Source organism: Drosophila obscura, unplaced genomic scaffold, assembly GCF_018151105.1.
Source record: "Drosophila obscura isolate BZ-5 IFL unplaced genomic scaffold, ASM1815110v1 contig_29, whole genome shotgun sequence".
Lineage (NCBI taxonomy): Eukaryota > Metazoa > Arthropoda > Insecta > Diptera > Drosophilidae > Drosophila > Drosophila obscura.
The window spans coordinates 1,837,410-1,909,498 of record NW_024542816.1 but is presented as its reverse complement, the minus strand read 5'-3'; the positions used below and the strand labels follow the sequence as shown (position 1 = coordinate 1,909,498).

At 47.3% G+C, this 72,089-nt stretch overlaps 1 protein-coding gene across 1 annotated transcript; it reads right to left on the bottom strand.

Annotated features, from left to right (window-relative positions):
- Window positions 1-26,932: 26,932 nt before the first annotated feature.
- Window positions 26,933-61,044, bottom strand: LOC111078843 (dopamine D2-like receptor). The gene is given in 11 exon segments (XM_041594528.1): window positions 26,933-27,313; window positions 27,411-27,455; window positions 27,458-27,510; window positions 27,736-27,870; window positions 28,314-28,583; window positions 29,640-29,938; window positions 30,441-30,693; window positions 30,803-30,912; window positions 46,299-46,489; window positions 46,549-47,823; window positions 60,973-61,044. Coding segments are annotated over 10 exon segments (2,712 nt in total). The 5' UTR covers window positions 47,693-47,823; window positions 60,973-61,044; the 3' UTR covers window positions 26,933-27,101.
- Window positions 61,045-72,089: the final 11,045 nt, after the last annotated feature.

Genomic DNA, 72,089 nt, shown 5'->3' with positions numbered 1-72,089 from the left:
CGATTTTACGGCTTCCGGCGACATTGGACAATATAAAAACGTCACCCAGACAAACACCTCTCCCTTGTGTGCCCACTGTCCCGCTACGCCTATCTTCTGGGTTGAACATCCGCTTCCCCTGCCCCGCCCGTAGCTCATCAACCGACAGTCAGCGCTACAAAGTTCAATCGAGTCAGTCAACAATTGTGGCACAAACACAGCCACAGAAAGAGAGAGGGAGAGAGGATACAGAGACAGACACATACAAAGATACAGATACAGATACACTGTTGTCAAAGTCAATTGGGTGTCTCTGAGTGTCGAAAGGGGGGCAGCAGCGCAGGGGAGGGACTACTAGGGACAGCGACACAGAGACTGTGTTGGCTGTGGCTGTGGCTGCGGGGACGGGAACGGGAACGGGGACGGGGAAAGGTTAAAGTTTTTGCCACACTCTTAACCGATTTTTTTTCCTTCTCCCTTTTTCGGTTGATGCCCCTTTTTCGGGGTAGGCTTACTGCTTAAATACATTTGATTGTAATTCGCTTTTAAATTCGATTCGTTGCGATTTGTTATTGGATGTAATGGTGCGACATCTGAGCTCGCCCTCTGCAACGCTATGTAGCTGTGTGAGTGTATATCTGCCTCTCTCTCTCTTTGTATGTGTGTGCTAAAGGGCAGATCCATGAAGTCTGGGAGCTTGGGCGGGGTGGTGCTGGCCATTTTGGTTATTGTCGGGTTTTCGGGCTTTGCGCTTTGGGTCGACTTACATATGTGATTAATGCGGGTCACCAATGCAGTGGGAATCGCTTTTGCCACCGCCTTGTGTGTTCTTTGAGAGTGTATCTATGTGTGTGTGTGTGTTTGATCCGTATGTGTGTGTGTGCCTGTGTGCGTGTTCAAATGTCTCCTCACCTTGTCTCTACTTATTTGAGCTAGTTTGGAGCAGTCGCCGCTCTGTTTTTGGCTTCTCTTCTTATTTATAGAGGCTCCTTATTGATTTGGTCAGCGCTCATTACACTTTGTGTCAGTATACGTATTACGTATACGTAATCTGTATGTCTGTTTGTGTGTGTGTGTGTGTGTGTGTGTGGCAGCCTTTCAGATTTGCTTTGTGTTGCGCGGCTAATTAGAGATTTACTGGAATGTCACGAGACAATTTTCAGAGAGTTATATTGATGGTATAGCCATAATATTCGATAAATTTCTAATCTTGTTACGCTGATTGGAGTCTTTAAATATTCGTAATGCACCAGTGCCCATGGTCACTGATCAGCTGCAACATATGTGGTGTGTGTTTCCCATGAGAACCCACGATATTTGTTGCACCTGCCCCTGCTGGTACCCCTTACCCTTAGCTTTAATCACTCCCGTTACGCACTTCTGCTTCCAACGGTTCTTCCTGGCTGTCCCTATCTCTCTCCCACACATACTCGTACTTCATTTCGTACGATATTCGAGCCTAAAACAAATGTTTCAATTTGTTTGATTTGTTGCCGCCTTTGTTCTCGCTGTTGCTGTTCTCGTTGCTGTTGATGCTCGTTGTTCTTGTACACGTTTTTTTATTGTTCTCGTTGCTGCTATGCTCCTTCTTGATGTTCTCGTTCTTGTTGTCGCTCCTGCTTTTTTTTTATTGTTGGTAGTTCTGTGCTGTTTGCCAAAAAAAAGTAAAAGTTTTACGGCATATCGCACGCATATCCCTTCCCTCTGGTTGCAGCCTGTACCCTGCACCCTGCCTTCCCCTCCCTTCTCCTTCTCACCGTTCCCCTGTTCACCTACCAAAACTCAATCCCAGTGGCAGTCGCAGAAGGCCGCCCCCGACTGCCGCACAAATCATTTTCAAATACAAAACTTTGGCAAGTTTGCTGCAATAAAGTTGTTTGTGCCACATCCACCATGCCACCCCCTCGCCACCACGCTCTGGACGCCAACCGACATGCTGAAGCACACCTGGGTCGATGGCTTGTAACTCTTTCGGTTTTATGTAGCTGGTAATTTGTGTGTTTTAAAACTGTAAAACGTAAATTTAATGGAACGTTTAGGTGTTGTAAGGAAACGGTATGCTGTTGCTGTTGTTGTTGTTGTTGTTGTTGTTGCTGGAAAAGTGTGGTTGCAAGCTTGTTGTTTGTTTGCTGGTTCGACATGTGAATGTTCGTAGGGATTTTGGCTGCACTGCCACTAGGTCTGCCACGCCTTCCTGGGCTTCCAGGGCTTCCTGGGCCAACTTTGAGCAGCGTTGGAGGAGGCAGCACTGCAAGTTGAGCGGTTGAAAAGTTTCGATACGAGGATGTAAGGGATTCAAGTTGGGCCATTCTCATATCTGTCCTCTATCTCTATTCACCCCCCCCCCCCCATGATCTAATTTGGGTTGTCTGCCATGGATTTGGATCCTTCAATTTGTTTTGCATCCTTACGTGCTGCTATGTCCTGCCTCTCCATGTTATCTTTAACTGATCTTATAAATGGTGCTTGATACTACCTCTACTACCATATATGTACATCCCCTTTAAGCTGCGTACCTCTCTCGCTCTCGAGGCGTAGACCCTGTCTCTTAGCGGGTTTCCCTTCGCTTTATCCTGAATGTAGCCTCCATTGCTGTCACTGTGAGTAAATTTGAATAACTGCCACACCCACACCCACACCCACACCCACTCCCACACCCACTCCCACACCCACTCTTTGGCACTCATTCTTTATCTGTGTCTGCTGCCATCCCTTTTGCTCGTCTCATTCGGTCTCTGTCAGTGTGCTGGTTGCTGAGTCTGTGTGGAAAATTAATTTGCGGCTTATCGAAACCATAAAAATTTTCTAATCCACTCTGCGTAAATAATCATGAGCGTCAATTCAATGCCAGCCCCCGTACTTTGTGCCCTGCCCCTGCCCCTACCACTCTCCGCTCTGCGCTCTGCCTCTTCTCACTCTCTCTCTCTCCTTTCATATATATATACTTGTAGCATACTTTTGTGGGCTTCGTACATGCTGCCAAATGCAATGCGAAAGATGAGGGAAAACTTTCAACTTTGAGGCGCCAAAGTCGAAAAGTAACTTTTTTTCCGCTGTTTAGCGCCAACGTCAACGAAAATTGTAAGCAACAGCAACAACTTGAACGAACAACAGCGACAAGGGCATGTCAGAGCTAAGCCCTAGACAATATTACATTTGTTGACCTCAGAGTTGCTTGCTCAAGGGGCGCCAGCGGCTCTCTCCCTCTCTCTCTCTCTCGCTGGTGTGGGGCAACTTTGTTACGCTGCTCCCATTGCAACAAAGTTGGACAGTTTCCATAAAAAAAAAAACGAGAAGAGGGCCCCGCCCAGTCAGTATATACATTTTTGTGGCCGGGGGGGGGGGGGCGAGTTTAAAAAAAAAAAAAAACCCCCCCAATTTTTTTTGGGACGGGGTAAAAAACGCAACAACTCCGCAAGCAAACAAAATATCTAATAACCAAACAAAATAAATCAAATTTAAGAAAATACATCGAAGCTTTTTATACCCTAGAAAAGCAATAGCTCCAAGATGATATAGAATGGGCCTGCACTTGGCTTGAAATTGGCAACAAATTCACGAATCTAACATCACTGCAGAAGCACAGGAACTGGCATCTGGCAGTGTATGAGAACCGAGGCAAACCAAAGAAAATAATAACAAATTATTCGTTGTGTGGCCACAATTTTTGCCACATTTTTGTCGAGGCATGGCAGCCCACTATGTACTTGCCCCGCCCCGTTTGGAGCGCCCCAGTACCTTTCAGAGACAGTATTTGTGCTCGTTGCAGCGCAATAAAATTTGTAGACCAGTCAAAAACAAAAAAAAAGAAACAGTTGAGTTGGGATAAAATTGTAGTTAAGAAGTACCCGGCAAGCTGCGTACTCTAAGCTTGTCAAAAGCTGGGAAACAGACACATGCAGCGACAAGAAGACAGATACAGAGAGGAAGGGACAGAGAGAGAGAGTGAGAGAGAGAGAAGTGCCCAGCCTCATGGGGAATTTGGATGGTAGCCAAGAATATGAACACGTGTGTGTGGGTGTGTGTGTGTGTGCTCTGAGGGGAATTTGAAGATATTGTTTTGCAGAAGAAATTATATTGGGACTGGACATACGGCAGAATGATAGTTTTTTCTTTTCAGGAGCCATCGATGGGAGTTTTGTGTGCTGGCAAGATGAGAACTTTAAATATTTCGACGGACAGTTGAGAGGAAATCAGCCCCAGCAAAACAGTATGAATGTGTGGCTCTGAATGTCTTTAGTCCCATGGGCTCTCATTCAAGTTTAGTAAAATTTTTTGGATATAAATTTCTGGAATATTTTAAAAACAATCTCAGCCAGGGCGCTGACAGAAATATCTTTGAAATGCTGCCAACCAAATGCAATCCCCAATCTGAAGTCTGAAGTTTGTCTCCACACAGAGGAGGAGGGCTTTCAACAAGTGTGTGCCTGCCACAAAATATCCCCAGAATAAAGAGCAGGCATTCAGTTGACTGGCGCCGGCCGTCGCCCGGCGGGAGGGTTAGCGAGAGAGAGAGAGAGAGAGAGAACAGGAGGGCAAGCTTCTTTGGTAAAGCAAATAAATTTGTGGCATTTGTTAATTAAATTCTACAAGCTGTAAACTATATCCAAGCGCAGACACACAAAGAAAGCAGAGGACTTGCCGCAAAGGATTTGCATATGTGGAAAAGTTTTCACACAGTGACAATACCCAAAAGTGTGTGTGGCCCAAGACTTGCCTGCTCCTCTGCTGCTGTTGCTGCTGCTGCTGTTGCTGCTGCTGCTGCTTGGCAAATGTGAAAAGTTTTTGTTTTTCCTGGTTTTTCTTTTTTTTTTATTTTATTTTTAGTTTGCCCATCGAAAGACCAGCCACACACACACTGGCTACTCTGCTTGAAACTTGTCCAGTTGTCTGGCTGATTTCATTATCCGAAATTAATATGGCGTATACGTAATGTAATCAAATGAAATTAAGTCCAAATCCAAGTCCGATTCTGAATCGTAGCCGAAGGACCGCATCGGCAGCCAATTATTGTGCCCTGGTGCCGAGTTGGGTCTTGGGTCTTGGGTCTAGCTCTAAACTGAATTAAAGCAGAGAGCACTCTAAAGTTTCCGCCTTGCTCTTCATTAGGCAAGGTTCGCCCATCTCTGCCCTGGTTCTGAATGAGTGGGTGGGAGGGGAGGTCAGGTACAGTTGCCACTAGTCTAGTCCTTCTTCTGCTCGTTGCATTTTCCGACACTGCGCTGGGCAATCAACTTGAACGGCCAATTCATCAATGTTGCCCTCCAGTGGAAAGTAGAAAATTTCATTAATTCCCACTCTCACACTCTTGCACTCTTACACTCGGTTTCTTCGCTAACCAATTTCTAGTTTATATTCCAATCGTGTTTGGCTGAACTTTAATAACTTTTTAACTTTCTTTTTGGGCTTTTCTTTTGTCTACTCGGCCAGCGACATGCCTTGATTACTACTTACAACCAGAGAATGATGCGAGTGATGGAGAACCACACTCACTCTCTCTCTGTCTCTCTCTCTGTCGCTCTTCTACTGACCCCCTGTCTCTATGATACACTCTGAGACTGAGAAAGTGTTTGTGGCGTGTGTTGTTTGATTGTCGCCTGTGACGTTGATGGCCATTGCTCTGTGTCCTCTGTCTCTAACTGTCTGCTGGCCATGATTTGTGGGCCCCAACCACCACACTCACAAAAAAAAAAACAGAAAAGGAAAAAGAAAAAGGAAACGTCACACAGAGCACATAAAAAAGCGTGCAAAACTTGTTCGCCAAAGTGAAAGAAAGCGAACGGAACGGAACAAAAACAAAAAGACCGCCCGTCCGTCCATCCGTCCGTCCGTCCGTCCGTCCGTCGACTAGTGGACATGGCAGCACTTACAACTTTGCCCCCCGAAAATACACTGCACGAAATGGCGGTGACTGGAGCGCTCTACGCTCTAATTACTGGCCACAAATTTGCCGCCATGCAGCACGGCTGACTCCAATGGCTGCGCCAGAGTCAAGTTTGGTCAAGTATTAAGCGATAATGAAGATAACTTGAAAGAAAAATACCTCAATTACGAACTTTAAGCGAACTACTTCGGTAATCAAATGAGCGATTATCGAAAACTTCGCAGGGCCCGGGCCTAAGGGTGAATTGTTGGCTGGTGGCGTGGGGGCTTGGGTTCGGTTTCGGCTTGGGGCTTGGGCGCTTATGGATATTGATTTGAGATGGCCACATCGAAAAGGTCTTCAAAGTTTCCGTTTGCCAGAGGATCAACTTTTGATTTATGCTTCAGTTTTGATTTAAATTGCATATGGGCCAGTATTCGTCATAGAGAGCTAAAGATCAACAGATGATAAAAGTTGTGGGTTTTTGGGAATTTATTTTCCCTCTCGCACACTGAATGCCTTCTGTATTTGGTTATAGATTCCCATTAATTAGGTAATAGGACTTGTGACCTTTTAGGCTCTGACATGCCAGAGTCAATGGCCAGCTCGAGTGTGACCCATCCATGATCTGAATGCCATTGCACTGTTGTTGGTTTGCTGCTGCTGCTGCTGCTGCTGCTGCTGCTCATCCAATTGCATTCAATCAAACAGTCAATCAAATAAATTGCATTCGTTATTCACCAAACTCAATATGCAGCAGCGCCACGCTCCACACTCCTTCTAAGGGTTCGCGTACGAGTATGTGTGCGTGTGTGTGTGCGTGTGTGTGTTTGGCATATAACCGAATTATGAAGAAACACGCGCTGTTGCAGTTTTCATGCTTCACACCCACACACACAGTCACACCCACCCACAGATGCAGTTCCCTTTTGCTTTGCTTTGCTTTGCTTTCCTTTCTTCGCTCCGACAACTGTAAATGACGCCATTTGTTTTTTCAACGCCATTTTGTTTGAGTTTTGTGCGGGATCGTTGCGCTGCCACTTGCTTATTGCGGGCGGTCTCCTTCTGCCTGCTGGCTGCTGCCTTCTGTGAGCATTTTGCTGCTGAAACTATCAAAACGAAATTGTTGGCAATAAAAATGTACACAAATGCAGATAGACAGGTGGGGCCCAGCTGGCATAGAGAGAGAGAGAGAGAGAGAGAGAGCGGTGCACGTTTTTCCATGGTTTTTTTCCCCGGCATACATTATTTATTGGCTCCGCTTATGGGTGTTAGGGTCTCCGCTTTCTTTCGCTTGCTCTCATGTGTGAGAATGTGTGTGTGGAGATTGGAATTTATTTAAATATGTTTCTTTGGCCTTCCCTTTCGACTGGCAACCACTCAAACCTCCTCGTGTGCGCCTTGGGCGCCTGCCTTGGCCTTGGCTCGGCAAACATTTTTATGGCCCGCCATTTGCAGCTGCTGCTGACATAGCCGCCACGCCCCCTTCCAAATACACACACACACACACCGCGACCTTGTTTATGCTTGGAAGCATTTTTATTGTTTGCTGTTAAACACCTGTAATACAATTTTTAGGTTCAAGCAAAGCAAAGCAAAGCAGATAGACGTTATAGGAGAAGCAACTAGTAGCTGGAGGGAGTACTTTCTCTCTCTCTCTCTCTCTCTCTTTCCTTCTCTCTCATGAGACATCAGAGATACACAGATAGACAGATACTTTTCAATCCGCAAAGAGAGATGCTAACGTGTCACAGCAAATACATCAAATTCAAATCCAAATGAAAGCCCCAGCTGCACAAGATATTTACGAGTAGATACAAATTGAAAAAGGTGACAGATGGAAATGCTGGCTTGGAGCAAAACTATAGAGATTGCTTATACTATGCAAAAACTGATAGCTGGTAGCTGTTCCCGAATTCATAGCAAATTTAATTGAACTAAAATTATTATTTATTTATTTTGTATTCACCACAAGAAGCAAACATAAAGTATTTCTATTTTATTTATTGCTCTGCCTTCAAGAATGCACAACCAGTAAAGTGTTAAATGAATCTGAATTAATCTGACAAATTAAAAGTGCCACATAAATAATACTTTAGCTGTGCGAGCTAAAGATTGAATTAGTTTGAGCAGCACGCAATTATTTTGGCACCATTTCGTGGTGGTTTTTAGCAGCTTAAGTGTTTCGGGAACACCCGCATTAAATGCAAAATATATGTATGGGTGTGTATGTGCACCATTGAGACAACTCCATGGAAAGATGCATCGACAGATTGCCATGCACAGATGGTTGCAAGTCGCTCAAAGACCAAAGCAAACAAAGCCGGTTGGGTTGGGGGCGCAAAAGTATCTTCTCTGCGTATATGCATTTCAATTTTATTAATTAAATGACTTACATTTTGCAGATGCTGCAACAGCAGATATTGATGCTGCTGCTGTTGCTGCTGCTGCTGCTGTTGCAGGGGAAGCCCAAGGACGCTTAGTGAGTTTTCCCCCATTTAATTGTGCAAATACGCAACAAGAGCTTCTTGGATTACCGCTTAATTAATATTTTAGTCCGGCATATTGAGTTTCGGTATTGTTTGTTGCATTTAATTTGCATTTGATGCACCTGAGCAGCAACTGTCTGAGTGGCCATGGCAGCCATGGAATTTCACATGCAAATTTGGCCAACAAGAATAAGCCCCATAGAAATGAAACATAATTTCCACTCTCAAATATGTTGCATACTTTTTGACAGCCCTCCCCCACCACACAGGATCAAAGGGTGGATGGGCGGCTGGATGGGTGGCACACTGTGGCAGCTTGTGTGCTTATCTAACATTTCTGCTGGTTTCCATATATTCCATTGGTTTTTTTTTTTCATTTTTTCTTTTTTTGGGTTCTGCTCTGTGAAGTTTATTAAAAGGTGCCTGTGCCTCTGTGTGTGAGTGTCTGTGTGTCTTTGTGGGTGTATTCGTTTCTGTATACGTGTATCTGTGAATGTAATTTGTGTGTTTGCTCGCTGTCCGTTTCATGTGTGTATTCATATGCATATAAACACACATAAATTACAGAGACAGCACCGACAGCAGCGGAAGAGGCACACACCAGAGATATACACACACCAGCACACCCACCAACACACACACACACACTGAAACACCGACACACATTTCTCTGTGCGTTTTATGGAAATCTGTGAAAACTGTGCAACAAAAAATTCTCGCAATTAGCCGCAGTTTTTCCACTGAACAGCAAAGGGAGAGAGGGAGGGAGGGCGAAATGAGACAGTGGCAAAAAAGTAAATACATATAAAAGATAAATAAATATATGTATGTACGGCGAGCGACGGTAAAGGCGGTGCTGCTGCCACGCCTACCACGGGCAACATATTTTTGCAATTTAAACGGGGGGGGGGGGGGGGGCTCGAATTTTATCCGAATAATTTTCAGCTGCCCTTCGACCGCAAATTCCCATTTCGCTGGCTGCCATTTGCCATTTGCCGTTCGCTGTTTGTTTGTTTGACAAGCGATTGATCACAAAATGAATGCCATAAATTTAACAACGAATCGAAACGAAATACCCAAAGGGAGCCCAGGGAACAAGGAACAGGCAGCAGGCAGCAGGGAACAGGGAACAGTGACTTGGGAATGAGCATGAACGGGTGTGGGGCATCAGCAGAATGCCGCTAAACTATGCAAATAGTTTGGCATTTCTCAACTAGCGCTGCTAGCTTGTAGCAGTAGTGTGTGCCGTACACCGGCACTCTAACTCCAACTCCAACTCGAACTCCAACTCCTTCCTATCATCCGCAGCACGTATACGCCCCGTGTGTGTGTGTGCTGCAACTGGCGCTGAAATATTTAAAGCAATTCAATATGGAGATTACCACTACCCCTCTCTACCTCTCTCTCTCTCTTTGGGCACGCGATCAAATAGTATTTTGTTAACATTTCACAGTTATGCAGAAGGCTCCCTTTCGGGTGGAAGGAAATGGGTGTGCGTGCCTCTTTCGGATCCGGATCCGTGTACGCGAATGGCGATTGGGGGTTGGGGGATGGTGTGCGGATCCGAGTACTGTTCCTGGACTGAAGCCTTGCGCTGATTTATGCCGTCTCATTAAGGTGTACAAGCTACCATAATAAGCTTAGCCTTCTGCCATGTGCAGGTGTGAGTCAGGGGCACTCGTAACACAGGGCACTGCACAGTGGCGGTGGTGGTGGTGTTCTATATACAAATTGCAAGCAAATATTCAGCAAATAAGCTTCCATTTTTAATGGCTTAGCTGCCCACTGTGTTGGGAAGGGCCTTGGAAGGGCAAAGGCCAAAAGCAACGGCAACAGCAATTTCAACTCCAATTTCAACCGCAACTTCAGCGCGTGGGGAGTGCCTCGGTCAAGGCTGCTGCTACTGCTGCTGCTGATGATGATGATGGCCAGGGCCGGCACCGGGGCCAGTTGGCCTTGCTTGGCCTTGGGCCTTGGGCCTGTGGGGGGGTCTTGGGTTATGGGCTTTGGATTTCGGTGTGCTGACTAATCACTAGAGTTCCCTTGCCCTTCCTTTCACCGCTTTCACCGGGCGTATGCGCAATATGCAAATAAATGGCTTGCGTTTCCCGGCTTTTTCGTACATTCGCTCCCATTCCCTTCATTCCGTTTGAAGACGAATTGGAGTGCTGGCCAAACAAACGGCAGCTGCACTCCAGCTTGCAGCTTCAAGTGCTTCGCTGGCGACTTATTGCCATCTTCAGCTGTGTCTCGTCCCCAAAATGAAGGGCAAAAACATTGGCAAGCCGCATCGAGCACATCAATAATTACTTTATTGCATTGTTCGTTATTCCGGTCCACTCTGACTCGACTGCTGTGCCGCTGCTTTCCCATGCCCATCAAATATTGAGGCTTCGAGTGCAGCAGGCAAATATTTTAAGTAAAATGCTGGCAGGCCAAGCTCAAGTAAAATTCGGAGTGCACGTGGGGAGGGAGGTAAACTAACCAAACACCAATGCCATTCCAGTTCCAGTTCCAGAACTGGTTCCTGGGGAACAGAATGTATTCCCAGTCCAAATATGTTTTGCGGGGGGAAATCTACAGACCGGTAGAGATGGATCGTTCCACTGCTTTGCCGTGGCTTTCGGTAAGCTAATACCCAAAGGCATATACATACACATACAGTTCTATGTGTACATATACGCGTATGTATGCGTAAATATGTATGTATGTATTATTTTATGCCTATACTTATGAGAGTATTTTGTGCGTATTTACGAGTGTGTCGCGTGCCCCTGCTCGGTGACAACAGCAGCAGCAGCAGCCAATGATGAATGGTGTAGGTGCCGATGGTGCGATTCGGGGAAATGGCAAGCCAAAGTACCCATCTCTATTCCCATTCCCATGTGATACACTCGCATCCCTCGTATCGTGCTCTTGTTTGTAACCCTCGTATGAAGCTGGCCTATTAGGGCGCCAAAAGTAGCGCGTTTCCAGCGAACGCGTTTCTGCCTCAGCCACACATGTGCTCTGTCGCTGCTTGGGCTGGGTTCTACGACTGAGCCGGAGTATTCCTTTAGCTTTCAACTTGAGTGCCCCTACACTGTCACACATATACAACATACACACTCGTACATGCACACACACACAGAGAGATGGGCAAAACCCATTTGACAGCACTCATAATCCAATATGAGTGCATATTAACTTTAATCAGTTAGCGCACGAGTAAGTCTAGGCCGGGCCAAGAGGGAAATGACTGAAGTGTGTTGTTGGTAGGGGTTGGGACTGTGACTGGGGCTGGGACTGTGACTGGGGCTGGGGCTGGGGCTGGTACTAGGGCTTGGAGCTGGGACTAGGGCTGGGTACAGGCAGCAGGGGCTAAACACCAACAGACGTTTCACTTAGACGCATTTTTCAATGAGTCTGCCCTTGATGTTGTCACTGTGGGGCTGCTGTTGTTGCCGTACTTAAGTCGCGTCAAGTCATGCAATGTCAATATACTCCTCCCGCCGCTCTCCCCGCTCTCACTGCCAATCTGCCTCTGCCTGGGTCTCCTACTCTGGTTCTTACACCAGCGTATCCACACGTGGGTTGTATTCCACTCGTGCTGGCAAAAGGAAGCTAAATACATGCAGCTAACAGCCAAGAGCTACTGTAAAGCTTCCTTTGGATCTATAATTAACGTTCACTGGCACTGCTTACGAGTTGGAGTTGGAGGTGTATTTTTTAGTCGAAAGGTTCTAAAGGTTCCCTCCTCCTTTCTTTGGCTGTTTGGCTGTTTGCCCTGCTTGTTGTGGGTTGTGGTAGCGAAGCGCTCGCTACACGATGCATCACTGTACCTGCACCCTGTACGGGTTTATGTGTCGCTGGTGTGTGCCGTGGCATTTGTATTTGTCGCTGGGGCATTTAATTTCCTTTGACAGCTTTAATTTGGTTCGTTGTCAGGCATTAAATTGTTTGGCTGCCACATTTCACTTTCCACGGAAACCAAACACGTGGCCAGGCATCCCACCATCCCAGTGGTGGGTGGTTTGCTCTGAAAGTATTTCCAGTTTTCTATTTATGTTTACAGCTCTGGGAATAAAAAGCGAATCCCTTCAAAGCTGCTGAATGTTGCCAGACTTCACATTGAATAAACACTGAAAATGACAGCAACAACAAGTACCACGACAAGCAACACAAGCAGAAGCAGAAACAGCAGTAGAAATAGAAGCAGAACCAGGAACAGGAACAGGAACAGCAACAGCAACCAACAAGCCGAAACTTAAGAAGTCTAAAATAATATTTAACTTGGCCCGCATACACGGGAACATTCGGGTACATTTGGGCAGGCCCCAAAAAATGTTCATTTTCATCTCGTCTACAATTTTTAATTAGTCGACTTCGCTCTCGACCTGGCACTGGTACTGGTACTGCTACTGGTCCTGGGCCTCTACTCTACTCAAACTTTTGTACATTGTATAAACAAACAGAAGACAAACACAGAGGGCATAACATTTGAAAAATATTAAAATTCCGAGTCCCGAAAGGCATATGTAAATGTTACTTATAAGCGGAAGGCAAAAGAAGGGAAAGAGAGCGGAGCGGAACGGAACGGCAGCTGGAGGCCACCTTTGAGGCTGGGCGAGTTTTTAACGAGTCGAGTGCTTGGTTGCAGGATTAATAAATTTAATTATTTTATTGTTGAATAATAAGCAGAATTATTGGTGATATTGGGTGCAACGAGTGCTATAAAAACTCAATCAGCAATCACAAGCAACAAGCTTGCTGATCTTAGACCCATTGTAAATTATAGGGGGATGCTGTTCAGTGTTGAGCAACGAACAGTAGCAGAGTCTGGCAGGTGCTGAATATTTATTTTCGCGCATTAAAGTACAGTTGGCTCGGGCCAGAGCTGATTGCAGATAAACCTCATTGACGTTGAGATTCTAATGCTTTTCTACAGCTGCAGCTGTAGCCTCGAGCTGGCCAGTGTTGGTTAACATGTAGACAAGAGAGTGCCGACAATTGTTATGTTTTTTCATAAATAAAAGATTGAGCCGGTTCCGCAAATGCAGGCTGCTTACCGTAAGCGAATAAACATAACGATTTGATTTGATGCTGTTTCCATCGAGCAACCATTCCCCCACCCCACCGTGTGGCATGCTACGTGAACTAACTGCTTGCAGCCGCAGTGTGGCTCCTGCGGGGCGTTGCAATACGCAACGGCATGACACGGTAGCACGGTCTGTAGTCACGAGGAGTCACGTGCATGCTCCTCGCCCTCGCCAACGTTCTCGCCGGAAAAGTCAGCAAGCGAGAAAGCCATGACATGGTCGCCTGTCGGCAGCCCATCCCATTCCATACCGATGTAATCAGCAGAGCGCTTTCCACTCACTTCTTTTCACAGCTTTAATTACGCTTTGGGTGTGTGGCGGTCTGGTGTCTGGTGGGTGGGTGTGTCCGGGGGGGATTTGGGAATTTATTTTTAGAATTGACAAAAAACATGCGGAGAAGATCTAAGCAATTACAGCCTCATATTTGCCTTTTCTTTTTGCTAATTAACAAAGGATTTCTGTTTGCTTTGCTTTGCTTTGCTTTTCTTTGCTTTGCTTTGCGCAACGTCGCCCTCGTTTCGGTCTTTGTCTTTCGCTGCTTGGGCTGCCTTCTAATTCGTTTTCTTTGCCAGTTTCCTGTTTCCAGTTGCTGTGTCTGTGTCTTTTTCCTTTCTTCGCTTTCGATTTGCAACGCATTACAAAAATGTCAGCCCCGACAAAGTGAAATAAAAATCAGATAATGTAGATTTTCACAGCACAAAAGGAGCCGGGCGTAGAAGCAGGGGGGTAAGGGAATGTGATGTCAGATGTGAGATGTGAGATGGGTGTTGGGTGTTTGGGCAATGGGAATTCCCAACAAGTCACAGGGCCTACAATGGCAGTGAAAAATTGAGTTAGCGATAGCAGGGCCAGACCCAGACCCAGACCCAGGGCCAGGGCCAACGACAACGACAGCCAACAACGAGTGAAACACAGGAGCAAAGCTTTTAAGGCTGTTAAGTTAATGTCGCTTTACGATTTCAGCAGCAGCAGCAGCAGCAGCAGCAGCAGAACCACTTCCAGGAAGGGGGTAGAACATAAGAGTGGGCGAGAGAGCGAAAGAGGGAGAATAGGGGCAGAGCTCTACCCCTATCAGCAGGAAAGCAACAGGCCATCAAAGGAGGAAGGAACAGCAGCAGCAGCAACAGCAACAGCAGCAGCAGCCGCAACATTGATGTGGAAACAGCACAGCAGAACGAACACTGAGGGAAAAAAGAATTTGTATCCACATTTTGCATCCAGAGCTCAATTTGGAATAAATCAAAGCCAGTGGGAATTTCTTTCCAAAATGGAAAACAATGTCCAGTTTTGTTGAATTTGATTCTCTGTTTTGCCCTACCGCTTCACTCAAGTATTCCCCATTTTGGGATACATTTTTGTGGCAGTGTGCTCTCTGTGCTCTGTGCTCTGACTGGGTTATGTACGGACACACGCAAATTGGAGTTTACGCTCCTCCCACCCCATTGATTGAGCTGTCAGCAGCCTCTAGCCAAAGGTCAGCCCACGGCCAGCATATTTTTGCCTGCTATCCGATACTCCGATACTGATTTACCTTTAAATGTCCGAGCTGGTGCCCACCCACACTGGCCCACACGCTGGCCATTCAACAGGCAGGCAGCCAGTTGCCTGCTGTCTGGATGGGAGCCAGGACCAGAGCCAGAGTCAGAGTCAAAGTGTAGTGACATTTAACGGAAATGAAGAAAATTTTTCTCATTTCCTTTGAGTGAGCCTGACCGGACCAGGGTCCAAGAGCCACCAGCAACAGGAGCAGTAGCTGTGGCAGTGGCAGTGGCAGGCAAAGCATGGCCAAACAGAAACAAAAGCCAAGTAGAGACTTAAAGTGCGAGTTGGACGCTGAGTTGGATGAAAATTTGCCTAATTTGCAGCTGACCGAAGCTTGAGATGATTATTTGAATTGCAGTTTATGTGATCAGCACTCGAGGTAGTCAGCAGCCTGAGGGGGAGGGGGTTTCACTGGGGTGAAATTATGCAAAATGCGCTGAAAAGTGTGCCATAATTTGTGGCACTTCTGTAGCTGTCTGGCAGCAGGACAGCAGGCGCCGGGGGCTAGGGAGTCGCTGTCAACAGTGTCATTATTGTCATATTATTACCGCCTTCTGCTGGATGCCATACCCTCCCCCCCCCCATCACAACCCTGTGTCGCTGCTGCCCCTCCAGTCTTAGACTGTGCCCTGCTCGCGAAAAAGTTAAGCTTATATAGTGCAAAGTTTTCTAAGTACTTGGGACAAGCCACGGCGTCGTCGACAACACTGATGGTGACTATGACGATGTGATGCCTGCCTGTCTGCCGCACCAGAACCCTGAACCCGTGCAGAGACAGAGCCGGAGCCAGAACCGCGTGCCACTCCTCGGCCAGGTGGCTGTCTGTCAGCTGCCGCTCACCTAAACCGCAACAGCAGAGCCAGCGACATGTTCCATCTGCAGTTATATAGTTAGTCCATGCCACACTTCCACCCTGGAATACCAAACCACCAAAACCTGTCTGCCTCTGGTCTAAGTAGCACAAACACCGCCCTGCCACCCAGCCACCCTGGCTCTGGCCCTGGCCACACGTACGTAATTGTTCGCTAAAACTTTGGGTTAAGAAAATTATAGAAGAATGTGCCTGGGAAACTCATGGATGGTTAAACTTTGTACATGTAAACTGTAGATAATGGAAAAGGAGACAAAAGGAAAAAAGGCAAAAGAAAAAAAGTATTGGCCAAGATGGAGGCAGCGGGAACCTGTCGGAAAATAGTGAAAAAGTTTTTGCACGAAACAAAAAGGGGAACATGATTAACTCTCCGGCTAACTGCGGGTTAAAGTGCCGTCTAAATAGCAGCCAGATACATACATACATATTAATGATTAATACGGCTATGCCCTCGATATGGCCTAAACACCACCAAGAAGTGGCATTGAAGTGGAGTCCACTTAGAGTTGGACTATGACGTCAAACGGGGCTTAAGGCACACACACACACACACACACAACGAGTGAAAAATTGTTGAAAAAGTAGCAATTTCCTTGATTGACGCTCATCAGAGTTGCCACCGCACAGAAAGAAACGTAAAGACAGGGACAGAGCGAGAGAGAGAGAGAGAGTTCGTACTGGGAGCCACATTGAGTTTCAGCTTCTGCTTCGCTTCAACTTCAACTTGGGCAAACATTTCCGGCGCCATTTCGCTTCTTGTGCTACTTTGTTGCTCCACATACATACATACACTATATATGTGTGTATGTGTGTGCATTACTTTTATAAAAAAATACTTATGTAACAGAGTAAGAGAGCGGTTCGTTCTTGTTCCTTCTTTTGAGTGACTTGGCTGCTTTTGTTTTACTTTTGCTACATTTTTGTCTTAAATGATTGCCATAAAAAATAAGTGCACATTATTGTTACAGCAGCGAGAGTGAAAGAGACCGAGAGAGAGAGAGAGAGAGAGAGCGCGCATACAGAGGCACTTTACAGTTATCCATACGCGTAGTGAAACAAATGATTTTCACAGCATTTTTGCTTTATGAGCTTTTTAGAGCACCACGGGAACAGGCATGGCAGCCACTCCCACTCCCCTCCCCACAAATGCCAGCCAGATGAAAAAACTCTTAAGTGATTTACATGGCTTACTTTGCGGAAATGCAATAAAAAGATAGATGCCCCACCCTCCCCACTGTCCCGTTGGCCAACTCTCAGTGTGAGGAATTTGGCAAACAGAACATGAAATGAAGATACCAATTGGGTGATCTTCTCATAAACAAAATACAATATACAATACAAGTATGGAATATTCATTACTTTGTTTATTTTATTGATTTGTTTATTTATTTATTTATCTAGTCATCTAAAGATTATCAAAGTAAAGTAAAAAAATTTATATACATTCAAACTAAAATTTATTATAGTTGTATTTTTTTTGTGTACCAATTTCTGGATTTGTTCAAACTGACTGAGTAGCTAATCTGTGTTTAAATGTTCCTCCTACCGTTCCCTTGGCGCTTTGGCATTACCGTACGTAGTGTGTATATTTTTGGCAGTCACTGTGCCAACTCCAGCCAGTCCTGGCTTCAGCGAGGCTGAACTCCGCTCGCCTTTCCTTTTTATTTATCGCAATTTAATATTCATCCATCCCTCCGTTTTTCTTAGCTATTTTTAAACGTGCCCCTTGTTACACTTGTTTATGGCTGAGTGGGGGAAAATGTTGCCGGAACGATGAGAGGGGTGGGGGGGCGAGTGGGTGAAAAATGGTTCAGATGGAGGGGCATGATGGCTAAAAGCAGATGGCATTTGTCACTCAGTGACACGTGGCCCGGCAGTTGGCAATGATTTCAGCATTGGATTGGATTGGATTGCACTGCGTAGCGGAGGGCATTATTACAACAAAAGGCAGGACGAATAGGAAGCGAACAAATTGATTTGGTTTGTGTGAACTTTAAAGGCTCTCCAGCACGGAAAAAGCGCAGCTAGAAGCGCCCTCCCGCAAGTGGCTTTGCGGCTAACACAGGAATCCGGAGTCCCCACACAAAAGGAAGCACCTGCATTGATGGCGGCTGCGGGGCCTGCATAGCTACGGCTCCCGATAAGTGTTTGGCTTTGGCTCTTGGCTGTTTCGACGAGATGATGTGGGGGGGACGCAGCTACCTCAGTCTGTCCGTCTGACAGTCAGCTACTCAGTCAGTCAGTCAAAGGCTGTCAGGCTGCTGCTGCTGCTGTTGCTGCTGGGGGATAAATTCAGGCTTATGCCAGGTGAACTGATACCCCAAAAAACAGCCACATCTCAGCCATAACTCAATTTGCTGTGGCACACTGCGTATGCGTAATATTGCTCATACGCAGCAGCGCTGAGCAGAATGGAGACAGATGATAAATAAATGTACTCAAATAAATCAATACAAGCAAATCGAATTAAAATCATAAATGTAAAATCAAATTTCAAATCATTCTTTTCTTTTGTTGTTTTGTTCTTCCTTTTCTTCATTTCCTTTTTATTTTCACACGTAGCGCACGTGTCAGTATGTGTGTGTGTGTGTGTGTCATAAATTAATTAAAAAACAATACAAGAAGCAAGCTGCAAACATATTTCGGGTGTTATTTCTTGCTGTTTTTGAAGTTACTTAGTTTGCATAATGGCTGGCTGCCTCGCTCTGTTGGAGGGCTGTTGTGGGCTGTGGACAAGTGCAATCGATAAATGCTAATAAAGCTGCCACCGACATAAGCCCACACAGGTGCGCACAGTGGCACACTCCAGTGCACTGGAGCTGGCACTTTTGGGGTTATATTATGATATTTTATAAATATATACGAAATAAAAACAAGAAATCGCCTCGAAATAAAAACCCTGTGTGTGGGCGGCCATCGAAACGCACTTGAAAGCAGCGATAAAGACTCTCACCTACTACCACACTCACACGCAAATGTACTCTCAAAGGCTGAGTGGTTGAGTCCCCCCCCCCCCCCACACACTAATACAAACACAAAGCATAAAAATCATAATCATTTCTAGCACTGAAAACGTCAGCGACATGCTCGAAAAAACAAAACCAAAAATCGCACATGAAGTGGGTTTTGGTGTGCTATGAGGAGCAGGGGGTGGTTGGGTGAATGTACGTACGTGAGGGGCTTCTGGGATGTGGGTGGAAAAGTTCGTTAGGGACTCGTTGCTGCTGGGATGGGTTGCGGATTTGGCTGCGAGCAACGAGAGGAATCAGTAGAAGGCATTCACGCCCAAGTGCACAAGTCCTCTCCACCCCACCACGCCCCACCCCACCACGCTCACTCACCCCTTTCAACAGTGCGTTTCAGCAATGTAAAACAGCTTGAGTTATGTGCTCAATGATCAACATCATTTTGTGGGAAATTATTCATGTAAAATAAATCAATTATGGAAGATCGATTATCTGCCCATGGAAAGGTGGCATCTGCGGGCCAGCAAAAATACGCTGATAGTTTTGGTACGCACTGTGTGCTCAAGCCTGGAATCCCTCATGTGTGGATGCCAGCACTTATTCCCCCCATTACTCCCCTTCTCCCAGCATCTATTACCCCCACCTTCACCCAGCTCTCTCTCACGCCCTTTCGCTCCCCTTTCGCTCCGTCATTTGCTTGTATCTAGCCCCTGAGCCGCGTGCGATCACGAAGCGCATAAATGGCATTTGACACGTGACAAAAATTTTGAATTTTAATATTTGTACCACTGTGCTGCGTGCCCTGCCCGTGCCCTGGCCGTGCCTCGTCCGTGACTGTGACTGTGCCCCTGCGCCTGCTTGTGTCCCTGTGCCCCCTATGTGTCCTATGGGTGTCTTGTGGGTGCGTATTAGTGTGTATCTGTGTGTGTGTGTGTGCTGGTGTGTGCTTTGGTTAAACTGAATTTCATTTGGTTTTTCCTGCCCGCCATTGTTTCTTCGGCATCATTTGCTCGACTGCTCGATGCTTGCTCTATGACTCTACTACAGCCCTGATGGCCTCTGCCATTGAACAGACTGTGCCGCCATTTGCAGTGGTCCGGGAGCATTGGTCGCCTCAAAATTTGTTTGCTTTGCATGTGCGAACACTTTGTTCGAATGATGCGACATAATAACTGCCAGCAACCGGTTTCCAGTTGCCAGTTTCCAGTTGCCAGTTTCCAGTTGCCAGTCGCCAGCTTCGAGCCAGGCCATCCCAAACCACGGCCAGACAGCAATGGTACCACTGGGCCGGGCCCATCATCATCAGCAGCACGGCCGTGCGGCTCCTTCCGGTCTGCCCCCTGGACGCGCATCAACTTTTGACTGCCTATTAAATATTATGGCAATGCAAACGAATCAACAACAGCAACACCGCGACCAACAATAACACCCCACACCCACACCAATAATACCAACAGAAACCTAACCCACACCAGCACATCGCCATCGCCATCGTCAACAATAACAGCAGCAGCAAAAACAACAACAATGGCATGCCACATCCGGGGGTCGACGCCTTAGCCACACTGCCAGATCGATCATTACTCGATTGGAAATATATTTGGAAACAATAATTTTCCATTCCCACAGGAGACGGCATTAATTTATGGTAATCCGAATTGGATTTTATTGTTCCCAGAAAAGAGAAAGGAAGAGCCACAGATCGAAAATAAATCGTTTAAGTTGTTCCGTTGCGGGCATTGCAAACATCTGCCACCAAATATTGCGACCCTCTGAAAGGGTATTGCAAAACAATCATTGGCTGGACATTTTGCATTTTTGGCAATTTTTGGCGACGTGACGGCAAATAAAAGTTAAATGAAAACGAAACTATGCAAATACTCGTGCAAGCGATTTCTGTGCGAATATATGGAGTGGTGCTCGTGGTGGTGGTGGTGCTAGTCGCAGTGCTGTCGGTGCTGGTCATGCTGCTGTGGTGCGTTCTCCGATTGGGGGCTCTCTGCGGGACGCATCTCGGCCATTTGCCAAACAGCTTCAATGTGGATAACAATGATAATTTGCTGCTAAGCCAGAGCTAGTCTACTGCTGCAGACTATAAACAGATTGGGCTTCAGTTTACAGCACTCTTTCTGGATTTTAAGCAGCTTCAGGCTGAGTGGCTGGCATGAAATCTTTTTGGCTAATCGGTCGCTGAAAAGTGACACCCTTAATGGGCATTGAGCGGCCAGTGAATGGTGTCCACTGACTGGCCTGGCATGGATGAGCATCTGATTCATTTCGATCCCAAATTATCTCAAGAATTGTAGTGTAGAATTTTTAGAGGCCAGTCCAGCAATCCACTGCAGACACTATTCCAGCAGCCCACCCAGCGACCGAATCGGTGCTCAGTTAACGATGAAAGTCAGTGGGACTTTTGCTAGTGAAAAAACGATGAAAAGTGGCGGCCCTCAATCGAGCAGAAAAACAATGCGAACCCTTGGGTTAATTGAGAGACCCTTTTGGCATGCGGCAAGGGCGCTGTCTTGGATCGATCCTGGCAGCAGTCGACCAGGAAGATAATCGGATAGCAGTCAAATTATATTGAGTGCAGCTCCACCTCCAAACACTCTCAGAGTCGACTAGTCAATGGCTGGGCTTTGTTTAACCCTTTCGAGGGTCGTCTCGAAGCCTTCCCCTCGAACAAATGCCGAGCAGGCTGGAAAGTCGTTGAGCGTGAAGTTGAAACGACGCCAGGCTCCAGTAATCCACATAGAGAGCATGCTTGATTGCTCTAACCCCATCATAGAAAGAAGACTATTCCTCCCCCCAATGCCCCCTTCCTCAGCCATAGCCACATGAACACATGTTACATATTTATATTTAGGCCTTATATTTAAACTATTTCTGGTCGTGTGCATATTTTTCGATTTGGACTTTGCACCGTTTAGTTTCCGGTTGCCTAGAATTCCATTCCGGGTCACAAGCTGAACCATACCGGAGTTCTTTCGGCTATGTGGCGGCTGGGATAGTTAGATGCTTGGCTGGGCAGCTGTCGGTGGCCACAGTCAAGGCCTAGAGTATGTAAAATATTTTTGCAAATACAAAAAAAAAGAAAAAATTCAACTGGAATTCAGTTTTAAATTAAAACAGATCAGCTTCGTTTATTTTATGGTATTATGCCTTTATTATGCTGGGCTGTATATATATTCTTCTTTTTTTATCCAATTTTTGTAGTATAATCTTCATTTTGGGACACTAACCCAGCTTCCCCTGCCAGGAATATTTAGGGGGAATATGAGTTAGTTGTTGAAATCTGGCAGTGCGGCCCGCACTCTTGTCAAACGTAAATCACATAGTTTTCTGATCACGAACATCGACATGGGCATTGGCATTGGCAAATGCCTTTAACCACCCTCGAATGAGTCTGTGTGTGTGTGTCTGGCCGTGTATCTATCTATCTATCTATCTATCTATCTGTCCATATATCTGTGTAGTTGTACTTTAGCTTTTGCAATCCAAACGTTAATGGTCTGTCAATTATCGCCACCCAGTGAGTGTAACGATAAGATATCGCCATCAGGCACAAAACATTTCTGTCCCATTCCTGCCGCTGCCGGTATCTATTCCGCCTACCACATGCTCATCTGTGTGTGTGTGTGTGTGTAGGTCCATGTTCCTCAACACTTTAGTACATCATTTAGTACGAATTAGTTATGGACATAGAGCACACAAGTCTCAACCTCACCCTCTGGCCCTCGCTCTGGCATTGGCACGCTACCCCAAATGCCAAAGACGGACAATCGAAGCGAACGAACGAACGGGCCGGGAAGGAATTCCTGAACGGAGTCGGGTCAGAGGTCGGCTCTGGTTGCCCTTTTTACATTTGTATTTATGGCCAGGGCCAAGACACAGCACAGCACAGCACACAGATACAGCGCACAGATACAGATACGCACATGGAGATGATGACGCCTGGGTGGACGGTGTTGAGCATAATGCATGTACACAAAAACAGAAATTGGCATTCACCAGCGACTACACTGAGCGCAATATCAGCTGTTAAAAATGCGCAGCTTCATAGCTTGTTCCGACCAACTTCCGAATATATATATTTATTGTATGCCTTCTCGTTCTTTTAATATACCAAAAAAATATGCGAAGAAAATGTAGCTTCTGCTTCTGCTAATCGTATCATTTATCATTTCAGATTTTCTTGCAGTGCCTGAGACCACTTCATGCACAGACAAGACAGTCGGAGAGACACACTTAATTTCATGCCTACCTCCTTCTCAGTTTCTGTCTCCGAATCGGTCTCCCACGTCTCCCACTCAGTCTGACTGAGTGCCCATTAGACGATGACGATTTAGTGGGGAAAGGCAGTGGGGGGTGCCAATGCCACTGCCAGTTGATGGAGTCTTGGCCAAGTGACTACTCGCTCTCGCACTCTTACTTGCCTGCCGTGCATTTATCTATTTAGACGCTTTTAGTTTCGGTTTTGGGTTCCAATCCTCAATATCAAATTGATTTCCAGCCACCATTTGCCCTGGCACAGGCCCAGACAACCAGACTCTCCGACTCCATGACACCACAACACAGCGACTCCCAACTCCATTGTTCCTCTTGTTTGTCTTGTGTAAGTATTTTTATTTCTTTTCATGCTTATTGGAATTTTATTATCAGCTCATATAAATGCAATAAAACGTTGATATATGTGCGACAGTATGGGTGAACGTACGCAGGCTTCCTTTGTACTTACCAAACAACCCAAACCACAATTTTCTTGTGTTTATTTCCGCCCCAAACCCCGTTTGAATTGAAAACTTTTTGGATGGTTTTGCTTTGAAATATTTTCAGTTTTATATTTATTTTTCATTATTTATTTAATGTATTCTCATACAGCTCCCCCACCCCCCCACCCCCCACGCACGCACGCACACACACACTTTCCCGTGCTGTCTGCGGCCATTCCAACAATTTTTATTACATTTATTGTTGTTTAGTTTGTTATTGCTATTGCTATTATTATTAATATTATTATTAATATTATTTTTATTATTAGCCATTGGTAATTATTCCCGTTTGCATCAGTAGTTTGGTTTGTTTTGCTTTGCTTTGTTTTGGTTTGCCTTTCTTTTTTGCGCTTACTTAGCCTACGTTTCATTTAATGCATAATCATCGTAATTGTTCTAGAAAAAAAAAATACAATCAAATTTGACCATTGCTTTAAAATAGTTATGCTCTTTTGTTCTTTTTCTTTGTTATTTTTCTTTTTTGTTGTCGTATTGTATGCATGCTTACTGGGCAGAGAGACCTCTCACTAACTGAGTATATATGTATGTACATACTCGTATACTATCTATGTATGTATGTAGTACTCATATGGGGTGAGGGGAGGGGGGCTGATTATGCGGAGGGACCTTAGGATTAAGTATTTACTATCCTTAAACTGGGTATCTAAGTATCCAAGTATCAATTCACAAATTTCATAAAAACAAATCCAACAGATAACAATTCATCGACTCTGAAACTCAGGCTATAATTTCGATAAACCAACAATATGTAGGTGTGTGTGTGTGTGTGTGTATATGTGTGTGTGTGTGTTAAGTGTAGTTGTGTGTGTGTGTTACCAATTAGCTATAATTAATAAGCGTTTTCTTTGGAAGAACCTAACTTAGGAGCATTTTGCATTGATCAGTGAATGTTGAACAGTTTCCATCATTATAATTTTATACTTAGACTATTCCTTATGAATAATGACTTAGTTTATGAGAAAAAAAAAACACCATCACCACCACTCACACACACACGCACCCTCATGCACACACACACACAGAGAGACAATCAGATAGATTTTATTTGAAAAGTATAAAAACCGTTGAGCCGTTGAATTTCCTACGCGGATTAGTTGGTAAGAGTGAGCTGTGGCAACGCTTAATGCTTAAGCCGAGGAGGTACACATAATCCGAGCTTAGGTGCTACACAATATTCATTCATATCATATATGGAATTTTGTATAAAGTATTGCCTTTGCATTTGGCAATGCATTTACGAGTATCCAACAATTATTTGTCACATAGAAACAGTTGAGAGGACGGCCATTGAACACAGGGACCCAAAGCCAAATGTGTCTCGACCCGGCCAACTTCGATAACGTTTACCGATGCCGATAACGATGACGATTTGGATTAAGATTGAGGTTTCGATGCCGATTCGAATGTGCTCACTCACTGATCCTGATACTGATTGAGAGCAAGGGGCAAAGCCTCCAAGCAGTTTGGAGCAGTCTCGAAACGAAGGCCAACCCTTACATGCACGTATGCACGTACAGTCCAATCCAACTCCACTCTCTTTTCAGCCAGCACTTCGCTGGTCCAGGTCCACATTCGAGGGGGCATCGTTTGGACCGGTTCATCCGACAGTCATCCAGCTGTCATCGGTGCTGGGTGGGTCGAGGGTTTCGGTCCGTGTTTCAAAACTCAGTTTCGATACTACACAACGATTATATAGTACATATTACATATTCTATTGTGGTACGCTCAGCTGGGACTTTGCCTTCGCCACAGCATCTCTGCATATTACTTCTAGTAATGTGCTCTACATGTATGTACCCTGATTCTTCGCACTTCGTCCGAATTGCTATGCACTCTCCTTACACCTACATTCTGCACACTTGCAGTTGCAGCTCTCTAGTATCGGCTATGGTTAACACATACACACATACATACACATATTATTTTCTTCTTTTGGGGGGATCTGAAAATGATCTGAATATTCTGGGGGCTTTGGTATGGGCGTACTAGGTACGCCTCTGCTTAACTTACTCTATGTACTCTATGTCTAGTAGTCTATGGGACTACACTAAGTACGAGCTTAATGTTTTAAATGCGCTTACATCTTTCACTATCGATTCCTCTTAACACGAATTTCTTCCCTATTCCTAAGACTATGCCTATGCCTAGTTTCAACTGAAACATAGTCAGAATTGTGATCTGTAAGCAGGGTGGGCATCGAGGGTCAGCGTTCCTGCGATCTTCTTTGATTTGTGGGGCTCATTTATGTAGTTTGTGGTTGTGTGTGTCTGCTTGTGTGTGTGTGTGTGTTTGTGTGCCAATCGATATATGCAATCGGATCGATTGCCTTTGCCTGCATACGTTCGTTGGGTGGGCAAAGCGATGTTGGAAATCAGTTCTTGATTGATTACAATCAATTTTGGAAAACTATCGATGCATTTATCGATCAAATATTTGACTTATGATCGATACAATTTAGCGATAGGCTAATAGAAAATATATATTTGAGTTACCGTCACCATTCTTGACCCACCCATACCAATTCATTCGTTACTTTGCTTATCGATAACTTATCGATAAATAATATCATTCGTGTGCGCGTGTCTGTGTGTGCTGTGTGTGTGTGTGTGCGTGTGTGCGTGTGTGTTTGGGCCCGCTGACCTCAAGGCCCTGCTTGCCACCCTTAACCCTATTCTGCTGCCTTACATAAAGCTGCCTTACACTAGTTATATCGATACCACGTATCGAAGTATCGAACTTTCTGCTTCGTGTTGCCTTTAAAGATATGGAATTTCTTCTCTACTTCTTAACTACTCATTTTGGGTGGGGTCTGGAAGGGGGGAAGTGGGCATCATTCGGTGTGGGGAGTACGAGTAATTTTCCGCTCGTGATATGTCATCAGGGGTAAGGATATAGCATACAAAATTCAAAGCGAACATTGGCCACACTCTTGTGTTAACTTATGGCTACAGTAGAGTGTGTTCAGCATTCAGTGTGGGATGAGGGGAGGTTCGATTATATCCTTGGGGATTAGCTAAACGTAATTGTTAAAAATTGTACCTAGCCTACAGCTCGTAGTGCTCTCAACGCAGCGATATTGGTATGGAGATTATACATACATATATAAACGAGTACGAGTACTTATGCATAATTAGGAAAATGTATATACAAATCTATGTACATAGATAGCTGAACCTTTGAGTACAAATGCCTTAGTGCCTACAGTAACTACAAAACGAAAAGGAAACGAAAGGGGAAGGGTTGGGGAATTCCTATGCCTCGAGACTTATATGCCTAATTGAGTGGCGAGTATCGATCGATCTTGCATTTGGCACTGTGCTCCAAACATACATTCATTTATCCATCGCTTCATCCATCCATTCATCCATCGCTTCATTACTACCCCCAACTACTGCTTACACCTTCGATTAAATACAGTTTAGTCCAGTTTCTGCTTTCTTTCTATTGCTATTTTTGTTGTGAGTGCTGCTGCTTCTGTTGTTGCTGCTGCTGTTGCTGGTGTCCTTCTGCTTGACGTTTTCAATCACCCCATATGCATGATCTTCTTGAAGGCCTTGCGAAACTCTGGATTGAATATCGTATAGATCACCGGATTGACAAAGCTGTTGATGTAGCCCAGCCAGGTGGTCATCATGTAGGCCGTGAGACCCGGTCGGCAGTCTTTATTAAATTTGGCGCACATGGCGTCCATGATGTTGCAGGTGAAGAATGGCAGCCAGCAAAACAGGAAGACACCTTTTGGCCCAGCCAGTTATGGATGGAATAAAAATAAATAGAGAACGGCTTTCTACCCACTTGTCTTTGCCTGTTATTGGCTTCCGCATGAACTTACCCAAAACGATGGCCAATGTTTTTGTGGCCTTGCGTTCCTTTTTGCCGACGATTTTTCGCGTTTCTTTTTCGAGGCCTTGTGCACCTTGTATATCGTGAATCTACGCCCATAGACGGCAAGGCATGGCACGCAAGCAGCGAACGGCAAGTGGCAGGGATAATAAGCCATGGTAAATTGCATTTACCGAGAGGGAGAGAAAGAAAGTGAAAATATATATAGAAAGAGTCCGAGTCCACTGAAAGTGTAGGGGTTGGGGGAGTTACATTACCAACACTCAAAGCTGAACTAATAACTCTAATTAGGGAGGACGGACGGCGTTACTCACCTTGACGCCTGCGAGTTTTTCTTATCCTTGCGCGAGGACGTTTTCGATGTGGTCGATAGCGTTGAGTCGTTGCGTGCCAAAGTCATGGCCTCCTGCACTCCGTAACGGACAAAGGACAATGGTTTCATGGCGACGCTGCAAAACGGAACAGAAAACGAAACGAAACGGAACGGAACGGAACGTAACGTGACCGCACATCAGGCAATGTTTCGGCAATTCAAGTGCAGGAGAAAGTGGAGGAAACTACGGAAAGTGGACGTGGTGAATGAATGGCAACCTACAGGGCTACAGGCTACAGTGAGCTATGATGGCTGGTATGAGCTACGATTGCTGGGTGAAAAATCTCCCTTGATCCAATAGAAAACGAAAAGGCGTCGTAGGGAAGGGACTCGTGGGTTGGTGGATTGTCAACAGATGACATACAAGTACGGAAAACGTGTTGCAAAAAATATAATTTATGCTGGTGCGATGAAAATATATATGTATGTATATGTGGTGGGGGGTTCAACTAAGCGGTGGGAAGCTCTAAAATAAATATGTTCAATGGCAAATACCTGGAGTGATCGACTGCCACTGACCTGAGTGCTGGCTCGCCGCGCTTCGGAGAATCCTCGGCCGTGTTGCGCCTGCTGCTGACACTCGAACGCTGCAGCGTGGCGCCGCTGGGCAGGGGGCTGTCTGGGGGCGTGGCGCTGCTCACCGCTGCGGCGATGCCGGCCGGGCCCGTGGCCACGCCCACGCCTGCAAGGACATCGTCAACGTTTGAGGCTGCATAACCAGAATCATGATTACCATTCGGATCGGCAACCACCAGCTGTGGCTGTGTGCTGATCTGAGCCACAACGCTGCTGCCACACGGACGCCAAAGTGACGCGGGGATTTCCCATTTAATTTCCAATCGTTCGTTCGTTCCAGATGATGATTGGCGGTGGTTGGATGGCATTGGCGTTGGGGCGCGTCAAATGCAATGCAATCCGGGCAGGACAATCAATCAATCGATGGCACAGACAGGCAGGCAGGCAGGCAGGCAGGCAGGCAGGCAGACCGAAGATAGCAACGACGACGACGACGATGGCGATGTCGATGAGAGGACGAGAAGATGAAATTGGGGGGCGCAACGTCAATTAAAGGCAAGGCATAAATTGAGTTTTAATTAAGTGACGCATTAATTGAATTATTCAGATTTATTTTTCACATCTTCTTTGGCTTTGCCTTCTTTTTTTTTACTCGATTGGGTGGAAAGTTGCCAATAAGGTGGGTGTGTGTCGCGTGGTCTGTGCCCAATACCCAATACCCAATCCCAACCTCATCGCAATTCCTCTTTGTGCATCCGGGCGGGTCATTAATGGTTTCATTTCATGTCCTTATTGGATTAAGCAGGCCATCAGGATGCTAATTGACTGTGTTTAACGCCAGGCTGCGGGTTCCGACTGAGTCTCCGTCTCAGCCTCAGCCTCAGGCACGGACTCAAAATCGAAACTCAGACAGAGTTTCAGATTCAGTTTCAGATTCAGTTTCGGTTTCGGAGCACGACTGAGTGAGAGAGTTGAGTGCTCCTCTTATTTCAAAACAATTGATCAGAGCAGTTCCGAGAGGGACCCACTGACAGAGCAGTTTTGGCAATTAGATTGACAATTTTGTGTGTGTGGACGAGGGACAGGACCGCCCACTCTCCAGGCTGCATGGCCCGGAGCACTGAGTGCAGCTTTATTACGTGCTTGTGGCACGTGAAAAATCAGGTTGCCAGGTTGCCGATTTCCCCCTAAAATTATACTGTGCAACAAAGCCAAAAGCATGGCCAGTGGGGCTGGGGCTGGGGCTGGTGCTGGTGCCGGTGCCTGGCATAGAAGGAGCCGTAGGATCTGTTTTGGACACCCATTGGGTGCGCAGGGGGGGTTACTCACTTGCCGGTCTCCTCGACGACGGTCGCCAGCATGAACTCGGTGGACTTGTCGTTCACAATGACATGACAGTCGTCAATGTCCGGTGAGATGGCATTCTCGTCCTCCTCCTCGTTGGAACCGCTGGCCGTGTTGGTGGCTGGCTCGTCCGGCATGATCCGGCTGGCATGGCGACTGCTGTCGAGTGCCGTCTCCGCCAGTCGTCTCGTCTGGGCAATGTTCTCGATGACGCTGCCGCCCGTCAGCTCCGAGAGGTGCGGCTTACGGGCCGCCCTCTGTTTTCTGGCACGACTACGCAGGGCCTGTAACAAAAGGGAGACGCAAACAGAGACGCAGATAGAGAGAGAGAGAGAGAGAGAGATAGAGAGAGCGTGGGTGAGTGGGAGAATTAATCCAGGATATGCTGCGCTTGCAGTCTCCATGTGGATGGATGCTACAGAGCTAATGTGTGTAAACTATGCATCCATTCGATTCCATTCGATTCGGTTCGGTTCGGTTCTTTGGTGGATTGTAAACTGTGAATTGTGCACGAGTCAGCAGGGTATTACAGCCGGGAAAATCCGGACGGGACAGGACGGGATAGGACAGGACGGGCCAAAGCCTGGCCAGGCATTAATGAGTATTTAGAGCAGTAGCAAATCCGATTTTGATTAGCTACCACAAGCCAGCAAGGGAACAGCGTTCAGCAGCGTTCAACAGCTAATGGGAGCTCGAGAGGCGAGTATTTGGATTGGGAATTAAAAGCCTCATTCGATATGGCTGCGATATTGATTTTGTTGCCTGCGGAGTGGAGCGATTCGTCACCTTGAATATGTTCCAGTAGAGGAACACCATGATGATGCAAGGTATGTAGAAGCTGCTCAGCGACGAGTATAGTATAAAGTCGGCATTGTAGAAGGCGCACACATCCGGCTCGCGATTCGGCGTGTTGTTCAGCCCAAGAACTATCGGCGAGCCGATGGCAGCCGATATGGCCCACACCAGCAGTATCGTAAGGCAAACGCGGCGACTGTTTTTGTGCTTGGCGTACTTTATTGGCTGCGTCACAGCGATGTATCTGTGGAGAGTGCAAAAATAATAATTAAATAATTAAATAACTAGTGGATAAGTGTGGGTGGGTGGGGCATAGGTGGCTGGGTGTGTGGGTGTGTGGGTGGGTGGCTTACCTGTCTATGGAGATGGCAACTAAGTTGAATATCGATGAAGTAGAGCATATCACATCCATGGCTATATAGAAATCACAAACAACATCAGGCAATGCCCAGGCCCCATTTACCTGCAAAAGAAAAGGAAAAGGGAAACGGTTCATATATGTATGTATGTATGTATATGTATGTATATACTCGTTTATTGTTCTCTTAATCTGCTCAGTCCATAAGCGCTGGAATGGAGTGGAGTAGGGTCCTATAACAATATTTTTGTGTGCCAGAAATTAGTTTTCGAGTCTATCTCTCCACGGGCATCTCGGGCAGGACAGGACAGGACAGACTCCATAAAAACCTTAACAATAACGCTGGGAATTTGCTACCAAAGCCAAACAATTTGTAGCACACAAAGCACACACAAAGCATGTGGGTGGGTGGCAGGAGGAGAGTAGCCGCTGAAGGCTGAAACTGACATCCCTACCCAAACACACACACACACACACACAGGCAGAAAGACATTCATTTTTCTTCCCCGATCGGTTTTTGTGTTTAAAGTAGGCAAACAAACTCAATCGTCAGCTGAAACTAAAACCTGAACCTTTACCTCACAGGCCCCCCCCCCGGACAGGGGCCCTGCGCTTCCCTCTGCTGCCTCTCACACAGACATCAAGTGCAAAATATGTGTGGCAAGAAGGAGCCATGAAAGTGAGAGTCAAGTGAAAGCAGCATAGAAATGTACATACAATGTACAGAAATAGCCTGGCACAGACCCCATTCCAGGTCCCAGTCTGAGACCCATAGCCGGGGCTAAGCGAGCATAACAAAAGTTGAGCTCTGGCTAAAGAAAGTGGCAAAAACTTTTCGATATAAAGACACACGCACGAATGCTCCACACACACACACACACACACACACACACACACACACACACACACACACACACACACACACACACACACACACAGAGGCTGATACACGTGAATGGTATGGCAGCATTTTTATACAGGATTTTCTTTTGCCTTCCTGTTGCCATTGTCATTGGGCGCATTGCGTATACGAGGCGTAAGCGGCGGAGATGGCTTCCAGCTGCCTGGCTGCCTAGCTGCCTGGCTGCCTGCAGCTGAACTATAATTTATAATGTATTTTTGGGTATTGAGCATAAGTGTATATACACATAAAAAAAAAAAATGAAGCAACACAGAGTCTGTTCATGTCATCTATTCTACGTATTTTGTGTGTGTGTGTGTTTCTTTACTTTACTTGACTTTTCTTTATTTTGGTTTTTCTTTTTCATTTTCATTGCTGTTGTCGCTGTCCTTTTTCGGATGGCGCCAAAAGTTTCCGCAATCGATTAAGGCTCGACTAAATGTGGCTCAAAGACATACCTATATAGGTCTATATATATAGGTACATATGTACGAGGAGTATATAGATTACTGTACATGGAAATAGAGAGAGTGAAATCCTTCTTGGAAAACAAATGTAACATTTGTCGAATTATTTATGGCTTAATCATGGAAAGTTTGCTTTGAATTGCTGCCATTCACTTTCTTTGGGCTTCATTGTGGAATTTTTTTAATATTTTCTTGCCAAAATTTATACATATTCCGCTTCCTCTTCCCCTAGCCCATGCCAAACCCTATCCCTACCACCATTTGGTTTTTTGAGTATTGTGTAAGCGATTTCCAATTCAGCGAAAGTGTCTACCCCTCTCTCTCTCTTCCTATTCTGTTTGCTTTCTTCGTGTGGCTGTGGCTGTGGCAGCTCGAAAATGTTCAATTTATGTATATTGTGAGCATAAAGGCATTTAAAGTCCGCCGGCTGCTGTCTGGCCTCCCACTCGCACCCGCACTCCCTCCTGTTTGCCTATATTTTTTTGTGGGTTTTTTGGTTTATTTTAGAGGGAGAATAGAAAGTAAATTTCTATGCTATCGCAATTGTTTGTGTGCGGTTTTTGCAGCAGCAGCAGCAGCAGCAGCCACGGGACAGGCAGCAGGGCATAAAATAAATAAATTTATCTATTTGCACAGTCAAAGGCGAGCGCACACACAAAAACCCAAAGGGACAAAGCTTTCAGATGGCAAGCACCCAGCTCCAGCTTCAGCTTCAGTTCCAGTTCGATTTTGATATCGACTGGCAAGTCGGAGGCGACAATGAGCAGGAGACCGAGACACACACACACACACCGAGGGGCAGACGGCAGACAATGGCAAAGCAAACACACACGTAGCCTTTTTTGATAATTGAGCTTCTGGTTTTTATAGTTTGCACGCAGATGGAGTCCAGCAAAAGGATATATCGATGCTGGCACATAAGAGCATAGATCTGAGCATAGGTAAGGCCACATGCGCGTAGGATTCATGCTGCTTGGTAAATACTCTTCGGTGGCGTGTGGTTGTGGGGGGGCTGTGATTACGAGTATTTGTACAAATCTGTGGCACACAAACACTGCTCTCTCTCTCTCTGCGGATGTGGCTGTGGCTCGTTTCAATGATCTGCACTCATTGAATGGTGACCAAAAAACCCCGTTTGAGAAGCAGCTGCTTAACACATTGGAGTTAACGGCAGACAACAGCTCGAAAACTTCGCATAAAAGCAGAAAATATTCTCAGCAAAAGGGGAAAAGTTTAGAAGCTAAGCTTCTGCCTGTTCTAATTGGTTTTCCCCAGCACTGATTTCACTGGCTTCAGTTGCAGCTTTAGTTTCAGTTTCAGTTGCTGTTGCAGCTTCAGTTGTTCCACAGTGAAGACTGAATAATTGGTTCTTTAGTTTCCGCACTGGCTGGTTCACTGGAGCTCAGCTCGCTGTAATCCAACACTGTTTGTTTTCTTGCACAAATAAATCTCACAATTTGCCCCACAATTTTCCTTGGTTCTCTTTGGTTCCGCCCCCAAGCATTGGCTGTGGCAGTGGCAGTGGCTGTGGCTGTGGCAGTGGCTGTGGCAGCAAGTGTGTCAGCAGTAAGTGAAACTGCTTTTAATTAAATTCTTCCATCGAAGCCATCGCATTGTTTATTATGGCCGCTGGCAAAGTGGAGCGACAAAGCTCTGTGGCGAGTGAAGAGCGAAGAGTGCTGAGTGCAGGGGGGGGGTACAAGGCGGGGAATGCAATGGATCAATGGGGGGATCTCAAGGCAACGACTTTAACGTACCCTATCCATCTATCCATTTTGGAGTTGTGTGAATTTTCGAATGCTTTTCGAAGGAATATTCACAGTGGCACAATGGTAGGGGGCACTGGCAGCGTAGCAGTAGGAAATTTTCGATCTTAAGGAACGTTAAATTCATACAAAAAGAATATTCCAAGGAACCACAACAAATTGGTTTAACTTCGGCGCACTTAGAGCCGTTGCTGTCGTATTTTAATTCTTGTGGATAATTATTTGGAAGTCACTCAACAAGTTCAAGTCGATGGATGCGTTAATTAGCCGCCATTACGCTAGCTCCCCTTTCAGTACATATATTTGTCTTTCCACCTCTCTCTCCCTCTTATTCGCTGTGCATATTTGCTTGTTTGTATTTGCCTATAAACATTTGGCAAAGGCAGGTTGGCAGGTTGGCAGGTGAGGTGGCAAGGCGACGAAGCGAAGAGAGCGAGTCAGAGGCGGATGCCAGTCTCAGTCTCCGTCTCTGTATCTGTATCTGCGTCTGTTTTGGTTTCTGTATCTTTGTATCTCTGTCTGTGTCTGCATCCCTCTATCTGTATCTGTATCTGTCTCTGTGTGTGTGTGTGTGTGCGAGAGGCTGCTGCGGCTGTTGCCATTTCCTTTTACGCCTGTCAATTGCGCATTTTATTTACCAGTGTCGATTTGTTTTATTTCATTTTATTTTGTTTTACTCGACTGTATTCTGTTTCTGCCTGTTACTTGACTTTGCTTTACTTTACTTTTACTTTACTTTACTTTACTTTTATTTTGGCCGGGGTGTGTGTGTCGGATGGGAGGGGTGGATGGGTGGGATGGGTGCTTCGTCCTCTGAGTGCTTTCCGAGTGCGAGGCGGTGGAAGTAATGAAGCGGAAACGAATTACTTTGTAGCAGTTGCTAGAGCCTTGACCTTGCCCACCCCCTCCACCCATCCAGCCAGCCCCGCAACATGCTGCCTGCCCGATCCTGCCCCACCCACCCATGTGCGTGTGCTTTAAATTTTATGCATTTTGCCAGAACACCCCAGAAGATCCGGCGGTGGGAGGGAGACGAGACCCCGAGCCCAGCGCACGTGTCGCACGTTTTGAATTTTCGCTTCCCTACGCCACCCTGCCCCCCCCCTCTCAATCACTGTACTTCAGCTTTTTCCTACTTTCAGTTGTTGTTGCTGCTGCTGCTCCCCGTTTTTGGCTATTAAAAGTTTGACAGCCGCGGGCGTCACTCAAATTGTTGGTGACTTGAAAGTGGCCCGAAAAATGTTCATCGAAGCAACAGAAACAGCAACAGCAACAGAAGCAGGGCAGCAGCACCCACAGCAGCAGCTTCAAACATTCAACAACAAATTTTAAAATGTTACTCCAAATATACACTCAAAATGGAAAATATTTTCTTCGTTTCATATTTCTGTTTTAAATGTATTTTGATTTAACAGAAAAAATAGAAAATTATAGAATTGCTTTTTTCTATTTCTCTGGCAATGTAGCCATTTATTTGTTGAAGCAGAATGAGCTAGCGAATAAATGTGGGCATCACTTCAAGTTGAAACTATTAAACAAAAATAAAGTAAATTATTGCGCCCATTAATTGGTAAAGATAAAATCAAATAAAATTGTGCGCAGATTAAGACAGCCCCCTCAACAGACGAGTTTTCTGTTGAAGCAGTTGAATTTCTTGTGGATTTGTTTGTGTTGCACGTGCAACGATAGGCAGCAAGTATCGCGATGCTTGCTTTGGCGACAGCACTGTCGTGGGACAGTCACCCCTTTCCCCTGATGATTATCCAGCTGCTGGCAAGTCTGGCCAATCCTCCTTCACATTGGCAAGTCAATTAGGAGCACTTGAGCTGGCTGTCCTCGCTCATCCTGCCTACTAACCGTTCCACCCACCACCCACCACACACCACCCTCCACCCACCACTCATGTTAAGCGGACTTTCATCTGGAGGGTTTTTCGGTACGGAGTCCAGCTGGGGACTAGGGTAGGTTAGGGTAAGGTAGGGACTGGGAAGGGACTGGGTAGGGACTGGGTAGGGACTGGGTATGGGTATAGGTTAGAACTGTTTTGGCTTGGCCTAGCTAGGCACAACGCGTGCCAGCCATTAAAAGCTTTTTAAAATTAATTATAAAACCGAAAGTAGACACAGGAAATTTTCCAAATAAAACGCAATAGCAGCAAACCCTGACAACCCTTTTCTCCTGTCGTGTGAGAGCAAGGAGGAGATGGGTTCCATTCGGTTCGGTTCAGTTCGGTTCGGTTCTGGAACTTCTGCCACACTCCTGCCCTGTTCTGTGTTGTGTCTGTATCTGTGTGTGTGTGTGTGTTTACCCTGGCGAATTTAACTTCAAACAGATTTTTGATACTTCAGTGGGCAACCGCAGGGGCGGGCAACGGCGGCTTATGTAGGTTGAGTGGGGATTGTGGACGGTGGTTTAGGGTGCGGTGCGGTGCGCCTCTTGTGTCAGTCGTGTTTGGTGGGTGGGCGGCGGCTCTGGCAGCTGGGCGTAGCCAGTCGAGCATGCGTAACAAATTGTGCACATTATGCGGTGCAGAAAATAGTTATCAATGACCCCACCCCAGGCCCCCCCAATGGCCCGATGCCCCTGTACAAATTAAGTGGCAAGTTTTGAGGGAAAGTTTTCTATGATTTGGGTTGAATCTACCGCTGCTACCTCTACCTCTGCCGCTACCTCTACCTCTGCCTCTACCTCTAACTTTCACCAACTTCTAGCTCTCTCCCTTGCTCTGTTTCGAGCTGGACAGCATCATTATCATCTCATTAGAGCCATCATGATGTGTGTGTCTGTTGAAGGCCTCTCCGAAAATGCTCAACATTTCACTTTGCTTCATGGACTTGCCACGTGCCATGAGCCAGTAGCTGTTTCGTTTGGTTTATTCATGGACATTCCCTTAGGTTTGATTTAGTTATCAGCAGGTATTAAACTATAGTGTGATAAATAAGGGGAAATATGTCCAAATATCCAAAGCATCCACATACGAGTAGGAGTTTGGGCTCCAGCTAAAACTTTGTTTGCTCCAACTACTCGCATATTGGTGGCCCATCACTCTTGTTGCATCCCCACCTACTACCTCCTACCTCCTACCTCCCACATCCTTCATCTTTCATCTCTCTGTTAATCGACTTTTGCTTTCGCTCTCGCTAGTTTCTGTTGCTGTTCTTTCTGCCTGATGTCGCCGTCGCCCCGCAGCGAGATGATAAACGAGTCAGCGCAAAACGAGTTTAGTTGGCAAGCGATAAACCAGAGAGGGACAGAAGGGAGCACAGCTTAGCTGGGAGCAGGGAGCTGTAGCTGGAGCAGGGAGCTGAAGCAGGGAGCTGTAGCTGGAGCAGGGAGAGTCTCTCGTCTGGCCAAAAAACCTCAAGCTGAAATTGCCAAAAACTCACTCCAGCCCTGGCTCGTACTGCTCCCTCCTCTAGCCTCCTAGCCTCCTAGCCACCTAGCCACCTAGCCACCATGGGTGCATCTATCCCTGTCTGTCTGTCTGTCTGTCTGAAAGTATGCCATAACATTTGGCTTTTTATGAATTTTCATAATTTGGCGACTGCTTAGCATAAAAATGTCACAGCAGCTGCATAAAAATGCCCTCCCCCCCCCTACCGCCCCCTGGCACACGATGAGAGTGCCCATCCCACCCTGCGCGTGTCCTTCTGCTTTATAATATTTTAAGCTGATCCGGCTCCATCGTATTCTTATTCTTTGGTTTTATGCCATTCGCATATTATGTACATACGTATGGGTGCATGGGTGTATGGGTGTATGGGGCGCGCCCCCTTTTTTTTTGCCTATTTTATGGCTGTCATAAAAGTTTACTTAGTGGCCGGCCATGCAATCGACCCAACCATGCCGAATCGCTACGAAAATCCACCGAAAAGCAAAGGCAACATCAACCGCAGGATAAGAGGAGCCAGGACTCAGCAGCCAGGAGGACTCCTCGGAATGGAGGCGCAAAGCGATGATGATGGTGCAATGTGCGAGACGAAGCGAAGCGAAGCGCGTAAAAGTCATCAAATAATTTGTTTATGTTGCCAAATGCTGCAGTCCCCCCCACACCACCAGCCCCTGACTTGGGTGCCACAGTTCCTTCCTTTTGAATGCTTTACCCCCTGAAAAGGTTATTATAATTTGGCTCGAGGAGTTCACAACTAACAAAGGGCTGCATTTAATACTCTACTTAAATGCGAATATTATGCGAAGACATCCACAGGCAATGCCTCGCCAAGAGTACATCTTGTGCTGGTGGGCCTTATCATTTATCTGGCCAATATCTTCGGAGCAGACTCTTGCGGGTATTGAGCTGGGCTGGGTAAGGGTATCTACTGTACAGTTGTTGCAGTGCCCCAGCAGCCAACCTTTCCTTCGTGTTAGTACACATTTCGAGGAACATAAGGTGTAAAGAGGCAGAGGAGCCAGCGAGCGGGGCGCATCAGTTATTTGCACAATAAATTGCGTCAGAGCAGGGCCAAGAGAACAGAACAGAGCAGAGCATAGGAGAGGGGCAGGGGCAGGTTGGGTGGCTCTCGACACTTTGCTGCAGCTGCAATTGAAATTCTCGCCAAAATATTGTTGCAAAAAGGCGTTGTTGCTTTTGTGCTGGCAATTTCGCTCAGTGCAGTGTCAGTAATAAAGTTACCGTTACCTTGGCTGCACCAGTGGCAGTGGCAGTGGCAGCCATTGCCGTAACAGCAGCAGCAGCAGCACCACCAATGGCCTCTGAGTCAAAGCCAACAGGCAACGACTATTAAACGGGTTTCGCATACATTTTCTTAGGACAGACAAAGTTAATTGAACTGGCTCACACACACACACACACACACACACACACACACACACACCCACAGGAGGATATGGAAGGCTTTTAGGCCAAGTGACTGGCACTTGATGCTGTTGCTGCTGCTGCTGCTGCTGCTCCTGTTGCCCGTCCTGATGCTCCCCAGTGATGCTGCCTCCTTTGGGCTCCTTCTGCTGGCATATCAGAAGCGCACAGGGAAATTAATTGACTTATTTATTAAGTTTATTGTCTGACGCTACTTTCTCTTCTCTTTACCGCTTTCTCTCGCTCTCTGCTTGTGCCTTGTGTGTGTGTTCTGTGTGGTGTATGGGCCCTGTTGTCGTCTTCATCGTTGTCGTAACAATTTTAGCGTTTTTGCGCGCCATTTTTAATAGCCTCGGACTCTGCTGCCTGCCTGCCCCCCCAGGGCCAACATCTTGCTTATTTATACACACATACATATATAATAGATGTACCACAGCTATATGCGTATGTGTATGTGTTTTTTTGATTTTTCTCGCTTTTGCCTCGGGCCTGGGCCTGTTCGGGGCTCCAACAAATTAGTTGTCATTAGCGTCGAGGGAAATTTTATTTTCTAATACATTTACTTATTCAGCAGCCTCTCGCTCTGCCGCTCTGCCGCTCTGCCGCTCTGTCGCTCTCTCGCTCTCTGGGCGACATATTTTGTGGGCCTATATGGCAGTGGAAGTGGAAATGGAAATATAATAAGTGTAGATTTTGGCAGGAAAAACGCTCAGTGCGTTGATTGAATCTTGGGTCGCTTTTTGGGTTTTGGGGCTCCGTTAATTATTCAAGATGCAAAATGTAGACACACACATACAGCGTGAGCTGTAGAGAGAGAGGAATGAGAGGGGAAGGGCATTTGGGTAAATGCGACCGAAAAACCAAAAAGCTGCGGTCCGTGGCCAGCTCGAATCCGGGCAGGAAGTGCGCGCGCTTTAACTCGCATGCGTGCCGGAGATGAAAACCGCCGGAGCTGATGGAGATTGAGATGGATATGAAAATGGAAATGCTGAGCTGGGAGCTGGGTGATGGGACGGCGGCGGCGGCGGGTTAAAGGGCAATATTTTTTTTAGCAGCCATTTAGCTGAGGGACAGCATTTGGTGTGTGCCGCCTCATGCCACAGAGGCCCCCTACCCCCTATCAACGAATGCCTAAGCAGCTGAAAAGTTTTTATGCCGTCGGCCAATTTCATGCTGTTGGATTATTTATTTGAATTGATGTGCGGCCTGCGGTTCAGTGCGGTTCAATGCGGTTTTCACTGGCTGACAGGGATTTATACCCATACACATACTAATGCACACACACACACAACACACAGTAGTTCAAGTTGAGAGAACAAAGTGCTGGCTGCTGCCTTGCTGCCTGCTGGCTGTCTGTCTGGTTTTTGGGCGCATTCTATTTGGCTTAGTCAACAAATTGTTGCCTGCCTTGCCCCAGCAGTCCGGAGTCCAGAAGAAAGAGTGGAGGAGCGTCTGCTGCTGGTAGAGTGCCACTGTAGCAGCCAGTGGACCGGAGTCCAGTTCAGCCCCAAAAGTTGTCTTGAACGTTTCTTCCACTCCCCTTGTCACGCCTCTCGCCTCACGCCCTCACGCTCTTTTGGCCGTTTCTCCGCTCAGTTTTCGGCTGTTGGCTGCAGCTTGTTTTCTTAGCCACTTGCAGGCACTTTGGCAGCATCATCCCATCTTTTGAGGCCCTCTCCAGCTGAAAGCTTTTCCCATGAAATGCGAATGGGTGTGGGAAGGGGTGGGGGTGGGCTGAGGGCTGAGTAAAGTCCAAATGAGTTGGCCCCAAATGTGCAACGTGCATCCGAACGGTTTAGCTGAGAGTAATGATCAGTTTGCAGCCTGGTCAGGGCCACAGAGGATAGTCCAAGGATTCACCTCTCTCAGCAGCTTTCCTTTGCGCCCCGCCCCGCCCCGCACCTGCACAACTCTTTGGGCAGCACTCGTTTGGCAGCGCTCAGGGGCCAGGGCCGGGGCCGGGGCCGGTGCCAGGCATTTGCCTGCACAACCTTTTAAATGGCCATTAAAATTAAAAAACTTTACGCCCCACCACTCGGTTTAGGCTTGGGGCCAGTTAGCATCATCAGCAGCTCCCACACCCACACTCACACTTTCATCCCTCAGTCCCATGCAGTGCCCCAGCTGGCCCTGGGGCTGCTGAACAAGTTGGTGGAAAACTCTTTTTATTGCCTGCCACATGGAAACAGTTTTTGTGTACTTTGGTAGCCGCCGCCGCCCCCCTAGGTACCAAGGTGAAACTGGAAGCTGCTCTGCAACTTTCCACTTGTTTTGTAGTTTTATTTTTCAATGCTGCTGCCGGAGTGATAAATGCTTGCCCGCCGCCACAGAAAGACAAGTTGGGGTATTGGGTATGCAGAATTTCGGGCAGAAGCTGCTCACCACACTGGCTGCTCATGGCAAAGTTTTCTGACACCAGCCAGCACTCGACCAGCACTGCCATCTCTCCTCCTATCATTGGCTGGATTCGACCTGCTGCTTATGGCCAAAATACGAGGGCACTCGCCAGCCAAATCCGTATTCGTAACCCATTCCAGCCAATCATAAAAATCATGCATAATAAAAATGCCACAAACAATTTTGTTTTGGCTAAAATCAGTGGAGCTGGCAAGGGGTTGGGGGTGCGGGGGGAGAGAGGTTGTCGCCACTTGGCCTGTCACTTGCAGGCTGTCCGTTTCAACGGGCAAACTCTGCTCTATTTTTGGGCACACAAAACATGATTATTTTCATTTGGGGTTGGCTCTTTCTTTCTTTCTATCGTTCGTTCTTTCGTTCCATTCTGGTCTTTCTTTTCTCTCCCACTGCGCTGCTTCAAATGCTGATTAAGTACCGTTATCGCTGCCCCTAAAGAGTGATGTGGGGTGGGGAGGGTTCTGCTGATGGGGCAGGGTCCATTGACAGTTTCCCCATTTTCATTCTTTTGGGTTGCAAAACAAATTCAAGTGCTTGATGTGGGTGTGTGAATCACTATGAGTGAGTGTGTTGTTGAGTTTTTTTTTTTTTGCGCGAATATATTGCGAGTGGGGGAGTGTGAATGTCGGGTGCGTGTGCGTGTGTGTGTGTGTATATTAATCATATTATTTACTTTTTTTTGCCCATGAATTTATGACAAACTCTGATGGCTCCTTGTGATGCTCTCAAGAAGGGCAGCGATTGAGTGCGAGGGCGAAACTGGGTAGGAGCAGTGGGCGAGCAGCAGCAGGACTGCGTTGACTTTAGGTCAAGCTAATCCATCGCAGAGCAAGGCCAAAGCCAGGGGGGAAACTCCATCAATGATCACTTGGCGTATGCAAATGAATCAATATTTAATGATTCCATTTTTATACCCGTACTCAAAAAAGTAGCAGGAACGTTACCCTGTTGAGGGGGGGGGGGGGGGGGGGGGCCCGGGGCGGCCGGTGCGGGGGCGGCTTATACAGACAGCGGAATTATAACTGCCAGCATCAAGCCTCACATCGCTTACAGGAATCGCTCGGCATTCGATGGCGTCTCCTGTCCATGTCTCCACTTCCCTGGGACTTGCTGCAAGCATGTGGGAAACCACATGGAAAGCATCTTCAATCGCTCAACTCTTTCCTTTATCACTGACCACTTTGCGGCATAATCAATGGATTACAAAAACACACTCTGGTCACACTAAGCCCAGCCCCAGTGCTGCAAAAGTCAGCGTCAGAATGCATACAAAAGCAATTAATGGCGGCGAACATGTGTAAGGCAGAGACACAAACACACGCACAGTGGACAGTGGACAGTGGGGACAGGGGACAGGGGACATGGACTCACAGTCCCTTTACTCTTTGCAGCAGCAGCAGCACAGGCAAACAAACAAACAAACAAACAGTCTTGATGAGATTAGAGCAATGAACATGGCAATGGTGAACTTTGGGCGAGGCTACTTTGACTTGGCTCCAGTGTGTCGTATCTCCTGGGCCCTGCTGGTCGCCAACTTCCTACAAGCCAGCCCCATGCCAGGCAGGGGCAGTCAGGACTGCGTGTGTGTGCACGCTTTTACACTTTCAATGACCACTTGAATGTCAACAAAAGCTTTCTACTGACATATACAACCACTTAAAATAGAAAAGCACTGCCCCCATACACACACACACACACACAAAGGGCGAGAGAGGGAGAGTGGCAGAGTGGCAGGAGGAGCGTGGAAGGAAGAGTAGCAGAGAGAAGAGGGCCAAAATGCTTGTGTATTTGTTTTAGCCGCGAGTTAAAACGAGCCGTGTAACCAACAACAAAACAAGAAAACAACAAAATCCACAGCAGCCTCGCCCGCCCACACCACCGCCTCCCTACCTACCCTACCTACCCTACCTCCCTGTGTGCCACGTTGCGTATGAGTAACATATATTCGCGTTTGCCTTGCCACGCCCATTGCTGTGCCTGCCCGTTCGCCTGTCTGTTCGTCTGTGTCATAAACAATAATTCTCCATTGTTGGCATCCCTTTCCGGCATCTCTCTCTTGTTGCTTTTCTCTCCCCCCCCCCCAAAGGTGGAGCCTGGGGGCTGCGCACATTTTTATGAGTTAAGTGCTATCCAGCAAGCACAAATGCCAGCGCACACAGTGCTGGGGGAGCCCTGCCAATCTTCCTCACCTTCGGTTACCAATCTCGAGCTGCCACCCATACCCATCCATACCCATACCCTACCCTTCGCTTCGCTTCCGCCAACCCCATCGACCAACTTCTGGCATTTCTCATTTCCTAGAGTCGTCTTGCCCAGTCTCTTCTTGTGGCAGCAACGACTGGACCGACGACACGACCGTGTTACTGCCCACTTACTCGTATTGTGCTGTTGTTGACGCAAATCCTCTTAACTAAATCAATTTTCATTTGTGTGTGTGTGTGTGTTTGTTTGCCAGTGAGGCACTGTGGCACTGTGGATCCGATGTATCTGTATCTGCATCTGTGTCCCGTATCCGTATCTGTTTCTGTATTTGTGTATGCCCAAGTGTATGGAGAGAAAATGCCAACAGACTTGGCCGAGTTAAACTATTTGTACTTGTGCTTGGGGATTCTTTCGCTTCCATTGTAAACTCTCTGCACTCTGTCCTCTCCTCCCCTTTGAAGACGGCCGGCTCGCTAAGTAAATCAATTTGTTTGAGGGGCAGAGAGAGATACGGTCGGCTATCTGGCTGGATCATAGAAGGAAAGGAAACCCAGAGATCTAATCTCCAAGCAGCATGCAACTTTCCGGCTGCAGCTCAAAGCTCCCTGCTTAGTCCCTGCTCCCTGCTCCCTGCTCCCTGCTCCCTGCACAAACTATTTTCCTATACCCAACTGCATCTGACAAGCGTTGCGTTGCGTGTGTGTGCTGCGTGTGTGGGTGGTGTGGGTGGCTTTCCGGTATATGGGTTAGAGTGTAATTAACACCTGACACTTGCACAGCTATGCAGGCGAGAGTTGGCTCTTGGCTCTTGGCTGGTGGCTGCTGGCTGGTCGAGCAGAGGGCGTTGAGTAGGGTGCGGGGGGAGCAGGCAGGGCCCATTTGATGCTTTTAATGACAAGTTAATTTGCTCTGCCTCGGTTACCATATTTGTGTGTGTGTCTGTGTGTGTGCATGTAATTTGAATACCTGTATCCATGTGGTTGCACGCCATTAGAAGATCAACACAAAGCGCCGCAACAGGCAGTTGCTCAGCCACATGCTGCGGCAGGTGAACTGTGTGCTCCCACCGGCAGCTCAAGTGGTTCCTTTAAGTGGTTTCCCGTGACTTTCACATCTCCCAGTTTTTGGTAATTATTCATAAAGATTTTGCAATAATATTCAAGGCTCATTCACCCACGCACTGATTTCAGATCTTTGAGATCCTTGCGATCCTTGACACACACACACACACACATGCCAGCACAATTGCTCTCTTCAGCACGTTTCCTTGTCACAGTTTGCGGGATGTACTCAAGCAGCTTTTGAGGCCTTGGAACTATTGGCTGAGATGGCAGTCAGACGGTCGAAAAGTCACCTGAAAAGCCGCACCACTGCGTCCCTTTCGGAGTCAGTCACTGAAGTGTAGCCTCGCGCATAGCTGCCACCCGCCCAAAGAATCCTTAGCCAAGTCTCAAAATTTTAAATACTTTTCAAAGGAACAGTCCAGTTCTTCGATATTTTTTTGCTTCTTTATTTTTATCAATTTAAAATTTGTGTTAATTTTTATTATGCGCTTGAAAAGGGGGAAGTTGGAAAAGCAGGGAGAAAAGGGGAAAGCAGGGGGGGGGGGGGGGGGGGGGGGGGGGGGGGGGGGGGGGAAAGCAGTGAGAGGAGGGAAAGCAGGGAGAGGAGCGAAAGGAGTGCCTGCACAAATAAATAATTAAGTAAAATATTCAATTATGCCTGAACGAGTTTCTTGTTTTCATTTCTCTGACAAGTTGCCACATTTGTTATTGTCAAATGACACTCTGACAGGACACAGTGCTGCCGCTGCCCCGCTCACCACTGCCCCCTCTGCCACCACGAAGTGTCTGTGCGTGGCTGTTTGTTAATTTCATTTGACTTTCGAGCGTTTTAATTACGTCTGTTCGTTCGTTCTGTTGCTGCTGCTGCTCCTGCTGCTGCTGCTGCAATTGCAATTGCAAATTTTTTATAATTTGCCAGCGCTCAAATAAACACACAATTAATTGTGGCAGCTCCGGACATGGCAGCAGCAGCAGCAGCAACAGCTTTCAACCAATTAAGAGCCAGCCGGGGTCGCCATTGGCGTGTTTGAGCAGAGGAAGTGCAGCGGGCTGCTGTATGATACAGCTTATTTCAGTTATTCCTGTTGCTGTCGCTCCATTTGCGCATTTGCATAGCTAAGCCAATATTCAGCTACAGGACACAATCCGAATGCTGATGAGCTGGGGATGGGGATGGGGAATAGGAATAGGGATCTACTTGGGATTGGGATTGGAACTGGACTAGGGCCCTTCCATCAATCTGTCAGTTGGTGAGCCAGTCAGGAGTCAAGTCTCGACGGCATCGTCAGACGGAAGGCAGGCAGTCAGGCAGGCAGTCAGTCTGTCAGTCTGTCAGTCAGTGAGTCAGTCAATCGAACAATCAATCATAGAGAATGACAGCTACGTCGGCTTAAGTTAAAGTCAGCAAGCGGCCCAAGATGAGAGTTTGTCTCAGTGGCAGTTCGCATTTCCCATTTGCCTCCCATTTCCCCCCACACACACACACACATTGATTTATATGCAGGGAGCGCCAAAAATTGAATGTTATTGCTTGAATGGCCGCAATTTACTAAAAAGCCACGCCCCCCCCCGCTTGGCCTGCCTCCCTGGGCCCATGTCTGGGCCGTGGCCCGTGGCCCGTGGCCTCTGGCCTCCGGCTTGTGGCTCCATCGTGCTCGGTTATTTATGAGCGTGTTTATTTATTATATGACCCAACACTTGATAAAATTAAACGCAAATGGCTGGCAATTTTGCATTTTGATTTTGCCACCCTCCGGCAACCAGGCACAGCCAGACACAGCCACAGAGCCTGCCATTCAGACACCGTATATAGTGGGTAATACTCTCATGTATAAGGAGAGGTGTATATAAAAATTGACTTACCAGAAAGTAAACAGCAAATGGCATCACTACCACGGCGACCAGTAGATCGGCAATGGCTAAAGAAACTATAAAATAATTCGTGACTGTCTGCAGCGATCGCTCGCGGCACACGGACAATATGACCAGGATGTTGCCGAAGAGGGTCAGGATGGGAAACAGTATCAAGATGAGTGCCCAATAGTTGTGGTCCACTGCAAGCAAATAAATTGTAGAGCTGAGCCCTGTGGGCGCTTTGCGGTTTTGGACTCACCAATTCTCAGCTCGCCACACGATTCTGACGTGAGGTTCAGCGACGTCTCGTTGGTACAGTTCATCCGATAGGTGTCCAGGAACAGGCCCGTGAGGTTCTGTTCCATCAGGATGCCGCCGCTGCCGCCGGCGCTGCCGCTGCTCGGTGTTGTTGCTGCGGCCGCCGATGTTATTGTTGTGCCCGAAACCGTGCTGCCATTGTAGTTGGGAAAGTATTCGTTAAAGTTCTCCAGTAGCAGCATAAATGAGCTGCCACCACCGCCAGCACCAGCACCACCACTTCCTCCTCCACCACCGCTCGACACTGCCGCCGCCGTGCGATTCCTGATCGTCGCCTTGGCCATCGTAGCCGTCCGCTGTAGCAGCTCGACATCACCGAAGCCGCCCAACAGACCGTAGTCCGTTTCCGCATCGGCCACGTTGTCAAGGGCCGCCTCCTCCCCGCTGTCGATCAGCGCAATGTCCGCCTCATCCCCGGCCCCGGCCCCGGTGCCGGCCTCCCCGCCGGCCAACTGCTGCTCCACAAAGTTGCGCAGCGCGTAGAGGCCGTCGCCGGGCGCCTCCTCCTCCGCCTCGTCCACCATGCTGGAGTTGGCCCGACTGGGCAGCGTGCTGTTGAGCGCTTCGCCCAGATCGAGGCTCAGCCAACCCAGGGTATCATTGGTGCTCGAGGTGGCTGTGTCCGTACCCGCACCCGTACCCGCACCCGCACCCGCACCGATTCCCATTTTCGTTGCCATCGCTGCTGCCGTCGACGTGGACGTGGACGTTGACGTGGCGTTCTCGGCGCTGGCGGAGCTGAGGAGCCAGTCGCTGATGTCGTCGATTAGGCCGTAGCCGTCATCCTCCGCCGCCGTCTGCGTCTCGTCCTCGTACAGCGGCAGGTAACCGGTCGTTGGCGTCGGGGGGGCTCCGATCCCGACGCCATCTTCCCCCAGTACCAACCCATCCTTAGCGACGGCATCGCTGCGGTTCCCATCCGCCGAACGGTTCAGCAGGTGGTTCATCAACGCTCGCCCGGTGTCTGTGCCCGTTGTGGTTGCTGCTGTTTCCGCTGCTGCTGCTGCTCCTCCCGATGTTGCTCCTGATGTTGCTCCTGATGTTGCTCCCGATGTTGCTGTTGCATTTCCTCGGCTAGCGGCCATTTTTCCCTTTGCCGTTGCCGTTGGACGCCTCCGCCTCTGACTGTGTGTCAGGGGCCTAGACCTTTAGTGGGGCGGAGGCGTGGCTAGAGCCACAAGCTGCAACTGCAACGCCAGTGGCATTTTCACTTTAACTGTAGAGAAAATGAATAGAGAGAGAGAGAGAGATGATTAGATGAATGTGCACTATGCAGCTGCAATGGGATCGGGAATGGGAATCAATGGGAATCGAGTCATCTGTCCGCTGTTCGTTAGCTGACAGAATGGTGGGGGACATTTACACCAACGCTTAGTGTGGGGCATCCATTCTATTGCTTGCCTGCTCATTGGAGTCTTCGTTTAAACACACACAGCCATGCACCCACAGCCGTGTAGTTTGTTGCTCTCTGTGCCAATGCCCCAATCCCCTGCCACCAACTGCCCAGCCTCGCTCCAGCCCTCCCACTTTGCCCGTACCGTATTTGGCACGCCCTCTTCTGTTGGCTGGCATTGCCGCATGTTTAATTAACTCTTTAATCAATTTATTGCCAATTATTCTACAAAAAGCGACAGCGAAAATGGTATAATTTAATTAAATTAGCAAAAGGTTTTTGTGTCTCTCGCCTCACTTGCCTCTCCCCCGCCCCCCCAAACCCTAGCCAACCCAACCCAACCCACGACTTGTCCTCTCCTCGCTCTCTCTCTCTCTGTCTCTGCTTTGCTGCTCTATCCTTGCCCTTACACACTTTCAAATTTCCCGCTTTTGTATTTGCCAATTGACGCTGATTAAAGCCGGCCATAATTAAAAGATGGCTCGTTGTTGCCTAATGAGACTAAAGTACCAGCAAAACGGGCGCTGGAAGCACGGGGAGAGAAGAGCGAGCAGCCAGCAAGCTGTACTTAAATTTCAATAGGTCAAAAGTAATCGAAGTGCCAGCAGCAGTAGGGAAAACTACGTTCAACTTCACTCATTACGCTCGTTTTGCGAGTTCCGATCAGGGGATCCCTGTCAGAAGGTTCCATCAGCGGCAGTGTTCCCCCCCCGGCCAGAGATTTAGCAAAATGTTTGCACTAATCAAATTTTTTGGCACACGACCAAGACAGCCAGCGGATGTTGGAGAGGAGCCCATCAAAATGCCGCAATGCTGCATGTGTCCCGTGTGCATCTGTACGTGTGCGTGGCATTTTCATTAATTACGCCAGCAAGTGGCAACTGAACCGAACCTGAACGGAACCGAACCGAACCCCCACTTGGAACTCAACTCAAGTCGAGTAATTAATTTCACTTTCGCCTGAGCGAGGCCTTTGAATATGCGCCAGCCACACGCAATCCATAAAGCACAGTCAGAGTTAAGTTTCAGCCTCAGTCTCAGCTTCAGACCCAGCCTCAGCCTCAGACTCAGCCTCAGTTCGGTTGAGTTGAGTTGAGCCGGTTAGTTGGTTGGCTGCAGAACTGTGGGAACTGTGAGCTGTGGTGAGTGCCATTTCCGGTGGCAGGACAGGGACCACCCCTTAAGCAAACACCAACCAAAATTAAAGATATATTGTAGGCATGCACGACAGTAGGGGGGGCTTAAGAAGAAGCAGAACGAATCGAAGGGCTGCAGGAAAAGAGACTGCGGCTATGGCTGACATATTTTGGATACCTTTTGGTTGGCATAGATTTTTAGAGGTGAGATTTTGCTGCTCATATAGACAGCCATTGCCTGTAGACAAAGGGACCGCCAAGATTACCCACGTGTAAGCGGTAGAAGAATATTGATAGAGTGGCGGGGCAGTGTGGCAATCACCAAAACATTTAATCGACACCTTTTTATCCTGAAGGTATTTGGAAGGGAGACAGGCTTGTCTGCTCTATAACATCGTAGTCATTGTTGGGCCTGCCTGGCCTGCCGCAAAGGCTGCTTGCCTGGTCTGCGGGGGGAATGCTGCTGAAATCTGTATGGGGGTTTTAGCATGATGAACCAAATGCATTTCCGAATCACTTTTGTGGCAGCAAGCGGTTGAGAATGTCGTCCTTAGCCCTGGCTAAAATATGGCTCGAGTAAAATTATTCCGCCCATAAAAGCAGAAGAAAACGGTGAGGGGGAGGGGCGCATGGGGCACGCCTAATCACTTGACCCCACTCAACCTTGGAGCATTTATAATATGACGTGTCCGCTGCGGCTGCGGCTGCAATCCAATCCGAGCAATCCAATCCAATGTCGTGGCTCATTAACAACATCCGGACAATGGGAAGGCATTTCCTTCTGCCCCCCTCCCATCACCTCTCTCTCTCTCTCTCTCTTCACTCTCTATCCTGCAGCGCACCACACGGCACTCAATAAATCAGCAAGTGTAATTATTTCCAACGCCAAAGTCGAGTCGCGTTGAGCCGAGACGGGTCGGGTCGGGTCGAGGAGGCGCTCGCTCGCTCGCGTGCGACAGTCGACTGTTGACGGTGGTGCAGGGGTGCCAGCGGGTGAGAGTGGTGGAAAGTGAAGCGAAAGTTTGTCAGCAACATTTTTGCTCTCGTGCCCAGCCGGGTGCCAAGGTCACCACACATGGCTGGGGCAGGCGATTGGGACTGGGATTGGAATTGGAATCGGAATGCCCCCTGCAGCTGCTTCGAGAAACTTTCCTTCCCCTGCTGGTGGCTCATTTTACTCACAATTATTTGTGTAATTTTAGGTCGGGCCTCTGCATTGCGTCGCCAGCGAAAGTTTTCGCATTGGGCGCAGCAGCAGCAGCAGCACACGATGACCGATGGAGGTCAGGTCAAGGAGTGCTTCCTACCGGCGACGGCTTCAATTGCACTCCGTCCCAGGACATCCGATCACGTGCCCGTTCTTAATAACTTTGACCCCTGCCCATAATTCCAGCGAAGTGCCAATGGCAGGGGGCATCCATGGAGAGTGGCAGGGATGGAGAGATAAGCAAATTGGTTTCAGATTTTGCCTGGCACGGGCACTGGCACTGGCACATGTTGCCCCCAGGGGCGGAAAGAATCACGACACCAAAAACCTATCTATGTATCCCAGAGTGTACCAGAGTGTCCATATGTGTGTGTGTCCATGTGTCGGTGCTGCCTGCGGGACTGAACAGATGCTGCCGCCTGGGCAGGATAACACCATTTCATGGCCATTTGCCCGCCACATCTCCGCGTAGCTCACTCCCACAGTTCTCTCTCTGTCTCTCTCTCTCTCTCGCTCTCTCTGTGCAGATAAAAACGCCCTCGGCATGTGCTTGTTAACCAGTTATGCGACGGCTCCGCTGTCCGAAACTTTAAACATTTGACACCAGTGTCAATGAGCACACACTGGAGCAACCTCGACAGGAGCAGACACGAGAATACACACAAAGGACAAAGACACAGCCACAGTCACAGTTATGGAAACTTTTTGCAGTTGTGCGACATCAGCATGACATTTGATTAATTCCATTAGTCGACAGTGCAGTGGAACCAGAGGGGCAAACCGAGTTAATGCTCAAGGCTGTGACAACGGGGCGTATAGCAGCAACACGTATACGCAACGTTGACTGGCGTCAGGGCAGGGGAAGCGTCACCAGAGTATCAGGAGGAAAAACTCCTTTCTTAGGGAAGGAAGCAAAAATTCAAAAAGGGAACAAGTCGAAGATCTTTTCTTGAATCGATCGAAGATATCCTCCAGTACTCACGGGAGAGTAATTATTTCTGGACTGTGCCTTTTTCCGATAGCTCAATCGTAGAAGCAGAATATCTTTGTGCGCCCTTTTTGGGGCTATAAAATAAGACGCTCTCCACTGAAGCCTCTCCGCAAGCGTCAAAGGAGATAATGCCATGTGGTGGCAGCTGGCCGATCAATTGGCGAATGATCCGTGTAGAAGATGCCGTGCTCGTATATAAATTTGCTGACATTTCTTTGGGCAGCTTTAAGCGAATGGCTCGAATGGGTTTGGGTTTTGGTCTGCAGGTGGGGTGGGGGTGGAGGGAGGGTTTCAGATGGGTTGGGGTTGGTTGACAAAGGGAAGCGCGACTAGATATATTTTTGTATATGGGACAAAAACCGCTTATCGCTTCAAGTCTACTCAAGCGTCAACAGAGCGATTCATTCGAGAATTTCTTATGCTTCACTGAACCAGAAGTGTCGTCGTCGTCGTTGTCGTTGTCCACCCACAGCACAAGCAACATCCACAGCCATAGCCATAGCCACAGCCACATCCACATTCACGTCCACTTCCATGTCGATGTCGTTGTCGTTCGCATCGCTGCTATATTTATACATACTCGTGTATATATATGTATATATATATATATATGTATGGATATATCCAGAGGTGTGTTTGTGCCAGTCATCTACCCCCTTGGCAGCCAGCAGCCAGCCAGTCCCTGCCTCAATCTCAGCCCCCTTCCTATTATCATCATTTACACAGCCTGGCCAATGGTTGCCCCTTTTTTTTTTATGCCAACGCATTGGATTTACCCTCCTCCTCCCTTGGCAGTTATTTCTTTTCTTTTATACTCATTCTTTTTTTTTTTGTGCGGCTCGTATTCTTCTCTAATGGAAAATTATTGAAAAGAAAAGCCAAATTGCACGCTCAATTTTCTGCGAGGGGGGGGGGTGGATGGGATGCAGGAGGCGGAGGCTGTCATGTCCTGTTATTTCTTTCTTTCCAATGAATTTCTTTGCTGATGCAGAAAAAGTAAAGTGAGTCCAAATTGACGGCAAGGAGTGGTCTCTCGTCGAAAAAGCGGAGCAGCCGCAGCAGACCACAAATAAAAATAAAAAAACCAGCAGCAGCAGACCAGCGCCCCAGCAATCTAAGCAGCAGATTGTCCTTTTCTTGTCCAGGGACCAAGGACCCTGGACTGGAAACACTCGACAGCCAACAGGAGCCGATTACGAAGTCTTTATTGGATTATAATTCGTACGGGAAAAGGCCTAAAAGTGTCCAAAGGATGATAGACCAACAGAGACAGGAGGAGAGGCAGAGCAAATTGGAAGATTATCAAATGTGATTCTCTGAGTATTTTCACTCTCTCCCTCGTGCAGCTGAACGTATGATTAATATTTTATTTTAAAAGGATTTTCTGCAACTAATTTCCATTTCAATTGTGTTTTATTTTCATTTATTTTACTATTTTTAGTACGCGGATGATTTAAATTGAAATAATCAATTAGAAGACATATTTTAATTTCACGGAAAGGGAGGGGATTGGTCAGCCAGCTGGGCCAGGCGACAGAAGGTTAGCCTGACTTTAAAGTTGCCTTCGGGCAGGCAGCCGCTTTAAGCTTATGATTTATTCAAGCAAAACGATTTTGCATCACAAAAGGGTGCACAGCAGAGCGCTCCATGGGCCGCTGACCACGGACCAAAAAGAGCAACAAAGTGCCGCACAGGGCGGGGGCCACTGGGGCCATGGGCCACTGGGCAGGGGGGGCGCCTCCGGGTGAGTCCGGGTGAGCAGAATTATGCAGCAGGGCACAAAGAAAGTGGCAGAAACGAGCGGCGCGAAAGAAAGAGAACAGAAAATGAGCAGCGAACGGGGGCGAAATTGCCAAACAAAGGCCGCTCACAATTGACGCGGGCCCGTAAAGGGTGCCGCAGGGATCGTGGTGGGGGCAGCAGCAGTGACTCCAGGCCAGACCAGAACAGAACAGAGCAGAGCAGGGTCTACACTTTACATATATTACAGGGAAACCAACCCACCCACCCACACGCCTACACACAGCGAATGGCAAATGGCGAATGGCGTTGGGACTTCCAATACGGACTACTCTCGGACTCTTCGCACGCCCATAAATTTTTTTTTTCTCCCTAAAGCCGGCAAGAGCCATGTCCGCTGTCCGGCTTGTTTAACTGGCCGTGTGGCAGACCAATGTGTTTCCAGACTATGTGGCATGAGTGGGTTTCGCCGTCAAGAACGAAAACTTTGGCAGGCACATTTTAACATTCGTTGGGGCGGCAGGGGTGGCTGTTCATTCACTCAGCAACTTCCTGCGAATAGCCGCCAGGAACAAAATCAATTTGGCGAAACGTATCTCTGGCAAGCAGCCATAAAATTTTTTTTCCTCATGTGCTGGCATCCTGCAGGACTCTGTTGTGGGGGCGCCACTGTCAGCTTGGCAGTTTTGATGGGGGGGGGGGGGGGGGGGGGGGGGGGGCCCCCCCCCCCCCCCCCCCCCCCCGCGGGCGGGAAAGAAAAAAATTAAGAGAAAGGAGGGGGGGGGGGGCGCCCGGGCGGGGGGGGGGGGGGGCCGGGGAACCCCGGGGGCACTGCCACTCGAACAAAAGGCAAATATCTTTCATTAACTAATTAGCTTACTTTTCCCATTTAGCGGCTGGCTCACAAAGGGCAGGGGAACGGCGAACGGCGAACGGCGGACGGGCATGGGGGACTCTGGCCAATCTCTGTTGGTTTTGCTTTTGTTTAGTTCTACTCCAGCTCCTGCTCCTGCTCCTGCTCCTGGTTCTGGCTTGAAAGGATAACGTGCAACGCAGTGATGCCATAAAATACAACTACTTTCGGTTCCAGCTTGCCCTTCCCTCTGCCATCGCCATCGCCATCGCCATCTACTTCTCTGCCACTCCTCCCACTCTGCCGTCTTCTGCTGGCTAGTCTTTTGCCTCTCTGCCAATAGTTTCGCCTTTACTAGGCAGTGCATATACTGAGCATGCGAAGTGGGAACATACTCGTGGAATATGTGTGGAATATGTGTGGAATATGTGTCTGTCAGTCCTTTAGCTGACTGATATATGCATACCCCTCTGATATCTGATATCTGATATCCAGCTGCCATTATAGACTGTTCCCCCAGTTGCAGCGGAGGTATCCTTTGGTCGCAATTACAACTATGTTCGAGTATATCCTTTCTATCCCTTTCCCTTCCCTTCCCTTGCCCTGAGTTGCGTTGTTTTATTTCACTTTTCACCCTGTCGTCGCTGCGCGCTCGTTGAGTCTTTGTTATTTCACGCTTTTGAATTCTTTTGGGCATGCGAAGCTAAATTTGCTCAGCATCCTTCATCATCCACTGCCCCCCCCCCCCCTCCCCTCCCTGCCACCATCTGGGATCTGTGGAAGCCTGCCCCGCCCCGCCCCGGCCCGCCCTGAACCGTACCGTCATCGCTGCTGCCTCGTTGCCATACACTTTGATTAAAGTGAAAATAAATGAGGGTCCTAGGCAACTGCTGTTGGGGCTAGCCCCCATGACTGTTGGCCGCATCCAATCCCCCAGTCCCCCAATCCCCTCCGTGTGCGTCTTTTTTAGTTTCTTCCCTTCGTTTCGCTGCTCTTCTTCTTTTTTCTTTTTTTGCGTTTTTGTTTTCCGTGCTCCTCCACTGCGGGGAAACTTCATTAGAAGGCTACAAAAACATGGGCCTAAAGCGCTGCCAGAGCCATAGCTGGAGCCATAGCCAGAGCCAGAGCCTGTGTATTGGCTACAATTAAGTAGACCGTTATGACGCCGCTCGACACGACAGCGACAACGGCCAGCAAGAAAACGAGCAGCACCAGCACTGGGTGATGACGGCGTACAAAATTCATTTGAATACGGGCCACAATCGAGCGGCATGGCCATGGCCGTGGTGCCTCGCCTGCCGCCTGCCGCCGGCCCAGTTATCAGGCGCAAATTAGTCAAAGCAACTGCCGGCTAACACTGAAATTGCCGATGGCCCAGCGAAAGAGAGACAGCTGGAGGCAGTTCCAGAAGGCTGCCAACAGATAACTGACAGAGGCCGACTGGGAGACTGGGGAGACTGCCAGAGACTGGGGAGACTGGTGGACTGGGGCTAGGTATCGTATCGAGGCAGCGATGGCTGAGAAGAAGTAGCAGGAGGAGCAGATGGAGCAGATGGCGCAGGAGGTGGAGCCGCTGGGAAAACGGGAAGAGGAGAAGAGGAGAAGCGGACAAATGTATTGGGAAAAGGCTGGCCAATCTGCAATGGCAACGTATGCTGAAGTACAGCCCCATGGCCAAATACAATGGCCAATAAATTGCCGGTCCGCCTTGCTCATTAAATATATGGATACTCGCACAAACACCCCCACACACACACATACGTACACTGAGCGAAAAAGGGAAGCCAAGCCAATCTTCTGATACTCCCACACCTGAAGGAGACTCGGTTTTTGCTTTCAGTGTACAAGAAACGGATGTGTGTGCGTGTGTCGTCTCCACGTTTAATTCAATAATGCAGCGGCAACTCGTTTGTCATTTGATGTGTGTGTGTGGCACGTCCCCTGCTCCTGCCCCTGCCCTGCACATGCCCATGCCAGCAGTCACGGCAGGAAACGTGCAACAGTCCAGGAGCCACAGAAGCCAACGAACGAAACAGAAGACGACTCCCTCCTGGCAGCGTCGGGCATCAGCTGCATTGGTTCTTCCTGGGATTTTGTGGGAGTATTTTGTGAGCGTGTGGCATTTCACATCATCCACCCCTCACACGCTGTGGATGTGTCTGCCTTTCATTTTCATGTTCCAGCTTGACGAGGCTTTCAATTTCTTCTTTCCCCGTCTGTTGTCAGATTTTCATACGGTGTCATGTCTCTCATGTCTCTCAATGACTCTGCTTCTCCATTCTCCTCCTCTCTCTCTCTCGCTACTGGTTGCTGAATCAATAATTTCATTTCCTGGCTCTCACTTTGTCTGTGTCTGTGTGTGTGTGTGTGAAGAGAAGAAGAGCTGACACGCCTCTTGGGCGTCATGTCATCCTTTAATTCGGAGTCTTGGACTCGGTGCGTTGCTCCTTTGATTGCTTTAATGTGAGAGTTTGGCCCATCCTGCAGCGGTATTTAAGGTATCACCCACCCCAACCCCACCTGAGCAGAATCGAGTCCAATGAATGCCCAGGGTATCAGCTAGTCGACTTAAATTCTACATCCAGCTGCTGCTGCTGCTGCTGCTGTCCCTTTTAAACCAATAACTTCATTTGCCGGAAACTTTTTAATATGGCCATGTAAATATATGCACAGCGATGCTATCGGACAATGGAGCACACTCTGGCAGAGCGCGAGGGAAGAGGAAAGAGTAGAGAGAGCGAGAGCGAGAGCAAGAGATGGGAGCAGCAGCAACTAAATTTTATGCAATTATAGTAGACATTAAATTGATAAAGTGAGCTGCTGCTGCTGCTGCTGCTGCTGCTGCCGCTGAGACTGCCTGCCACGAGGACTACTCCACCTGCCCTGCCCTGCCCTGCCCTGAATATATATTCTCTATGCTCGTACTATTTACATATGTATGTACGCATGTCTATAGCCACTGGGCAGCGTTCAACATGAAAATTAATTACCAGTTTGTGCATAGAAATGAAGCAAAAGCCACAGACCACAAGATACTTTTCGCTTTCGTTTTTGATTATTTTTATTCTGATTTTTGCAGCTGGCCCAAGAACGGGATGAGGGCGAGGCACCACCTCCAGTTGGTATCGACAACTGTGCGAAATTTCATAAATTTCACTGGCGATGCCAAATTACAAAAAGAGAACAAAAATCTGGCATGCCAGGCCAAAGCCAACAAAAAGTTGAATCGTTAAAAAGCAAAAAACGGTCGAAAAAAAAACTTTTACAAAAGGCATTAAAAATTACAACAAAAAAAAAAGGAACGCCCAAAATAAAAAAAGGAGAAGAGAAACCCCCAAAGAGAAGATGAAGAAGAAAACGCAAGTGTGCTAGAGCAGGCTGGTCAAAGCAAAAATTATATTTTACATATATATATTATATATATTCCTTCTCCCTCTCTCTCCCCGTATGGTATGTTCCATGTTTCACCTGCCTGGCCCCAACACCCACGCCCCCCACCGAGGGCTAATAATTCTCTTTTACCTGTGCGGTTCGGGTCAAGTTTTATTTCATTTATATTTATATACTTACATACATATTTGTATACCTACATACATATATATATATTTATTTATTCTTTTGGACTTGTTGTTTTTTACCCAGCACAAAATGTTAATAATTGGCTTGGCTGTTCAGGGCGGAAGGACCTTACCATAAATTGCTTGGGATATTATCGTTCCTGCCACATCTCGCACTGCCCACCCTCTCTCTCAGTCTCTCTGTCTCTCTTCTAGGGTCCCTCTCGAACTCAGAATTGATTACAGTTCATTTCATTTTGGCTTTGTTTATTTCCCTCAGCTCTCTTTTCATTTTCCAGCCCCTACACGGCTCCCCCCACTGCCCCAACCTGCAGCAGCATTGATATGGCCAGCGATTTTTCCATTTCAATATTTATTTGTGTGAGTTATTATTATTATTATTGCCGCGAACCGAAGTCCTCCGTCCTTCGTCTACCGTCCGTTGTCCGCTGTCCGTGGTCCGCTGTCCGTGGTCCATGGTCCGAGCGTACTCAAATATTAATTTCGCGCTTTTTTTCCACTGCTCTACACTGGTACGGGCACGGGCACGGGCTACTCCCCAGCCTCTTCTTTTGCTCCATCTACCGCAGATTTGTATGCGAATTTGCATTTGTATGGAACGTGGCACTGAGCAGAGTGCTCCCCCGTTCCAGTCCCTGTCCCTGTCCCTGGCCCTGTAGCTGCCCGCAATTGAATCATTTCTGTGTGAGAATTTGGATGCTGTTCAAATACTACTACTGTAGAATTCTATTCAAATAGAAATTGTGTAGCAAATTGTTGAACACTCTCAAACAGATATTTTTCTACAAAATTTGTAGACTTAAAAAAAAACAACTATTTTTAATGACTTCCATATGACTGTCGAGCATCGGACCTGTTCTGTGACTTGGCTGCGATTATGTTAGTCATATTTTACCACTGCCAAAAGCTGTTTAGTAGCCCAAATATAGGATCTACAGGACAGGATATATTAATCGTATTTATTATAGATGAATTTACATACATAGCTCCGCTCAGCATACGCAAATTGTGCAGCCTAAAACTGAAACTGCAACACACCACAGACACAATCCGCAAATACAAGACTAAATACTACTCGTACTACTCATGTGCTCCATTCCACATTTGCAATGGGGTTTTGGGTTGTGTTGTTCGCTGGCATCCAGTAAGTGATGCTATAAGCTGTTATATGGTCTGTTCATTAGCATTATGAGGCATATCCATCCCATTGCTGTGCATGTTTATCTTCAATTATGTGCTGTGCGAGCTACTCACTTGATCTGCTCTGCAAACTGACTGAAATGCATGGCCAAATGAAATGTATTATGGCCCACAACAGTATGCACAAAATTTTCAATTAAACAGCAGCAGCAAACACACAAAAAAAAAAAAAAATTCAATTAGAGAGTTTTGTGCAAATTTCATTTCATCGAGTGGGCAAAAGTGTGCAAAATGAAAATGAACGAACCCCAATACCCCATACCCCATACCATACCCGTATTTGGGTGTCCGAGAATTATTTGTATGGTTTTTGCACCCCCAAAAACCAGCAAGCAAACCGCTCGTTTGGCAACTGGTGTGGTGTGGCTGGGGGGGAAACGAATTTTAATTGGAGTTTGTTGCTGTCGGATTTAGTAATTCTTTGTTGGTTTTGTTATCGTATTGCTTTAGCCATTGTTCTGCTGGAGGTGCTGACTGGCTGGCTGGCTGGCTGGCTGGCTGGCTGGCTGGCTGGCTGGCTGCCAACCTTGCTGATAAATGCGCATTATATTGAATAAGCAGCGGCGATAATTGCATAAGTTTGATTAGTTGCTCGAGCTGATTTAATAATGCAAAAGCCACCAACACATATCCACCACACATCCAGCGAGCCAATTAACGAATCATTAATATTTGATATCGGATAACATACTATACATACATCTACATATGTATGTTTGCACTCGACTCCCCCGTTTATTGAATCGAGTAAACGGAATTGAGCTGTGAATTAATAAGGCATCAGCTAATTGATATTATCTCTCCTCGGGGGCAGGATTGGTAGGGAGCAATACGAGAAGTATATGTGGCAGATGGAAGGATGCAAGAAGTTCAATTGGGTGGAAAATGGGCTGCATTATTCCTGCGTAACCCACACACATCACTGGAAAGCTGCTTGATGCGGTTAGCTTCGGGTACATTTGTAAATAGATAAATGTTCGATATTTGTAGCTAAACAAATAAGCACAGCATATCCATAATAGTTATATGTACAACTAGTTGTACACTCCATAGATAACTGCACAACTATTGTGGTTGGCTCGCGACTGCCATCTCTAGCTTAAGCACGAGCATGTCTGCCATCTCGCTTTGCCCTGCAGGCTGTACGCACAAGCGCTCTCTGAGCGAGCGCAGCGTGAATTATTCTGCCAGCTTCTCTGCCTCTCTCACGCCTACGCTGCCAGCGAGCAGCGCAGCTAAGCGATCAACGAGACCAAAGAGAGACGTGAGCAGACATGCTCAGACTTGTCTCATTATCGCGTTACACTATTTACAGGCATTCCGTTTGGATAACTCGCTTTGTGTGTGGCACTTATTCAACACCTGTAGCTCTTGTTTCGCCAGTGGGAATATATGCAGCACTTGAAATTCATACTCATCCACTTGTATTCCCCATCTGGTCCAGCCCTTCCTCTTTTTTTTCCACTCACAATATTATCCCGAAACTCCTCCTCCAGCCCCTCCCTTTCCAGCAGCGCCTGATGATACCTTTTCTAACCAAAAAGTACAGTCAACATTTGGAAAGTTTATGCGACTCAGCGGCTCATTTAACACCGAAGACGATTTAATCCCGACCTCTGCCTCCGCCTCTGCCTCCGCCACTCGCTTCCTTCCGCTCCTGGTGGCAACTGATTAGTAGTAGATTGTTGTTGTAATTAATAGATGGGGGATGGCCCCGGGGGCATCGCTTATCGTGCAACACCCACCGCCGCCCATCGCATTAGGCGGTTGCCTGGCAGCGGGTGGTGCGGCAGTTTCCGTCCCTTTACGTAACAGAAATCTGTCATAAATGGCAGACCAGAGAGCAGAGCAAAGCAGCAGGAAAATGCAAATCACAATGGACCTTTTTTCTTTCATTTTCTTGTTATTTTGATTTGCCTTTTCTTTTTCGGTTGTTATTCCCTTTCTTTCTTCCCCTTTTTCCCACCACCCTTTTTTTTTTTTTTTTTTTTTTTTTTGTACTCTTTATCGATGTCGTTTTTCTCGTTGTCGATGTCGTTGTTGTTGGTGAGGCCACAAATATGCGCATAATTAATTTGCCGGCTGCTTTTTTCGGGCTTTTCTGAGTAGATTAAATGGCATTTTGTCAAAGTGTATTCTGTATTTTAATTAACCTCCACGTAACCATCCCCCGCAATTGTCCGTGGCGACGGTCCGGCCCTCGGCCCCATTCATCCGCTACCAAAAAGGATGCTCAAGTCTCTTGAATACTTAAGTTGTTTTCTTACCGAATCCTATTGTCCCGTGGTCGGCACTCAGTATCGACGCTGTTTCCGCTCCTTCCTGTATCCTCTTGAAGCCTGTCGAGGCGGCTCGAATCGAATTCAAGTAAGTAATGCCAAAGTATTTAGTCTGCAAAGAGAGCAACAAGCAAATGGAATTCTTCAGTTTATGGCAGTCATGGCAGTCACGGCAGCCAGGGGGCAGTCATCATAAAAATTGCAAACAGATCTGACAGGCATTTCCCACTAAAGCATGCTCTGACAGGCTGCCTTCCACGTTTCCTCCTCCCCCCCGGGATGCCGGAATCCCAGGTTCCCAGGCTCCCAGTACGAGGACTGTGGATATGAGGGCCAACTGACAGCTGGCGGGGCAGTGAGAGCTTCTTACGTCACTTCAAGCTCAACTTGTTCTTAGATTTTATGCCCACGAGTTGCACTACCCCGTGGAGCTCCTGTGATACAGCTCCAGCTACAGCTACAGCTCCTCCCATTTGCTGGCTACATTTTTTATGCCTGCCCCACCGTGTAGCATGTAGCATGTAGCATGTTGTACATCCTGCATGTCCTGGCATGGATATACTCGTACTTGTACGCGTATTTATGCATATCATATTCTGTCGGTTTTTTGTCGGTTCTTAAATATTTGATGCAGCCCGTGGCAGCCATAAATTAAGCGATCCAATGGAAGCATTTAAATTCCAATGTCGTACAGCCCCAGCCAATTAATTTCAGCCCATGAATCTTTAACTCCCCTTCCCCTCCGCAGCATTCTCTTTTTTTTTTTTGTGAGTCAGCTCAATGGATGATCCGTGGCTTTTTGGGGGCGGGGTGCGCGGTGCGCGGTGCGCACTGTAGCATTGGAAGCGGCTAACAAGTCTGATCCCTGAGCTCTTTTTGTTCGGGTCTCGGCCATTGCCTAATTGAAAAATAATCCCACTTTCTATGGATGCAGGCGGTGGGGCCACCACACTGATGACTGGAACTTTCCCCCCTTCGTTGCACACAAAAATGGTTGCATTTTTGAGTTGGTAATCCGCTTCGACGCAACACCCACCCACAAATCGGAATAGAAGAGAGAAAAATTGCAACAAAAATAGAACGAATTCAGCATTTCCCTTTGGCTTTTTGGCTTACCCCAAGTCCAAATACCTTGCCTAGGACATGGCACATGTCTCTGAGCCTCTTAAAAGGTTACCAAATGCAATGCCAAAGATAAAAGCCAAGTTGCTGTTCCCAATCAGTTTATCATTCACTTTTCGTGGAACAATCAGCAGTACTCATGGAAACCTTTGATTTATGCATTATTTTTCACCATTAGATTATTATGCCAAATGAAATCAAATTAAGCTAACTTCATTCACAGAGCGGGGGGGAGACTTTTGAGCCTCTGCAGAAAACTCTCGGCTATTTATGAAAGATGGATATTTATAGCGATAGGGGGGCGCGCGCTCTGCGCTATTTCTGTCTGCCCAAACTTGGGCTCTATATCATGTTGCTGTCAATGGGGGCGAAAGAGGGGGCGTAAAATTCGTAAGAAAAAGACGCTGCACGATGTCTTGGCGAGAAGCTTCGGATGCTGTGGCCCACTAAATCCACTTCTCATCTTCCCTAATTTTTCTCTTGTTGCTGCTGAACGTTGTCCTGGTTCTGGTCCTGTTCCTGGTCCTGTTTCTGGTCCTGTTCCTGGTCGTTGTGCAATAGGAGAGCGCCGCGCCCGAAGTGCGAATTTCGCGTAAATAAATTTAATATCTGGCACAATCTGCAGCGAAAAACAAAGCCCCCTGTACATACACACACACACACACACACACACAAAAAAGTAAAAGATACACCCAAAAAAAAAAAGAAGAAAATTGGAAAGAGATGCGCAAAAAACTGCGTCGGATGCCCCATCGGCAAGCGATAAAAGAGAGCGCCATAACTGGAGTCGAGGAACGTAAACGAATTTGTAACTCGATGATGTCGGCATCGCGTCTCACTTTGTGTGTCGTTTCCCAATTTCATTATGCAAAAATCCATTAAAAAAAAAACGACCAAATAGAAAGCGCAACACAAATGACTTAACAAAACATCGCCAACAGAATGAAAATACAGGCAGGCAGTGGACAACGTGGCTGTGGCAGGGGCAGGGGCAGGAGCGAATATCGAATAGCGGGACGAAACGGACAACAACTGGTGCTTATTTATCACAGATTTCCATTTCGCAAATAAACATTTCGGATGGATTTGATGATGCAAGTGACGATGACACAGAGCCATCAATGGACGTTGATGATTGTGTAAAAATATTACGCGCTTCGTTTTGCTTTGTTTGTTTTGTTTTCGGTGCTAGTGTTCTAGTCAATGCCAAAAGCCTTCGATTGATGCAACTGAACTGAAGACTAACTTCAGAGTGGTTCTTTGGTTCTTTGGGTTTCTTTGGTTCGCCATTTCTCTGATATTGAATATGTTCCAGCAGCAATGATAATGACTGATAAAAATAGGTACGTACAATTCCCACAGAGACCCACCCACCTCCCATCTCTTCTCGTTCTTTATGTGCTTTATCGCTGAAACTTTTCCAAGTTCTGGCTGGTCATCTGTCCTCTCCGTTCGCTGTCTGTCCACTCTGTTCGCTGTTCGCTGTTCGCTGTCCGCTGCTGTCGTGGCAGTTGCTGTTGTAGAACATTTTTATTGCCTATATATTTATCTGTCCAGACTGTGTGCCGGTACCACCCAACCACCCATCGCTCTCGTTGCCCGCTGTTGCTGCTGTTTGACTTCATTTCTTTCAACTGTAGAGTTTTTATGACACTTTTGCGTTTCGCTGCTTTGCTGCAAATATGCAAATGTCGAGCATTCCAGCCCCCACCATCCCCTTCAGCCAAAAAACACGAACAGGCTCCCAAATAAATTTATATGAAAAATGGCCATGTTTCAGTTTTTCACGCGGCAAAGTAGGAAACGGAGGGCGGACACGGGACATGGCTGTGGGTGATGTTTGATGGTGTGCGAAGCAAAAATATTTATGCAGTTGGCCGTGGGGCGTGTTTAAAAACTCAAACTGATGAGTGCAGGGGAGGGGACTCCTTTGGATGATACTGCGCGGATGGTGGTGCTTCGACTGTTCGACTCTTTTGGATGGCTCGAAACTTGAGCGTAGATAAAAGTCATAAAGTTTGTCGCCAGCTTCCGCGAGCAGCTCCTGCCTCAGATAGGCGGCTCCCCCACCCCCGTTATAGATCCTGCGCCCAGACGTTGCTCCCATCGTCAGCTCCCTCTATGGCCTCTTCAGTACCATCCAACCAGTACCTCTGGTTCCGCTGGCAGACTCTATGGCTCCAATGGCTCCTTCTTGAGCAGCTTCTAGAGCACCTACGTGCTTTTGGATTTTGCTGGTTCCGGTGAACAGATTTAAGTGCAAACTTAAAGAGCTCCTCGCTCCGAGCCTCATCGTTGTTGCCATGGAACTGCTTCGATTGCTTAAGCTGCTTTTAAAGAAAAAAAAAATGGTAATAGAGTTCAGCAGTTCATCCGCCTTTATTGATCTATCTGAACACAAGCAAAGAACAAAGAGCCTGCCTGCATTTCGGTGGACACATCTCTGATGAATTGAGCCAGCAATAGAATAGATGAAATATATTTATTCTAAAGTCCTTCTTTTTGGCACTATGCGAATTTCCATTTGCTGTCAAAATTTGTTTGACTAAATGCGAATGGGGAAAAACAGAAGCTGCAGCCAAGGCAAGAAACCAGAAAAGGTAAAAAATCAAATAATAGAAAAAGAAAACTCCGCCCTCCCCCCCCAGCCAACAAGAGCTGTGAACTTTAATTAAATATCAATTTCCTTTGCAACATCCGATCCGTGTCCGTGTGGGTCTTGTGTGTGTGTGTGTGTTTACTTGTGTATTAGTTGGTCTTTGATCTGTCAAATGGCAAAGTCTAACCAAAGAACAAACACACACACACACACATACACATGCACACCAACACAAAAGTGGAAAAGCCACAGGAAAACTCATTTACTTGACCAGCCACGCAGTTTTCCACAGAGCCAAAGAGTGTGAGTGAGAGAGCGGGGGGGTGGGGGATTGGTTGGGAAAATGAGATAGCCGTAATATATGCAGCACTCGCACATATCGGGGCCCCCCACAAGATATATGATGGCAAAAGTTTTCCCTGTTTTGCTGTTTGCTCTGCCCTTTGTCGTTTGTCGTTTGCTGCTGCTGCCGCTGCTGCTGCTGCTCGCAGGCAAATGGCAAAAGTTTGCTGCCCGATGAGATCTCTCTCTCACTCTCTCTCACTCTGTCTCCCTTTGCTATAACCATCTCTTTCTATATTTCACTCTCTGTCATGTTTGGCATTTGAAATGCTAATGGCAGCTGAGCTAGAGACAGAGACAGAGATTCTAAGCTTTCAGGCCGGGCTCATAATTGAATGTTCGCCCAGTGCAGCAGCAGCAGGAGCAGCAGCAGCTTGGGTTGCCCTTTGTGTTGCCTACTTTTTTGGGCACCAGCAGCGGGCTAGGGACTTCTGCTGGGGTGACCATACCCAGAGGGACCAAGGACCAAACTGTTGGCTAACTAATTTAAATATCATGAATTTAACATATTTATATACGAGAAATAAAAAAAAACTCAGCCTCCAGAAATATAAATAGAAAGGGAGACAGTGAGAGGGAGAGAGAGGGGAGAGAGAGGGGAGAGAGAGCGAGTGGGGGAGTGCACAAACTCCAGGGATATCTCATATTTCATATAAGCCCGATCTGGCGGGTGTTCTCCCTGCTGGCAGGCACCCCTTTTCTGCGCTGCGCTGCGCTGCCTGCTGTTCCCCTTGCCAAATTTGACTTTCTGCTCTTATTGCTGTTTGCTCAACAACATCAGAAGCAATGGGTGGAGAGGACCCAAATAAATGTGAACTGTTGGTCCAAATCTACATAAGCAAATAGTGCAAAACTTGCCCCACATATGTACATATGTGGCGGGGGGTTATATGCATGTATGTGTGATGGCTTCCAAGTCCATTGTACGTGCCCGATGCGACGAAAACAAAACTTTCAATGGACTGCAGGGAAACCCACAGACAAACATCGAGTTAGGGGCTGATACTGCCACAGGGATAAACAAACAGCGAACACAGGGAAGGCAAGGGAGAGCAAGGGGACGGCTTTTCAGTCAAAGTCAAAGCACCAAAGCATCACTGAAGGAAAATTGCCAGTTTCCGGTAGAATTATCCAGGTCCAGGTCACTGCTTGAACAATTTTTACACATTTTCATAGCCATAATGATGGTCACACTTTAAGGTAATTCCATAAAAAAATATCATTCATTCCATGCAAACCATTAACCATAAGCGCACTCCCTCAATGGTTTATACCCTTTCGATCTGTATTTGACTTAGCTTGCTAAAAGGGTTTTGATAAGCCATAGAAATATCTACAGGTTTCAGTTTTTAATTGTTCTCCCAAGATATTTTTTCGCTGTGCTCCAGACTGTCGCTAAATATTATGCCACAAAAATTGACTAAAATAACCAAAATGCTCTCGATACCAAGGCTCCCCTACTGTTCCACTCCCTTCTCACTCACTGTATATCCATCCCTAGATGCTGTGCATATCAAATAAATAAACTTTGGTTTATGCTGTGTCGACTATATAGACACCGCCTCCACCTCCTCCCTCTGCTCTTCAGATTTTGCTTTTTTTGATTGCTCTGCTCTGTCCTGTCCTGTCCCGTCCGTCTTCCCCAACCCACAAAGAAAAACAGAAAAAGGGAACCGAAAAACGAAGCAAAAGCTAAGTTAAAGGCAAATAAATAATTTTGTCTTTGGCTTGGCTTGGCTTGTCTTTTATCGGGTTTTGTAATAAATTTAAAGTTGTCTCTGTCGCTGACTTGTCCTGCACCCTCTCCCATCCCCTCCCTATCTGCCTGCTTTTTTGTGTGTGTTGGTGTGTGTGGGTTTTTTTTTTTTAATTTTATTTTCGTCCTGCTATACTTTTAGTCCCAGCTAAGCCGGAAGGGATCAAACGGTTTTCTCCGGCCGAGAAACCCAACAGAAAAAGCGGCAAAGAAACAAAAAAAATGTGGGGGTAAAAACGAAGGAAAGAAATAACATTTCGACAGCTGCCCCAAAGACGTGGCCTAGGCGAGAGCTGCTGCTGCTGCTGCCTTTTGGGTCAATGAGCATCAGAGGTTGACTGCATAATTTATGAACATAAATGGGCGTGACAAGGGTCCAGTGTCCAGGGTGCAGGGTGCAGGGGTGGGCACTGCCGGTGTGGGAGATGAGAACTAATGACTTGGCCAACTGCAAAATGCATGCAAATTGTTTGCCATTTGCAATTGGAATTAATTGGAGAATTTTCGAGCTCTAATTAGCCAAAGCCAGAGCCAGGTGGGGGCGGTGTTTTAACCAGCCCAAACCAAACAAAAAGAGGCGTGACCGAGGATGGTAAAAGCAATGCGGTTAATCGAATCAATGGAAGGTGACCCAAAATGTCGACAGCTCGACCTGAGCATTGTTTCGCGTGTATTTTGTTTTTTTTTTTTTCATTTAAAAACTGAAATAAAACATTGGAATAATTCGAACAAATCACAGAGGCCTAGCTCTACGAATTCCAGTTGAATAACGTAGAGAAAATCGTTAACATATATCATTCGAGTAGCTTTACCTGCTACAGCAAAAACATTTTTCGGCATTCAAAAAGATTTAGTAGAAAAAATGTAAGCAAATTCTTTTTCAGTTTTGAACAAAACAAAAATCAAAAGCACAAAATTCCATTTGTATTTGTATTTGAATAGTTAAAAAGAGTTGAAATTATGGTTTCGAATTTGGTGATGCTGGCCACAACCATACTGCACGTCGGGCTCCAGTTGAGCGTGTTCGTGCCGATCGATATCGATCGCCGACCGGTGCCTGGCACCTACTACGCTCGCTTCATGGTGTACGCGGGCCTGCTGCACTTCCTGCGGGACATGGTGCTGCTGCCCCGGCGCTACCAGCAGCGCATGGGCTGTCTGGCCAGGTTCATGGTCGAGGTGTCGCTGAGCGCCGTCGTCATGGAGGTGCTGGCTCTGGTCTGCTGGGCCAACATTGAGATCATTATCTGCAAGGTGCTGAAGGCTGCGCTTGGCTACTGCGGCGGTGCGGCCAAGGAGTACTACCAGCAGAACGAGGCGATTGTTGTGGGCTCTGTGATCACATCGATAGCTGGCGCCTTCTGGCTGAGTGCAGCCAGGGCCACGGATCCCTGGTGGTGCCAAAAGCGCAAGCAGCAGGCTGCAGAGCAGACAACCGATGGGCCATCGAAGGAGCTGCTTCAACAGCTGCTGGAACAAGAGGAGTTGCAACAGCAGATCGACCACGAGGAGCTGCAACAGCACAGGCACCGGCACACAAGCAGCAGTTCAGTAAGTGCTCTCAACTAGATGCCGAAGTGGAAACTACAAGGGAGCTTGTTGGCTCAAGGTGACCAACAACTCTGCCTGGCGATGATCATTGCCTGGGCAGTCAGGCGGGACAGGACCAGGACCAGGATCCGCACAAAGCAAGAGGCAGAGGTGGAGGCGGCAACTTGACGCTGAAAATGTATTTATTCCAGCCAGATGGATTCAAAAAGCTCTAAAGACCGTGCCAAAGGATACAACGAAAGCGTGCCCGGGGCATGGCACTGGGGCGGAGCGCAGCGGAGCGGAGTGGGGCCAGTTGTATGATGGACTGCAGTAAAATTTCTATGAAAATTGACTTGGCATTTCTAGCATTGAGGGTTAGCCGGGCGGAAGGAGCTGCCAGCGCCTGGATGCGCGTCAATTGACAAATTGTCGGCCTTCTCTCTCATGGGCTGGCTGGGCTCTCCACTGGCTGGGCTCTCTGTGGTTTGCTCTTTCTGTTTTCTGTTTTCCCCCGCTTTCTGTTCTGTCGCGCTCCAGAGGCTGGACGCCGAAAGTCGTCAGAACTTTTTGTCTAATTTGATTTCGTTTCACTTGAAGACCAATTTGTCGTTGGCCAAGATTATTCATACAATTTGTGCAATATGATTTGTGGCCCGGTGCTGTAAGCGGCACAGGCAGACCAGAGCAAACCGCATTACGTATGGGCACTGTGGTCAGCGGGTAGCTGGTAGCGTACATTGTATTACGTATACGCCATGTGGTGCTGCCAAGGAGAACAGACAGGAGAACAGGTACGTGAGTATACGTGAGATTTGGCCACTGGAAAGCGAACAAAAAGTGAATGGAATAGAACCTGTACGCAGTACGCAGTATGGAGTATGGAATTATGAATTTTCATCCACCATTTTCCATCTGACAGTGTGTGTGTGTGTGTGTGTACATGCCTAAGCAAACAATGGCCGAGCAAAGCTTTTGTTTATTTTTCTTCTTTTGCTTCCTTTACAGATACACACACAACCCACACACACACACACACACACACACACAGATACATTCACCCACTCAAGCACATTGTGTTGCGTGGCTGTATTGTGTTCCCGTTGCCTTTCCCCTCCCCACCCCTCCTAAGGCATGAGGCTTGAGGAACAGTGCCATTCCATTCCCTTCCATGCCATGCCATGCCATAACGTGCCTGTTGTTCAGTTTCGGCCCATTTGCTGTGTATTTTTGGAAACATTGCCCCAAAAGTTTTTTAAAGACAACAAAAACCAAGATGAAAGAAATGGTTGGGTTTTGGGGGGAGGGGAATGGATGCTGGAGGGAGGCAACTTTTTGAGACATTGACAATGAACAAAGGAAACAATGTGCGCTGGATATGTGGCACAGAATCTGAGACATATGTAATTGCACATCCAATTCAATGGATAGACAGACAGGAGCCAGTAGAAGGGGGAAATCACCACCTGCTCATCGATTCATTAGCATACATCGTTCACTTGTTGTGTGTGTGTGTTGGCTTCGATTTATAATCGATTCATTTGTTGGCAGATCAATGACTGAATGGACTGCTTCTGGTGCCACGGGATATGGATATGCCTCAGCTCATCCTTGTCGCAACTGTTCCTCGTTTTGTTCGCTGACTGTTCGCCTGTCACTCCCTTCTTTATCCGCTCATTCATCTGTCGTTCAGCGTGTCTGTCCGTGCCCATTGTCCCCCCATTTGTGTATCTCCGCCTGCCCGCTCACTAATCTCTATCTTCATTTGTTCCCCAAGCTGTGTGTCCAACTGTCCATACGTTTGTCTGGCTGTCCGTTCGGTCCATCATTTCATCTTGTCCGGTCACCTTTCTGTTTGTCCGCTCGTATCTTGTCCATAAAGAACCAGAGTTGCGGGGTTTGCTGTGCTGTCCTTCGGGCGATTCGCACGGCCCACAGCTGAGGACGAGGACAATGACGAAGTGGAGGCTAATTAGCATCGTCAACATGGGCCACCTTAAGGCCTGGCCTAGCCCGGTGCCGCTCCCCCTTTGGGTTATGTCGACCCTTTTGCAACCTGATGCACGCGCCTCACGCAGCGCAGCACCCACCGAGTGGGAGACCCTAATGATGATGCCTCATCCTCTCAGCCTCCCTCTCCTCGCACTCTGTTCGGGCCATGCAAAATGCCAACAAAAAAATGTCATTTTTGCGTGTTGCAAAAGGACGCCAAAAGGAAAAAACATTTTCACCAAATCGCAGAAATTACAAAGGAAACCAAACAGCAAGCAAGCGAGAAAGTGGCGAAAATGTTGGAAAAATGGAAAAATGGAAAAACGGAGAGAAAGTGTTTTTATCATAAATCACGAAACCGCTCACGCCCCCGCCCATCCTCTTTTTGAGAGTGCTACTTGCTCTGGGTTGGGCTAATTAATTAATTTGCAGCGTCTCATCATCATCGTCGTCCTCGTCGTCGTCCTCGTCGTCGTCCTCGTCGTCATCCCATTCGTTGCTCCTTCTCGTGACATTCTCGTGAGTGCTTGGCTGCATGAATAATTTGGCCAAAAGCGAATTGTCAGCACAAAACATGGCGAACAATTAGCGAATGGAACTTGCATTTAGACCGCTATCACCAGTCCCCGATCGACGGCACGCACGCAGCGGACTCCGGTTGCCACAGCCACAGCCACAGTCCCAACCCCCCAACTACGAGATTTATGCGGACAGTGCACGATACTGATACTCTCCTCTCCTCCAACCCACACCGCACTCATAACCGGGTGGGGAGAGAGAGGAATGTCGTGCCTGGTGGCGACCAATTAGCCCCAGATGACTATACCAAAAACGGTCCCCCGCAGCCCGAAGCCGACGCCATAAAGCACACCTACTGGGGGGGGGCAGTTTATTCATAATGTTTATGCTAATACACATTCCTGCTGCCCGATATTGAATATAGCAAACATCCAGTAACAATTAACACAAAATTCTTACAAATATTAAGTGGACGCCTGCCGAGTAGAACGATGGAGAAAACGAGAACTTTTATTGCATTTATCTTTTCTTTGCAGGATATACTTCTACTTGTTTATTGCAGTTACGCTCCCTGGAATGATATAGTGAATGTTTTTGTGTTGCTCCCTCAACAAATCGTAAGGGAGGGCGCTATCAGAGGAGTCTCCTCCTCTGGCTTTCTCCTCTCATCATTTGATATTCTTTTGTATCCTAAACTACTGTAAAATGTTTACGAAAATTCTTCAGAATTTCTTGCACAGATGTAATTTATTTTATCAATGGTTTATCACTGCAAAGGTTCTCTCTCAAGTGCACATTTTATGCATCCTTCAGACTGGCAACCGTCTCGAGTGGTGGAAACCATGTCATGCCGCAGTTCCAGTTCCAGTTCCAATAAACGAAATGCCATTGCTCAAGCAGATCAAGGACTAGCCAGAAGAGAGGCTTCACTCACTGGCAGACACTCTGCAGCCTGGCTGCTCTGCTTCATTTCACACTTTATTTGCAATTGGACAATTGAACTGCTCTTAGCCTCAATCTCCAAGGCTAAACTTCGATTGCATATACGTTTAACCCGCCTCCCCCGCCTCCGCCACACCCCACAAAAATACAAACAAAAACCAAACAAAAAAAAAAACAGCACCTGGAGCTGAAGTTGAAGCAGCAATCCAGAAGAGCCGCAAAATTGCATTTAAACAAATTTGACTGCCATTCTGGGCAGGACTCTTTCTCCTTCGTTTTTTTTTTCTTTTTTTTGTTGTTGTT